General features: G+C 42.1%; 2 protein-coding genes across 3 annotated transcripts in view; one reads left to right on the top strand and one right to left on the bottom strand.

Moving 5' to 3' along the window:
* The window catches only part of LOC147638972 (Major facilitator superfamily protein), a 3,152-nt gene extending 1,861 nt beyond the window's left edge, over positions 1–1,291 (bottom strand). The window contains exon 1 of the mRNA XM_086786131.1: positions 191–1,291. Coding sequence (XP_086642257.1) covers positions 191–434 — 244 coding nt within the window. The 5' untranslated portion in view covers positions 435–1,291. The remainder of the gene's footprint in view (positions 1–190) is intronic.
* A 22,811-nt stretch (positions 1,292–24,102) lies between these two features.
* Positions 24,103–59,882, top strand: LOC147638973 (replication factor-A carboxy-terminal domain protein). 2 transcript variants are annotated; one of them, XM_086786144.1, is made up of 5 exons: positions 24,103–24,344; positions 24,422–24,539; positions 24,768–24,888; positions 25,179–25,337; positions 59,474–59,882. In XM_086786144.1, the coding sequence occupies exons 1-5, from the start codon at positions 24,280–24,282 to the stop codon at positions 59,482–59,484; spliced, it is 474 nt and encodes a 157-aa protein (XP_086642270.1). In that variant the 5' UTR covers positions 24,103–24,279; the 3' UTR covers positions 59,485–59,882. The 2 variants fall into 2 exon arrangements, with proteins under 2 accessions (XP_086642270.1, XP_086642278.1); XM_086786152.1 differs by having other exon boundaries at positions 24,192–24,344; positions 24,428–24,539.
* The last annotated feature ends 12,207 nt before the right edge of the window (positions 59,883–72,089 follow it).

Consider the following 72,089-nt stretch of genomic DNA (forward strand, 5'->3'; position numbering starts at 1 on the left):
CATAATCTGCAAAAATCCATAAAAAGTAATCACATAATTTACCCAAATCTGCAACCACCTATCCCCTAATCAAGCACAAATGCGCAACTATTAACAAAGCGTAGACAGCGCCCACATCTTATAATCAAATCCCAAATCAAACGTAACGAATTCAAAATCAGCCCCAAACCGATAAACATAGACGGCATACCATATCCTAGCAAGATTGAGTTCATGGAAGCCAAGAGAGCACATGCCACTGCATATCGATTGGAGGTGACCTTCTTCCGGGGCTGGTGTTGCTGCTGGGGGTCGTGGTGAAGGCCATTGGTGGATCCAAGCAGCTCATATTTGGTGGTCTGCTTTGCCGCTCCGAGAACGGAGGCGATGGCACTTCCCACATCTGGGGTAGTATCAAATGTGGCATGGATATCCTTTAATACCTGTTCTTCCATGGGAAGGTTTTGGCGAAATCTAGCTAGAATATGGCACGATCATCAAGAGAGAGAAGAGGGAGAGAGGGAGGGAGGGGACTCTTCAGCTACAGGCTGCGGATACAGGGAGTCCAGGGGATTTCAGATCTGTCTCTCTCCCTGTGTCTCTGGCGCGAGGTCAAGTCGGAGGTAAAGGTCAAGAGAGTTCGTGTACTAAAAGAGTGAAGTAGATCTCGACCAAGAGATGTGAAAGAGAAAAAATGCATGGACAATTTCTTCCACCCACTTGACCCACCAGTACAAAGGGATTTGTTCAACCTTCCTTCTCGGACGCAAACATCGAGAGGGCTTTGAATAACGCGACCATAGACTCCCAATTAAGGTTCGGAAGAGGAACCCTCTTTCGCTACTGTGCTGCCCAGCTCCGCCGCTCCACCTCCCATGTCCGCCCTCGCTCCCCCCCTCCACTGTATGCAGGCACAAGGACCTCAACCGTGCGCCCCTAGCAAGAGACAGAGCTCTCCCACTTGCCCTCGGACCTCCTACACCATCGAGAAGTGCGAACCAAAAGGAGAGACGAGGGATCGAGAGAGAGAGAGAGAGAGAAGGGACCTATGAAACTCCTCCTAGTGTGAAGTGCCAACCAGAAAGAGATACAGAGAATGCGAGAAGAGACCCCTCTTGTTGCCACACTGAGAGAAAGAACAGGGGCGTAGATGAATACTCCTGCCGCGCACAAAAAGAGAGAGATTGCCTCTGGACTCAGTCGTTGACAAGAGAGCGAGCGAGAGAGAGAGAGAGAGAGAGACAGAGAGAGATTGTCTCTGCATATGCAAGCTTCCATGAATCCTTCCAATGAACACTTTACCTTCAACACAAGAATAATACTCTAGCATGCTATTTAACCCTCTTTCATTTGAATTTTGGAGGTTTTGAATCTGACAACCTTCTTCATATTCTACACATTTTTACCACTTTTTAGCAAAAAGAAATTATATCCTTTTCACACTTACAGCATACCCATGTGCCCCCCCACACACACACACACACATATATATATATATATATATTGCAAGGGAAAAGTGAGATTTGTATTAATATATATGACTGAGTTGCAAAAGAAAAAAGGTCGCCACATAAGGATGTTGCTAAACTCCAACAACAGCACAATATACATTAATTATTTTATATATATATATATACACACACACCTCAAAAGATCACATGCCATAATATATTTCATATTAACATCACTATGATTGAGTTACAAAATAAGGCATGGTGCTAGATGCTGCTAAACTCTAGCAACATCACGATATACATCTATTACTTTATATTAGTGGACTGAGCCGTGCTTCGCACAGATATAATTCCCAGCTTGATATTTTCAAATTTTTAGAGTAATAGGAGTCTCCAAATTACTTCCCCAACCTCCAAATTCTTGCCATGTCGCAGCTTCGTGGAACTCTTCCTTTATATAATATAGAGATATAGGGATATATAATATGTTGTCAATTTCCTTTATACTACCCATCATCATTATCGTGCAATCTCGCGTTTTTTGCACAATTATATTTTACAACATGATATGCCATAGTTTATTTTACACTAAGAATATTTTAATGTATAAATATATCTATAATATGACCTCAATGTTATTATATGTATTTATATCTATAATATGACCTCAATGTTATTTATACTACCCATCATCATTATCGTGCAATCTCACATTTCTCCACTAGGTGCCCTTTTTCCCATGTTTCATCCACTTTTACCAATGTTTCATCCGTTTTCTATATTTAGTACTCCAAAAACCTATTCACACATCCCTATAGCTCATTGCCATTCAATTCATTTACACGCTGCAAAGTTCTCTACTCAATGCCTAATGAAAGTAAATGCAACTCTAAGTTCCTAAAACTTGATTCCCAAATTTTTACAAATGGTTTCCCAATTTGGCATGCACTTTTGGATGTTGTATTACATGTTTGTGTTTGTTCTGCATCTATCCGAACAGTTTTAATGAGCTTTGTCTATTTTAGCCCTTCAAATGGCAATTCATGCTTGGCTATACCTAACTATTTGAGCACCACAATATCTAACAGTGCTTGTGCTACATCCCAAGCAATGCAATGTGCCAAGGTCACTGGAAACTTATTTTTTGGTAGCAATCATGCCCATTTTAGGCATTTTAACCTTTGCTTATATAACCAACTATTTTGAATGGCCATCAAAATTTATTATTAAAGAAGAAAAATGAGCATTATCTAAGTCAAAATCGTCATTCTGAAGGGTAGTCATGCTTATCAAAATCATTACTGATTATAAGTCTTTATTGAAATTGAAAACATCATCATTAGTTGAGGATGGGTTTAGAATACACCTGGTTAGTTATCATCAAAATTTATTGAAGAAGAAAAACGAGCATTCTGTAAGCATTCTGAAGGGTAGTTGTGCTTATCAAAATCGTTACTGGACTATAAGTCTTTAATCCATATATTCCCAATAGGTTCCTAAGGAAAGCAAGTCTTTCGTGCTCGTTAATGTAAAACCACAACACTCAAGTTTCAAGCTCACAAGTTTAGAGTGAAATCCTTGTAGGGAAAGAAAGGCTTGTATGGTCGTTAAATTAAGACCCAAAAAAAGAAGGTCACGAGAAAGAAATACTCATGAAGAATGGATGATATGGAGAATTCAAATATGAAAAGAGCAAAGATTAAAAGAATGGACAAACTAAAGAAGGAGACAATCACAAGGCTACATGGAGTAAAGTAAACACACTACAATTCGTCCTCTAACAATTGTGTTTCATACTTTCATCATTTTGTTCAACCTATACAAAAAATAAGGTATTTAGAACTTTGCATTAAGCATACTAAAAAAAAACCTTGAAATTAATCTCTTGCAACCAACTGGATGCTCGTGAATTTAATATTTTTCATGCAAAGATGGCACAAAATGCTACTAAACTTACACATCATAGTTTACTTTCTTGCTTCATAGTTGTAACATAGATGTGTAAAAGTCTTGTAAAGGAAGATGGATTAGTTGAGAGAAACAATGATTGATCAACCAAACTAATAGGGATGAAAAGAACATTCAAAAGGGAAGGACAAGTGTGTCAATCTAGATAGAAAGTGTAAGGGATCGAATCATTGATGTAATTAAAGACAAACAAAGACCCAAAGTGTGGGTGTAAACAAATAATACAGCATTAATAAATTTTTCATGGACCTGGAAGTCATAAATCAGGAGTGTTAAGTGTGCTCAATATTTGTTGAAGTCTTACACGGGCCATACACAAATGGAAATGGAGTTTCAAATGGGAGAGCTCTCGACAAAATAAGGTGAGCATGTGAACCTTCTCTTGTACATGGAAGTTGATTGATTATGCTGTGCACAAAACTTGGAGTAGACTCCACATTTTTTTTGGTTCATGTAGTTAGCGACACATAATTGGATGGTAGCAAGACTGAATTTTGGACAAGTGTTGGATGGTAAAGAAGTGGTTGGAAAACTAGTGTAGTTGTGATTATTTAACAAGAGGAAACCATGATCATTTAGGGGGTTTCTTTTCGAGTTAAAGGGGGGAAACTCTGATGAAATTTCTTTGAGGGTTTTTCTTTGCAAAAAAAAGGTGTTAAGGGCCTAGCAATCAAACCAGGGAGATAAGGATCCCATCCAAGGCTCTTTATTTAGGAGTAAAGGGATATTGTACACAATCCACGAGGAGGCCATGCAAACCGAGGGATAGCAACACACCCAAGTGCAGCCCACAAAGAAGCGCACACCCTGAAAGCATCATGTAGTAGGCGGGTATGCTCTCTTGTTATATGTATTGCTTTTGGGTACTTGTGGGATTTATGGAGTAGAAACCCCAAGCTAAAATTGACATATGTCATGCTACAAACAAAGGTGGAATGGTGGGAGTTCTTGTAAGCAAGCAAGCTAGAATACACACATACTAGATATTGAATATCTTGAGTTAGGAAAATAACTTTTAGACACACTATCTCTATGGATTATTTTAGGAGTTCAAAGAGACATATGAGATGCCTACTTAGCCAAAAACTTATAGTAATTCAAAGGGCTGATCATGCTTATTTTACATAGAGATAATGTAAAGCTATATCTTGAGATGTACTCAATATTTTTTAACAGCAATTGTTGGGACTTGTTAAGCTAAGTTAGTGGACTAGTAAAGCAATATCTTGAAATGTACTTAATATTTTTGAACGTCAATTGTTGGCACTTGTAAATTGTTAAGCTAAGTTAGTGGATGATTTTTGTTAATCATAAGACTTGAAATTTGGAGAATAAACATAGGTTTAACTATAGATAGAAAATGATGAGAAAAGTGGATTTTGTGAACATGGTCAAGTGGGACATAGCATGTATTACCAAGTCCTTTATGTTATATGTTTGATTGGGCATGATAAGGTTTGGTTTGTAAATTTTATAAATGCATTATGGTTTAAATCAATAGGTTGTGACCAACTTAGAAGTGGGATTTTAAAGACTAATAGCAAGGCATAAATCTTAAGTCAAAGAGAGATACCTACATTAGACATAAGTTGTTGGTCATTAATGAGTTACCCTAATTTGGTGAGGTGTGGACCTAAGGTCTAACTACTCCAAGTTCATGATGACAAGGTAGATGAATAAAGGATACAGTGGAAACACACCAACAAGGAATCAAAAGCTAGAAGCAAAAGGATAAATAATGAAAGCACATCAACAAGAAGCCAAAAGCTAGAATGAACCCTCCAATATAAGAAAGTGGATTGGTCCAACTAATTCATTGAATTATTGGACTACTTTAAGAAGTAGAAATGCATATCTTTTGACTCATTGAATTGTTGCACTTGCTTAGTAATTTTTGGACTACTTTAATTAGAAGTAAAAATGCATATCTTTTGAGTACTTTGATGTTATGCATGGTTTGTTAGAAAAATGTAAGCTCATATGAAGTACTATAATTGGATTTCATGGTTGGATGCATACTAAGGAATAATAAGGGCTCTATGGGTTCATCTTGTATATTGTCATTCTTGTTAAAAATTACTAAGCTAAGGAGGTTCAAATGTAATTAAAGCCATAATGATAGAACTAATGAGTTAATTAAAACTTGATTAAGCAAACAATTAAGTACTAATCATGAGAGAAAGAGATAGACACACAAAACCACTTAACCTAGAGTTGATCCAAATACATCATTATATAACTCTCATGGAGCTCTATCCAAAAGATATGTGCACCCTTGTGCCACCCATGTGTCCATACTGCATGTGCCTTCATGCACTTTCCATGTACCTTTTTCCATTGACTTCACCTTTTATAAGTGACCATACAAATCGACCTTTAATATGTTTCTTCTTTTCTAATTTGCATGCTTTTGATCCCTCTACTCATGCCTTGTTGGCCTTACCCTTGCCCTTACCCTGTGCTCAATGGCACCACAATTCTCAACATCCCCCCTTGGTGCCATGATGTATAGACTACTGCAAGGTGGTTAGATGTGAGTTACAAAAGATCCATCACCCCCCCTTAGTGAAACATGCTACTTAAGGTGGTCAAGTGTGGTATTAAAATATGTCATCACCCCCTAGGTGCATAAGTTGCTACTCTGAGGTGGTTAGGTGTGATAAAAAAAATAAAAGACTAGGTGTGGTATTAAAATATGTCATCACCCCCTAGGTGCATAAGTTGCTACTCTGAGGTGGTTAGGTGTGATAAAAAAAATAAAAGACTAGGTGTACTCATTTACTGACCTTTTACAACCATGGGCTAAGGTGGTGAGGTGTGGTGAAAACAACATAATTTAGGTCTATCATTTGGTGACCTTTACAACATTTCAGATTAAAAAACACAAGCTTGGGTAGTGAGTTTTTGTTAATTAGTTCATAGAAGAGTTTGTCGTTGGAGATCTCCTCTTTGCTTGATGAAGCAAAGAGGAGATTAATTGCTTCATCAATTGCTTGATGAAGCAATTGATGTTTCTACATTAGATGAAGGTTGTATTACAAAAGAATTTATGTAGATATAGAATCTCATTGTGTAGATGGAGATTGTGCAATGCTGGCCATGTGAATTGCTTCTTAAGGAGGGCCCTTTTCACCAAGGCTTTAATAAACCTTATCTTTTCCTACGAGGCCAACTACTGGAGACGTATGTGGAGGTGATCATGCTCTCTACATGTAGGGGCAAAGATTTTGTGCATATGCAATCTACTGCTAGTTTTTAGTTGTCAAGCTTAGGAAGTGTCACCAGTAGAGCTGGTATTGCTCTTGGGGTGGTGTTGCAAACTCTTGGTTGCCAACTTGGTACTACTAGCTTCTCCTCTTCTTTGTTTTTGCTCATCTCGTGCATCATAACTAGTGCAAGCATTGCTGTAATTCATGTTCTACTCTTGGGCTCTCTATGGTTGTTGAGCTTTGACTCTATGCTCGAGTGTGCTGGTGGCTATAGAGCCTTCTACAAGTTGACCACCATCAGGTCTTTGCCATCATTAATTGTTGATACTATCTAGCAGACAAGTGCTGTCATTGTTGTAGTTTTCCTCAAGAGCTGCATGTTGAGCTATGAACTTTTACTCGAAGCTATGTTGTTGCTTGTGAGATGTGCCTTCCTAATGCGAATTGCTGTAAGTTGCACTACTCTTTGGTTTCTACATTGATGTTGCCTTCCAGAGAGCTAATATGGCCTTGTAGTAGTAGTAGATGAAGGGCGTTTCTTACCTTGTTGTTGATTTTGAGTTTATGTGGGCAAGAGCCATGACGTGTGTTAAGACTTGTTATGGTCTTGCCACTCCTTGAAACTTCCCTCTCTCTTAGTCGTCCCTTGCTAGTTTGTTGGAATGCTACCCTTGATGTTGATTGGATGTTTCAAGTCTTCCAAGGAGACCATAGAATCACAGAGAACCATAGATATGTTGCTAACACTTCTTTGTCTTGTTGAATGGTGCTAGAACACGCTTCTTTCTACCAAATCTTTTGAAGAGGTTGAAACATCCATAGTTCGTTTTGTTCTATACGGGCTCTTCTCTCTCTTATTCAGTAGAGAAACTTTTATGCTTGCTCTCTAGTCAAACTCCTTCCTCACACAAAGCAACTATCTGTCTACAGTAAGATGAAGGACACTCTAATGAGGTAAGGATTAAGTAATCCTAATCTAATATGCATAAAGATAATGCAACTCCTAGCCCTCTCCTAATCACTTGCTATGGCTAGCCCCTAAGTGGCTCTAGTAATTTCCTAAACACACAAGGTCCTAATAAGAGCCAGGTCTTCTCCAATACCATGTCAAAAATTACTAAGCTAAGGAGGTTCAAATGTAATTAAAGCCATAGTGATAGAGCTAATGAGTTAATTAAAAGTTGATTAAGTAAAAAATTAAGAGAGAGAGATAGACACACAAAAACCACTTAAATTAAGTACTAATCATGAGAGAGAGAGATAGACACACAAAAACCACTTAAATTAGAGTTGATCCAAATACATCATTGTATAGCTCTCATGGGGCTCCATCCTACAAGAGCTAAGGTTTTCTCCAATACCATGTTAAAAATTACTAAGCTAAGGAGGTTCAAATGTAATTAAAGCCATAGTGATAGAGCTAATGAGTTAATTAAAAGTTGATTAAGTAAAAAATTAAGTACTAATCATGAGAGAGAGAGAGATAGACACACAAAAACCACTTAAACTAGAGTTGATCCAAATACATCATTGTATAGCTCTCATGGGGCTCCATCCCACAAGATATCTGCACCCTTGTGCCACCCATGTGCCCATAAATGCTCACATTATGTGCCTCTATGCACTTTCCATATGCTACCTTTTTGACCATTGAATGACTTCACCTTTTACAGGTGACCATACAAATCAACCTTTGATTTAGAACCCTTAGTGTTTCTTCTTTTCTAATTTGCATGCTCCTGATCCTAGTCCTTTACTCATGCCTTGCCCTTACCCTGTGCTCACAATGGCACCACAATTCTTAACACTATGGTGGACTATGGGTTCCATGATGTGGTAGATCCCATGCTTCTACGGAATCCCACTCTACAAACTTCAAAGTGAGATAGATTACCATTGTGATGGGGGACTTGGGTAAGGACTACGGGACTCATTGTAATGCGGTGCACTTAGGGATTTATGCATCCTCTACCTGTGTAACAAGGAGTTTTAGTGATTGGAGACTAGGGTTGATTTGTTGGATTGAGCTCCTATGGGACAGAATGGACTTTTTTTAATGTTTAAAACAATGTAATAATGGATTTTGAGGGAGCATTGAGTCTTGTGTGTGATGTGAATCTTTGCCTCTATTATGTAGTAATGGATTTTGAGGATGAGCATTGAGTCTTAAGTGTGATGTGAATCATTGTCTCTATGATGTAATAATGGATTTTGAGGATGAGCATTAAGTTTTGTGTGTGATGTGAATCATTGCCTCTATTATAGTACAGAGTGGTTATTTTAAATCATGATGGTGTTATATGATAACACGTTAATTTATATTTATATGGACATTGCACATTTATCTATGAAGAGGCTTCAAGGATGTTGAAAATTTTTCTTATGTATATTCATTTTGTGAATTATTTTTCTTTCTTCCACTATGACTAAGTTTAAGTGTAATTTCCATAAATGGATAATTTGGAGCCTCACACAAGTGGTATTAGACCAGTACTAATTTTTGATAAAAAGGGAAAGGAGTAGACTAGGCAAGATGGAGGGGATTAATATCAAGACCTCATTGATGATATGGATGAGAAGAATTGATGGATCAAAATGAGAGACTTAGATAGAACCTAGGTCCACCAATCAAGAGACCTCCAGGACCACCAAAAAGGTACCTAAGCCTTGGAGAATATCTAGGAAGAAGGTTATTGAAAAGAATCTATAAACGAAAGTTTCAGGTGAAAGATCCTTATCTAGACATGAGGGGAGAAATACAAACTTTGAGAGTGGAAGTCCAAGGTGTTAATCTAAATGAACCCACATTGGTACATTAAGTTAGACAAGCTAGTACTAGATACTCTCCTATTGTGGTCGGTAGGAGGAATTGGGAAAGAGAAGTCTGTAGCACTTAAACAAGTGTTCAAAAGAGCTAAGATTTCAGTCTCTAAAGACGAGAGGAAACATAAGTCTAGATGGAGGATAAAAAGTAGTATTATTATGTGCATGCACAAGCTGCTATAATTATGCACATACACAATGCTTAAATACTTAAATAATAAAATGTAGTATTATGCACATACTTAAAGTAATTATTCAGAAGAGCCAAGATTTTAGGCTGGAAATAAGACAGGAGAGGAAACATAAGCCTGAATAGAGGATAAAAGGTATTATTATTATACATATACACAAGCTTCTATAATTAGAGCACATATGTAAGCTTTTGTAATTAGGATAAAAGGTAGTATTATTATACATATACACAAGCTTCTATAATTAGAGCACATATGTAAGCTTTTGTAATTAGGATAAAAGGTAGTATTATGCAGATACATAAGCTTTTGTAATTAGGATAAAAGGTAGTACTATGCACATACATAGTCTTCTACTATGTATGTGCTACTATAATTAGGATAAAAGGTAGTATTATGCACATACATGATCTTCTATAATTAGGATAAAAGGTAGTATTATGGGGCATAAAATGTGAGTTCTTAACTGACTCTAGTAGTAGCCATAACTTCATGCCTATGTCCTTAAAACATGTCCTAAGATGATTTGTTGGTAACTCAAGTTCCAGTAAACCAATTGAATAGGTTAGTAGTATGAAAACATCCACTTGTGTTGTGCTCAAATTTGTGGATTTCCAACTAGGAAATACCCAAATTTCTTTAGAATTCCAAGTCTTAAACTTAGGCAGGTATGCTTGCATGGATTGGTTGACCAAGACCAAGGCTATCACAGATTATGAATCTAGAAGAATAAACATTCATTAATTACGAGATAAAGTGGATTGATTGACCAAGACCAAGGCTATCACATAGATTTTGAATCTATAAAAATAATCCTTCATCAATCCACATATAAATTGGAGGAGCTCATGGGTGAGAAGGCTGGATAGATACCTCAACCATAAAGTAAATCAAAGGAATCTCTAAGACCTCTGAAGGAAAATGGCAATCAAGAGAGGAAAAGGAAGAAGACCCTTGTTATGTGAAACGATTCTTAGAGAGATAATTCCGATGTATTTCCAGAGATCATCTACTCAAGGTGCCTCAACCAAGATCCCTAAACCACACCATATAATTGGTGCCAAGAGCAACACCCATCCGACCACAAGGTGAACTTTGGTGAGTATAGATGTTATATTTGTTGAGAACTCAATTTAGGCCATGCAGGAACCATACTAGTTAGGCATCTAGAAGACCAAGTTAGGAATACTCTTAGAATTGACCCTTACTTTGACTCCATCTTGAGGCATCTAGTGACTTGAACTAATGAGATTTTAGCTATAAAGAATCTAATTCACAATGGAAATATGTACTTCAAATAAAAACTTTTTGCATACCCAATGTACGACATCAAAAAGAGAATCTAGAGAGACCCTTAGAGACTGCCAATGTACCAAAAATTGCATAAACCCACAATGAGCTACAATGTAGAAAAGGTTGGAAGGTGAGTAGAGGTGGAAGAATTACATGGGAACCTTTAGATGTTCCAAATCAAAAATGGGATTCCATTTCAATGGATCCCATGGCTCAAGGAGTTATAACACACTCTTTGTGGTAGTGGATAGATTTTCCAAAATGGCACACTTCTTTCGTATGAAGAAGATAGATGGGGTAGACATATGGCACTCTAGAAGTTGCCAAGCGCTTTGTCAAAGAGATTTTTCATCTTCATGGACAATGCTTTAGTTGGATTTCTTATAACATCTTATCGCATGCCTCTATAAAAATGTCCCCATTTGAGGCTATGCACAAACAAGATTATTATACCCCACCAAAATTATTTGATCCTACCAAAGGAGTAGAGGTCTCTAGACAATTGATGTTAGAGAAAATAGAGTAATGAACGAGACTGATCGAAAGCCATATGAAGAAAATCCAAGACAAGAAGAAGGCTTATAGGACATGAAGCATCTAAAGAAGTTGCTTAAGGAGACATGGTTTTCCTTAGAGTAAATCCCAAAGTTGCTTAAGGAGACATGGTTTTCCTTGGAGTAAATCCCAAAGTAAGTAACTTAAAACTTGGTCAAGATAAGAGATTGTCGTTTAGATATGGTCCATTCAAGGTATTGAGGAGATGTGATAGACTCACTTATTGACTGGAATCGCCAATAATATAAAAAGTACACCATGTTTTCCATGCAAGCTTGTTGAAAAAGTATGTTGCCAACCCAAATCATATGTTACAGGATTCATACTAGTAAGGCTTGAGGCCATCTTAGCTAACCACTTAAGATGTAACTTGGGATGTTAGCTTTAGAGTATCTAGATTTTAGCTCTAAGGATAGAGCCCTTGATTTGCTAATGTAAATAAAGAGAAACAATGACTCAAAGTGTGGGTGTAAATAAATAATAAAGGCATAGCAAATAATTATCCAATAAAAATTTCCTAATGTAACAAAGACCCAAAGTGTGGGTGTAAATAAATAATAAAGGCATAGCAAATAATTATTCAATAAAAATTTCATGTGCATGGAAGTCATAAATTAGGAGTGTTGTGTGCTCAAGATGCTTGATGGGCCATATGAAAATGGCAATGGAGTCCAAGAGCTATGGACAAAACAAGGTGAGCATGTAAACCTTCTCTTTGTATTTTGAATAATAAAATTTGATTAATTAAATCATTAGAGGTTGATTGATTGTGATGTGCATGGACCTTAGAGTTAATTCCACATTTTTATGGTTCATGTAAGTGAGGGTAGGTACAAAATCGGATAAGATTGAATTTTGGACAAGTGGTGCATGCTTAAGAAGCAATTGGAAGTTAACTAGTGCAGTTGTGATTATTTAACAAGAGGAAACCGTTGGTGGGGGGATGATTTTAAGTTGAAGGGGGAAACCTCTATTAAATTTTCTACTAATTTCTTTGGGGTTTTTTTGTGCAGAAAGGGCCTAGTAAACCGGGACTAAGGAGCCAAGGAGCCCAACCAAGGCTCCCTACTTGGGAGTAAAGGGATTGTATGTGGCCCACTTGAAGGCCACACAAACCAAGGGATGGTAGCACAAACCCAAGTGCAGAGCCTGCAAAAGAAATACAAGGTTCAAGAGCACGATGTAGTAGGTGTAAAGAGGAGGAGGGCTCCTCTCTCTCTCTCTCTCTCTCTCTCTCTCTCTCTCTCTCTCTCTCATTTGATTGTACTAGTACTCAACCTGCACGTTGTTGTGGTATGTAAAAGACATTAAGAAGCAAAACATTAGGAATTGTTTGGACCCAAAAAGGGCCTCCTAAGGATTCCTAATTTTAAGGGATTAGAGCTTAAAAAGTTGGGCTTAAGGGAGATAAAGGCTATGATGACCCCTATTTTTTGCCTTGCCACATCAGCCATACCCCCCTGGTTTCACTTTTGAAAGGGAATATTCTCATACTCTCTCTCTTACTTTTTGACTTTTCTCATGCTTTCTCTTACTTTTTGCATTTTTTATCTTCACTCGCTACAAATTGAATCTTTCTTGTCAGTTTGAAATCTCCTTTCTCATTAACTCCCACCATATCTCCCTTCCACATCAGCAAAACATTCTCGTATTTAGGTGGGCCCCAAAAAGTTAAAAAAATTTATTTTTTATTTTTTTACATTTTGAGGTGGAAAAAACACCACCCAACCAATATGTATGATGAAAATAATTTTTTCCCTCCAAAAAGCTTATAATTCAAGGGTCACGTCAGAAGCCTGTCAGGAGCCAGTACATCCATAACTAACTGTCAGGTCCCCACAATCCCATAAACATAACTAACTGTCAGGAACCATTACATCCCCATGAGATCCTGAAATTATGGGGACCCCAAATTTTTTTTAAAATTTTTCTCATAAATGTAATTTATTGATGAAAAACTCCATGTTAGTATATTTGTATATCAAAAATATCATTTTCTACTTAGAAAAATGGATTTGTGTTAAACCTGCAGCAACAACAAAGTTTTAACAGTCTCTCTCTCTCTCTCTCTTTCTCTCTCTCTCTCTCTCTCTCTCTCTCTCTCTCTCTATCCCTATGAGGATCTCTCTGCTTTAGCTTCTTCCTATGCTTAGCTATGGAGCCTTTGCAAGCTGTGTGTGTAGCCCCTTGTGAAGCTAGAAAACAGAAGATTGATTTACACATTTGTATTCCTGAAGAGTATGGCAGCTCTTGTCACGTCCGTCTTCTCTATAATACGTGATTTTCTGGTTCGAACCCGCAGTCTTCAGGTCATGAGCCTGACGAGTTGGCCACGTCATAAACAAGCTCTCTGGAATCACAACTTAATAAACAATAATAAATCTGAAAAACATTATCATCATATTGTATTAAACTTCAAGGTAATATCTTAGTGATGCACAATCTGTCCAAGCTCATAGGATAGCTAAGTAGAAAAATGTAGATCTTTGGGTTGATGGGCATCTCTATCCAGTTGACCCTCCATTAAAAGCAAACCCTCCTTTCCGCAATTTATCATCTTTTATGCAATTTGTTGGTGAAGGAGAGCTTGGTTTGTTAGGATACTGCACAAGATTGACTATGTGGAGTACCCAAGGGATGGAGAAATCACATTATAAAGCAAGAGGGGTTTATTTCAAAAATAGAAGACATGGAGATGGAGCTTCTGCAGGAGGAACACGTACAAACTATCTACAAGAGATGTTCAATTGGTTTTATCGCATAACCTTTGGAAGGGTATTGGAGGGAGCGGGCCCAACAATCTAAGCTTGCGCAAGAGGCACGCAAGGCTGCAAAAAGTCATGCTCGGCTTTAATGGTTGCAGAACAATGCTCCCCATAGGCATGGTGCTTGGCGTGCACGAATGAGGAGACAAGGGAGGCATTGGGTTGTGCTGCACGCACCAGCATAAATCTAGATGTAATAAGGCTAAGAAAATAAGTTTAGTTAGGTTTTTTTTTGCCCTTAAAAAAAACTATTAATAGTTCCTTCTCTCACTTCATTTTCATTTCACTTTTTTAGAGAGCTTGAGCTCAAGATCTACGTAGACACCCACGTAAGGACACCAGCACATCACCACGTTAGCATAGTCGTACATGGATATGGCACACACCAAGAACACCGCACGTGTTACCATGCCTTCACAAAACACAGTGCAAGGCACCCAACGACCACATACTGGCGACACCACACGGAAGAGAGTGACCCCTTGGATTCTAGGACACTCCCAATGGGATCACCAGAGTCCAACCCTCCTCCCATAGCAACACCAGGGCATACACATGCAGGCCCTTCTAGTGGGAGCAAGCATATGAAGAAGAAGACCCCACAATGCAGCCACCCTAGAGATCAAGACAGAGAGGCCGATGATGAGCAGTTCGACTGGGTTGGTGAAAACGTTCCTACATTGCGCAGCACCATAGGTGGCAAGACCCTACTACCAGGACACGGTCCCCTACCTACCCGGGAGGAACTTGATACACAGGTACCACAGCAACAGGAGGAGGAGGATTCAGACTATGAGAGAGACCAAGAGGAGGTTCCTGCAAGTGCACGCAAGCGTAGAAAGGTCAAGCTCTTCAAGCCAAGGAAGTCCCAACCTCGCCAACGCACTAATACAACACAGAGAGCTCCAAGGAGAAGGATGTACCAAGGACATAGGGCTCTACAAGAAATCAAGTTTTATTAGAGGAACACTAAGTTGCTGATAAGAAGAGCCCCTTTCGCTCGCACAATGAAGGAGATTCTCCAATGATATAGAACAGAGTTCCGTGTGCAGGGGATTACCCTTGAAGCATTGCAAGAAGCCTCTGAGGCTTACCTTGTTGGGCTTTTTGAAGACACCAACCTCCTTGCAATACATGCAAAGAATACATGCAAAGAGGATTACCATATCTGCCAAGGACATGCAACTAGCTCAGCGCATTTGAGGCGAGCGAGACACGATCTAGAGATCTTAGATGTTAACCTTTTTTTTGAAGCAACTCTTTTGTTTTAAACCCCCCTTTGTAAGCCTATCTAGCTTTCATTTGTAACCTTCTGATAATTAAAATTTTAAGTTTCTCTTACAATGTCTTGGTGTCATCATGTTTGTTTAATATGGAGTGTCTATCATGTGCCAGTTTGTCACCCAAGGCATCAGAAATGCTCCTGGAGGACTGAGGAAGCTGTGCCAGAACAGTGCGAATTTGGCCTCTACAACGGCGATGTAGGCTCAAAATTCACACTGTTCTAGCACTTCTCCCCTAGCCACTCAGGATCATTTCTGATGCATTTGAAGTTGAGCACACTAATTGTGAGAAACAGTAGTTTATAAGATAAAAACACCTTTAATCATGTGTAAAAATATAGTGTTTATCATCCAATGCATCAGAATTGCTCCTAGAGAACTGGGGAAGCTATGCCAGAATAGTGCAAATTTAGGCTCTGCAGGCGGCAATGCAAGCTCAAAATTCGCACTATTCTGGCACTGCTCCCCCAGCCACTCAGGATCATTTCTGATGCATTTATAATAATGAAGTTGAGCACACTAATTGTGAGAAATAGTAGTTTATAAGATAAAAACACCTTTAATCATGTGTAAAAATATAGTGTTTATCATCCAATGCATCAGAATTGCTCCTGGAGGACTGGGGAAGCTATGCCAGAACAGTGCAAATTTAGCCTTTGCAGCGGCGGTGCTGCAGGCTCAAAATTCGCACTGTTTTGGCACTTCTCCCCTAGCCACTCAGGATCATTTCTGATGCATTAATGAAGTTGAGCACACTAATTGTGAGAAATAGTAGTTTATAAGATAAAAACACCTTTAATCATGTGTAAAAATATAGTGTTTATCATCCAATGCATCAGATTTGCTCCCGGAGGACTGGGGACGCTATGCCAAAACAGTGCGAATTTAGGCTTTGCAGCGGCAGTGCAGGCTCAAAATTCGCACTGTTCTGGCAGTGCAAATTTAGGCTTTACAGCGGCAGTGCAGGCTCAAAATTCGCACTGTTTTGGTAGTGCTTCCCCAGCCACTCAGGATCATTTCTGATGCATTTATAATGAAGTTGAGTACACTTATTGTGAGAGAAACAATAGTTTATAAGATAAAAACAACTTTAATCATGTGTAAAATTACATTGTTTGTCATCCAATGCATCAGAATTGCTCCTGGAGGACTGGGGAAGCTATGCCAGAACAGTGCGAATTTAGGCTCTGCAGCGGCGGTGCAGGCTCAAAATTTGCACTGTTCTGGCACTGCTCCCCCAACCACTCAAGATCATTTCTGATGCATTTATAATAAAGTTGAGTACACTAATTGTGAGAAACAATAGTTTATAAGATAAAAACAGCTTTAATCATGTGTAAAATTACATTGTTTGTCATCCAATGCATCAGAATTGCTCTTGGAGGACTGGGGAAGCTATGTCAGAACAGTAAGAATTTAGGCTATGCAGCGGCGGTGCAGGCTCAAAATTCGCACTGTTCTGGCACTGCTCCCCCAGCCACTTAGGATCATTTGTGATCCATTTATAATGAAGTTGAGTACATTAATTATAAAAATAATAATTTATAAAATAAAAATACTTTTAATCATGTATAAAAATACATTATTTGTCATCTAATGCATTAGAATTACTCCTGGAGGACTGGGGAAGCTATGCCAGAACAGTGTGAATTTGGGCTCTACAACAGCAGTGCAGGCTCAAAATTCGCACTGTTCTGGCACTGCTCCCCCAGCTACTCAGAATCATTTTTGATGCATTTATAATCAAGTTGAGTACATTGATTATGAGAAATAGTAATTTACAAGATAAAAATACCTTTAATCATGTATAAAAATACATTATTTGTCATCCAATGCATCAGAATTGCTCTTGAAGGGCTGGGGAAGCTGTGCCAAAACAGTGCAAATTTGGGCTCTACAGCAACGGTGCAGGCTCAAAATTCGCATTGTTCTGGCACTACTCCCCCAGGCTCCCAGGGTCATTTCTGATGCATTCACAAAAACATTGATGGTACAAACTAGAAAAACAATGATATACTTGATGAAAATAAGTTTGCAAAAATTGTATTGTATTCATAATAAGAAGTGATACATCATCTTTATTACAAAAGCTTTCTTACAATATTGAGCTTCCTTCTCTTGTTATTGGGGAGAGTGTGCTCAAGGAGTGATTGGGATATTTCTTGAGGATCCTCTATGCCTATGCTTTTGGCTATACCTATATGAGCAAGAAGCTTACCCCTAAATCCAGAACCAAAAAACATCGAAGGCAAGGGATTTTTTAATCAGAACTATACATTTGGTGCTCTGTGCCATAGAGGCTACACAGAGCACCTTAGAGAGGGCTTTCAAAAAGAAGAGAGTGAAGGCAGATTGAGGGGTGTAGTCCCTATGGATAATGGCGATGCCATCCATAGGAAGTTGACCAAGATAGTGCGCCAACGCAGCATCATGTCCATGGACCTTGGCTTGGTCTCTGCCTGCTGCCGCCTCTCCCAGCAAATGCGTCAATTTCAACCACCCTCTGCAATCAAAGGAAAAATCAAAATATTTTCCTATACAAATGTTTCTAGGTTGTAAAAGGTAGATTATTACCTCTTGCTCAATGTCTTCTTTTGCCAAAGTGTGGTGGGGGCGGAGAGGTCAATCGAGGACTTAGCCTCATCCTTTTTTGGTGCTTTGGTCTCCTCCATTACTCCAGCAGCAAGGGTATCCTTTTCAGCCTCTAGCTTGTCTTGTAAGGTTGTGAATTCCTCCTCTGGAACTAGGGCTTGCTCCGCGGTCTCAACCACAGTTTCCTTGACCAAAGCAACTATCTTTGCGATAGATTCTCCAAGGGGTAATATAGCACTATCTAGGTGAGGACCGAGGTTGGACGTATCAAGGTCCCACCTCACATCGCGTGCATATAATGCCCAAGCATTCATCCATTCTCAAGCCAGATGTCTTTTCAAGGTCATGAAGAAATAAGTATTCTTCACCTTCCACCACAATGGTGCTCAAGAGATTGATCTCAAGCTCTGGTAGCACCTTGCTCTCCTCGTGTGGGGAAGATGGCCCCGCATCTTCTACTACAGTGGGTTGTTTAGCTGCAGGTTGTGCACCCTCTGGAAAGTGCTCTGATGCAAGCTGCTCTTCTACACCAGCACTCGTTTTTCCTACTACCTTCACTTCCTTGTCATCCCTCAAATACCCTGCCCAACTGCAATGCAGGCATCTCTACCTCCTCATCCGAATCCTCATCTCGCTAATGAGGAACGCAAAAGTGGCAAGCCACGAGAGGAAACTGGTTCCTAAATTGCCCTTCCCCAACCTCTTCACCTCCTGCTTATTGAAGGTACAGTAAGCTCCTGCGGGGATGCAGATGTCGATGAAGCGTTCAAGGCGCTGGATGTAGGGACGGGCATATTGTTGAATGTACTTAAGTAGCTCAACAGGCACCTATCGATCATTGGGGCACTGGGAAAAGGAGATGGAGTGGGGAGCCAAGTATTACTCCATGTATGCAATCTGCGTCTCATAATGTTGGGATGCAAGGGCGAGCGACTTTTCAAAGTCGACTCGCTCTTGCCCGCCCACGGGGTGGTGTGGAGAGGAACTCACAGAAGTTGTCAAAGTGGGTAGCCATGTGAATGCAAAGAGATAGTGTGAGCTCGTGCTTTGGTTTCTATCGCGTGAAAATGAGAAAGAAGGCACTTTTGGCTATTTATAGTTAAAATTTAAAGTTTGGCCTTTTCACGCTAGACCGCTAGACAAAAAAATTACAGTTTGCAAAAATATTAAGATTTCAATTAAATAAAGATTGGTTAAAAAAGAGCCTGCTACAAAATTACAAGCATGTCATCTAATCTAAAATTGTTATAATGTCTTCATTTTTTACCCCTCTTGTGACATTTACTTCATGTTGATCCATCTCCTTGTTGACTTGAAAGCTTGTCATTGCCTTCACCTCGATCCTGAAACTCTTGCCCCTCACGTGCATCAAAACAGAGGCTATTTTTCCATATACTCAGTTCATCTTCAAGCTCTTCCACATGTTGGTAGGGCTATGCACCTTGCTGTGCTGAAAATTCAAGGTCCCCCATTTGCCATGATTCTGAGACCATGGTTGTCCCCTCCTTATGCTTCCTAATCTGTAAAAATATAGAAAGTGGCACAATAACCAGAAAGTGTCTAGACATGTAGTGGAATCAGATATACCTTTCTTCTCATCAACTTGAAACTTGACTCTTCCACATTGTCAAAGCCCATGATGCTAAAGTGTTGACGCAGGTCTGCTAGGCTCCAATGCTTGCTTGCTGCCACTCGCTCATGGAATTGGCATGGAATTGAACATGTGCACAAAAACATGTAAAGGACAAAACCAATTTAGCCCTACTGACCTAGATGCCTTTGAAAACTTGAGTGATGTCTTGATATCACTTACCATCTTAAACTTTAAGCATAAGATGATCCAAGCATCAGGTTTGGGCCATTCGAGATTGTTAAGAGGGGGGTTGGGGATCTCTTCTAGCTTGCCAAATAAACCTGGTTTTTTATCTACAAAATATGAGAGAAAAGAAAAAGATATTGTTTTGTACAAGATCACTTGGGCTTTGAGATACAAACATTGCCTCTCCAATGGATGCATGCATAGCATAGAAAACTCCAGTGAGGCTTTGGAGTGGTTGTTCCTCAACATAATTAGAGGGGAAAATATCTACAGAGAGACATAAGAAAATGGAGAATCATAAGAAAATTTGAAACAAAAAATCCAATATTAGCAAGCTGTGTTTATGTTACACTGACAATTTGAAGGAAACCTTGGTCGTTGGCCTTGAATGTACAGGTCTCCAAGGGTATATACATGTTGCACTATGGCAACCAATCCTTCCTTCTTAGTATGCTTGAAGCCTTGTAGCCGCCCCTTCCAATGATGTAGCATATTCCCCAGTTTTGACGCACTCGATGTGGTCCCTTAGAGCTTGGCTGCATGTAGACCCAAGCCCCAACCCTGAATCTTGTTGGAGCCCAAACTCCATTCTCATCTCTTGTGTTATGCAGCACAAGCTCTTCCACCTTCTCCCTAGGTCTTCTCACATTACTAGAAGAGGCCATGGTGGTAAGAAAAGAGAAGAAGGGAAAAGAAAAGCTTGTTTTACAACAGAAGAGTGGAGAGGAGAGAAAGTTCAGGGTTTTCAGTGCAGCAATGGAAAGCTTAAAAGAGGGTTAGAGTTTAAGAATAAGCTTCCTGAACCTAGAGTAGACTAAAGAGGGATAGAGTTTCTGCAGCAATGGAGAGGGAGGGAGCTTGATATAGAGAGAGGGAGATTGAGAGGGAGGGAGCTTGATATAAAGAGAGGGAGATTGAGAGGGAGGGAGCTTGAGAAGGAGGGAGAGCTTGAGAGGGATGGAGTTTCTGCAGCAATGGAGAGCTTAGAAAAGGAAGAAAGGGGGAGAGGAAGCTTGAGACTGAGGGATCTTGACAAGGAGGGAGAGCTTGAGAGGTATGGAGTTTTTGCAGCAATGGAGAGCTTAGAAGAGGAAGAAAGAGGTTCAAAATGAGCTTTCCAAACCTAGAGTATGTTGGGGGGAAGTTTGAGAGGGAAAACACACTTTTGGGAAAAAAAAAATTTTTAATTTTTAGGGTTTTTCATCTGCGCGATTCTAGGTGGGGGGACCTCTAAGTTTGGGCCCAAGAGGTAGGGGGACAAGAGTAGTAATTAGGCCCCATTAGCAAACCAAAGTCTAGGCCCCCTAGGGTCAAAGAAGTCAAAAATGTGCACCCAACCCTTTTCCTATTGGTCCATTCCTATAATCAAAAGTTAATCCAAGAGGCCCTCTTTAGGTCCAAAAAATTCCTAATGACGTAGGAACATAAGCCAGAATACAAAGGGTCAAATTAGGAATGGAAGCTAGAATACAAAGGGTCAAATTGAAGGGATTTTTTCCTCTTATTCTTTTTTCTCTCCTCTCCATGTGCCTTGGTTGTCCATGGTTAATATTTAATAGATAAATAATTCTGTCTGTTGCTATATATACGTAATAAACTCTAGTTTCAATGATAATCTAGGAGAATGTTGCTAAAACACAAAGAAGATGTTGCCATCATGACATGTCCCTGAAATTTTTTCCCAAAACAGGAAGCGTATATGAACCCCTTAGCCCCGCCCACCATTAGAACTTTTAACTTTTTTTTTCGTGGCTTTACAGGATCCTAAAACAGCTAAAAGCTTGAACAACAAAGGTCTCAAGAGTTTGTCTGGCTGCTAGGATAGGGCCTTACTAGGATGGAAGAACCTTGGTCAAACTGTTGAGGAGCTTGATCTAAATTCCAAGGAGGGACATTTGGTCAGAGTAGTGCTGGATGAGGTCCAGAAAAGTTGGTATTCTACCACTTTTGATGAGTCATGTTGGCTAAAAGACTGGGTCTGGTATAATGGGGCTAAACTGGATAAAGGGACTACTAAAGACTTGTATAGGGCTTTAAGAAGGACTAAGGAGAATGTGATGTATTGTAACAGGATTTGGAGAACAAGTTGGGGGCCTAACACTTGGAGGAAAAGATGGAAAATGATCCGAAAATTGTAAATTTCTACTAAAGGTCAAATCTTTCTTTGGAGGGTTTGTATGGGTGCCCTTCCTCTGGGGAGCAAACTGGTGCAAAGGAACTTCACTAATGGGTGTTGCCCTAGATGCAAAACAGCTTTGGAAGATGGGAAACATGCCTTTTGGGATTGCCCTTCTATCAAAAGCACTTCGACTAGAGTTAGTCGATGGGTATGTAACTGTATTGGTGAGCCTGAAGATACAGGGTTGGATACTACTGGTTTGATGTATAAATGTGTACATATGTGTACATATGTGTACATATGTGTTGGTCTATACTTTTAGTCAATAACTGAATAAAGAAGGGATGTTACATATTATTCAGGTTTTTAAGGCTACCATCTCTTAACACTACTTGGAAGAGGATCCAGGTCATCTCTGTGCAGAAGCCAAGGTGCAGACCAGTCAAGTTTGGTCCAAGGACCAAAAGATGGTACAAGAAAGTGAAACAAATCAAATATACTTATGTGGCCTTCATTGAAAATCTAGTAGGTGCAAGACCTGTGGTCAAAGTATGGTCAAAGAAGGGGGATGTTTTTGAGAATTAGTCACCCAAAAACGGTTGTACTATCGAGGCTCTGATGGAAGCATGCATCTAGCTAGGGTTTTAGATTTCCTAGGAAAATTCTTCTTTTGTATTTGAAGATGAGAGATGGGATATGATTTGTAACATGTTGAATAGAGTTTGAGGGTTGTCAAGCTTTTATTTGAGGTGTAACTGCCTTTTGGTATATTAATACATATCTAATAAGCACCCAAAATGTTTTCTCTCTATGAATTGATTAATTAGTGCTACATGATATAAGCTATTTCAAAGGTTCTGTGATGCTTGCACCATTGGAGTGTGAAAATAGTAATTTTTCAAAATTAAAAACAAAATCAATTAGCTTGATTTTTGGCATCTTTTGTGTATATGTGTTTGGTCTCTGCAATACACGTGTCAAGCATGTTGTATACACTTGTCTCATAGGCCAATGCATGCGCGTGCAGTTTTTTGCTCCTTTCTCTCGTGGGTTCTGCAGGTCATGTGCAGGTTTTCGTAGTGCAGATGGTACTGACATCTCTCGCATCTGTCGGTCATCTTGTGGGTGCATCTATCCAATTTACATGTGGCCTTTCTCTCATGGGTTCTACAGATCGCGTCTGCAGCTTTTCGTAGCTACGCTTTCTGGTGCAGATGTTGCTGGCATCTCTCGCATCTGTCGGTCATCTTGCGGGTGCAGTTTTCGCTCCTTTCTAACGTGGGTTCTGCAGGTCGTCTTCTACATGGTGCGCTTCTGGTGCTGGAGTCTGTTGCGTCTGTCGGTCATCTTCTACAAACTTCCTTTCTTTTCCTACGTTTCTGTTTTCCTCACGTGCTTTTGAGGTGATTTCTGTATCGATGTTTAAATTTAATTGGTGCTTTTCAACTTGTGTCATGCCGTCCTAGTCATGTCCATCCTTTGTCTATTTTTGTGACAATCTCTTTTGAGGTGATTTCTGTATCGATGTTTAAATTTAATTGGTGCTTTTCAACTTGTGTCATGCCGTCCTAGTCATGTCCATCCTCTGTCTATTTTTGTGACAATCTCTTTCTAGAATGATTATTTCTCCTATTTAAACAACCCTTCTGTTTATGCTGATCGTGCCTTTGTTTGTTGTTTGTTTTATCGTAGGAAGAAGCCTCGGTACTTCTGTTTCTGCTGATTATGCCTCCTAGGAGGAAGAAGCCTTTGGACGACATCAGTAACATCATGATGTTTGATCGTCGTGGTTCCCAGAGCTGAAATGAATACACCTTGCCCTCGAATAGTTACACCACCCGACGGTCCTCAGACGATTCGCAATCTTCGCGCAGTGAAAGAGAAGGCACGGTCGTCAGAGGTAATTATTCTCAATGTTTATATTCAGTAAATAAATATTTATATCATTCTGTTTTTGTAAATTCTTTTAAAATTAATTAATTTTTTGGATTATTATGCATGTTTTTTTTCCTGCGGTTGGTGCAATAAGCTTATTTCTCCATATGTTTCTTTGATGGATTAGTGGATGGAAAATAATTTATCTGCTGCCGGGATAAATTCCTTTGAAAGTTATCCTTTATCAAACATATGCATAGTATGAAAAAAAGAAGAAGAAGAAGAAGAAGAACTTCTTGAACGTTTTTGAATTTGGAAGGCATAGGCCTTTGTAAGGTCTCCCACAAGCTAGCTATGGCGAAGGAGGACGTTCACATTCCCTTCTGCACCATAGTGGCTTCGGACACCTCCAGCTTATGGTAGATACCTGCCCTTCACACAAACACATTGCGTGATTCAATCCAATTTTCAGTTTCATTTTCAGTTTCAATTGCAGCTACAGGGTGTGCCGCAATTGTGAAGCTCTCGTGCCAGAGAGCGGCGGGGCTCTCACATGCGTTTCTTGCGGAGCTCGCATCCCCGGCAATGGCACCAAAATGCTATACCGCTTGCAAGTAATAATCCTCCTTAATCTCTACCGTAATTGTTTTTTTTAATCGCCCAAATATGTTTTTTTGCTAATTAAGCTGAGAATTTTAAGCCTCCTGGTCTAACCTAGACCTTGATTATCGCCCATGTCTTTTTTCTTTACCCATGTGGTTTTTTTTGTTGAAGAGTTTTGCGCTAATCTAGACCTTAATTGTTCGTTGTAATCACCCTTAACTCGTGATTTAATCAATCAGCTGTCAATCGCAACAGAGGATCAAGTTTTCCCAGTGGTGGCTTTTGATCGGGCTGCCCAGAAGCTCATGGGTTGCTCTGCAGACGAGTTTTTCCACTTCTCATCGTTCCATCCATTTGCTGGTATTTTTTATAGCACTAATTTTGTGCTGTAATTACCAACTTATTTATTCGCATGCACGCACCACCCACACCAACACCCCAACCCCGCACGCCCCTCCAACACACACACACACACGTGTGTGTGTGTATATATGCTGTGTGTGTATTTATACATACGAAAATACATATATGTATGCATATCACCTTGTTTGGCTCCCTTCAGCCTCATTCCTATGTAGTTTTCATGCATTTATTTAGCATTTCTATGAGTATGCAGTACTCTCTTTGTTGAAGTTTATGTGTTCCTTTAGCCGAGAATGTACACAAGATCCTTCAAGGGGAGATGGTCGAGTTGACCCTGAGGCCTCCAAGAAGCGGACGGGCCCAACACATGAGAGTGGTGTCGGTCGCTCCACTTGCACCAGATTTTGAGCAAATCATGAGTGTTATTCGCAAGGTGTATGCAAAAGGTATGTATGTTTTTCTTAATAAAGCTGTGTTATGGCCATAGCTTGGAATATGATTAGAATAGCTTAAAGTTCCATGAGTTCATCAACACAAGTAGGCACAGTCTTCTTGGACAGCAAAGTGAGCTCTTTGCTTTTACAGAACACCATAAATTAGGGTCTAGCAGGCTGTGATATAAGTGTCTTGGGCATTGAGATGCAAAGGGATGAGGAGATGGTGATAGACCTATGTCACATGCATTGTCCCTTGCATTGAAGCATGTGTCATTTGATTGGGGAAGTATGAGAGGTTAGCTCAATGTGGGCCATCGTGGGCCCTAATTTATAAAGGGACAGAGGTCGCAAACTGAGTTGTGATTCTGAGAATTAAGGATGCACAGAGGTAGATTAGGTGCAGGCCTTTGAAGTGTTCCCAACTGCTCTAGGGTATTACCATGAGAATGAGCAGTCCAGGAACATGTTGAGCAGGATTAGACAGCAGTGGAGAAGGAGATTTTGTTATGACCCTGTGTTTTTCCCTCTGGACAACAAGCAGGTGGGCACGGGCACGGGCACGGGATGGACAGTGTGGACAGGCATCAGTTTGAATGTGAAAAGGAAACTCATAAGTGTGGCCACCCCAAGTGTGAAAGGGGACAAAAAGAGATTTATAAGGTTATAAGGTTTTTAAACCTTTGATGGTGACTAAAAATAGTAATATATATTTATAAGCATGTGTTTTGCAATTGCTTTTTGGCGTTTTTGATGAAAAGCGCATCGCCTCCTTATAAAAGGTGAAGGGTGGCGAGCATGAAGGTGGCCGTGTGGGAGTCGCCGGATGATTTATACCAGGAGCTGCTGCGCGTACCACAGGCTGCTGTGCATGGGGCCGCCGCTGCTGATGGGCGCTGCTGTGCAGGAGGGCTGCCGCCGTTGTTGGTCGCTGCCGCCACCGCCGAGTACAGCTGCTGCCGCCAGGGCTGCTGCTGCTGCGGCCAGGTGTGCTGCTGCTACGTATGGACTACAGCCGGGCAGCAATGGGCAGTATAGGACAGCCAAACAGGCAACCAGACGGGTGACCAGCAATGGGCAGCCAGGCAGGAGTTTCTCTGCAGCCAGTCGGGTGTCAGATGGGAGGCCCTCTACGCCAGGTGGCTGCATGTGTGGAAGCAGTCAGCGCGGCTCTCTATCTCTCTTGGAAGAAGGCGAGCTGAAGGAGGCATTGAGGGGCTAAGAGCCAAGGGGTTTCTCTCTCTCTCTCTCTCTCTCTCCCTCTCTCTCTCTCTCTCTCTCTCTTCGCAAGCAGGTTTTATTTTACGAGATTGGGATGAAGAGGATCAAGTTAAGAAGCACAAGATGATGTTCTTGGAAGAGATGTGTTGCTCTTCATCATGGACTTATGTGTATTCAGGGACGGCTTGACACATCCTCTTTCTTTCTCTCTATGGGTTTTTGGCATTGTGATTGGATGGTGCTTATATGTGGTTTATCTGTCATGGAAACAGGACATTGGTTTTCGAGAAGAAACAAGACTTTGGTATCGAGAAAACAGGCCTATGGTTATGGGATACAAGTCTATGGTTTATCAGATACAGGTCTTTGGTTTCATGTGGAAAACATGTCTTTGGAATTCATGTGAACAGGTTCTAGTTTTCTCGAGGTTACATGCAAGTTGTGACTATAGGAAGGACATGTGGTTTGGTACAGCCCTACTGCTGTTTGGGAAAGGGTTTATGGGATCCATGGTAGAGATGGAGAAGACCTTTTCAAGCAGGGAGGTCTCGTATAGGTGTGCCTTCTCTATGGAACGCTTTGTTGTAATAACGAGAGTTCTTATTTGGAAGTCCTAGGTGAAACTATAAGGGATCTTATTGGTAGAGGATTCTACGAGTTGTACTTTGTACTCATATTTGATCAAGTAAAGAAATACCGCAAGGGGCGCCACTGCATTTTGGGGCCAATTGGTGTCCTTGTACTATTTGCAGGAGCACTCTAGCTCCCTTGTTTGTTTTACTTTTCCAGGTTCCCATGGGTGATGAAGTGTTTTGTGTGCGAGTGTTTGTTTCACCGCCCGTTAGATTTCTGAAGGCCGGTTTCATGGTTCCATCGTTGGGATATCGTCGACTTTCTCAAGGAGGCGAGCCCGTGGTTGTCACATCAAAAGCTTCAACATGTGGAAATTGGAAAGGAAGTACAAGATTGTGTGTTTTTGCCTATATGAGGTGAAGAGCAAAAGCTGAGAATGAAGCTCAGGAGAAAAGACACCAAGGACAGGAAATAGTCAGCCAGGAACAAGAAGCAGTTGAAGTGTTATGGTACAAGAGATGGGTTGAAGGCTATGTCTTTCGACACTTTGTCACCAATGGTATCTTCATGAAGGTTTCATGGGTTTGGAAGGCAGCTTCTTTCTATGTTTAGCAGTGGTGATCTACTATGCTTCATTAGAACTTGTGCTTACCATTTGGGTGGAGTGCAATCAGGTTTTGGGTGCTTGTGGATGTATCAGATGAGGCTCAGATGAAAGTGGAGGAACTTGATGAGGTTCTTATTCCCGAGCAGATACTGGCACATAAGGAAAGAAAGGTACAAGGTAAAGTTTCCCGTTGCTCTCTTGTGAAGTTTAAAGAACTATTCACCGATGAATGCGAAGTGGATGGAGGAGGGTGACTTAGCAGATTCACCTCAGGTATTGCAGCTTTATCTTGATGCCTTTGAGTTGGAGCCGACTCTTGCTACGGCTCATTCAGGTTTAGCAGAGCATGGGTCTGGAGCATTGCGTGATGCTCAAGAGGGGGGTAGCACCTCCGCTCCCTTGTTATAGACAGGCTTAGTTTTTCATCTAGAAGTCGCTTGGTGACATCTTTGTATTCACCCGAAGGTATTGGAGGCTGACAGTATATATGCTTATGGGACTTCTATGATATTGTGTACTAGTCACATGAGATGGTAAAGTTGGGTATGGTTCACAGTCGGCCGCACCATGAACTATAACTGCAACTATGGATAACTGTCTACATCTATGGTTAACAGAGATGGTTTTTTTTGCCTTTGGAACTAAGGTATGATTGAGGAAGATTGGGACATTGATCTTTGTCATATGGTTCTGGTTGTTCTTGACCACAGGATCGGTCAATTGGATATTGAGATGATGCTATTTGTGGAGTTGGTCTCCTTTGGAATGGCATGGTTTGGTTGAGCTCAAAGGGCAACCTGAGCTAACACTTCAAGACTCTAATGTATCACTGAGTGTGGCTCCTACAGGATGGCCATGTGTAGAGTGTGTAAAGCATCAAGAGGGACATATGTGGGAAGTACTTCGTGGATGTATAGTTTAGATGCATTGAGTGCTTTCATATGCTCATGTTGTACCATCAGTCGTGGGTCCTGCGGGATATACATGGGTGTAAGGCTTGCGAGCAACCCTGAGACTGTTATTTTGGAATGGGTAGAGCATCTTGAGGAGCATATTGTTTGCGAATGCATATATGTGTCATGCATATGTTTGTCATATGTAGAATGATGCATGGTTTTGTTTTTGGCTAACACAGGTTACGTGTTTCCACTTGATTTTAGACTTTTGCTGTAGGTTCTGAAGGAACAAGCAAGAGTTCTTTGACACTTCGATGTGACGGTTTGGCCTTATTGTTCGGGATGATTGTTTCATCACCCAGATGCACTGGAGGGGCATTGCTTTTGGTCATATGGGGACTCTTTCTTCATTGGATGCTTATTGTGTTATTGAGTGCAATCGAGGACGCTTGCTATTTTTCAAGAGGGGGGTATGTTATGACTCTGTGTTTTTCCCTCTGGACACTAAGCAGGTGGGTATGGGCACGGGCAGCACGGGCACGGGCACGGGATGGACAGTGTGGACAGGCATCAGTTTGAATGTGAAAAGGAAACTCATAAGTGTGGCCAGCCCAAGTGTGAAAGGAGACAAAAAGAGATTTATAAGGTTATAAGGTTTTTAAACCTTTGATGGCTAAAAATATTAATATATATTTATAAGCATGCGTTTGGTAGTTGCTTTTTGGCGTTTTTGATGAAAAAGGGCATCGCCTCCTTATAAAAGGTGAAGGGTGGCGAGCATGAAGGTGGTCGTGTGGAGATCGCCGTGTGGGAGTCGTCGAATGGTTTATACTAGGAGCTGCTGCGCATACCACAGGCTGCTGTGCATGGGGACTGCCGCCGTTGTTGGTCGCTGCCGCCGTTGTTGGTCGCTGCCGCTGCCGCCGCCGCCGCTGAGTACAGCTGCTGTTGTTGCTGCTGCTGCTGCGGCCAGGTATGGACTACAGCTGGGCAACAATGGGCAGTATAGGGCAGCCAAACAGGCAACCAGACGGGCGACTAGCAATGGGCTGCCAGGCAGGAGTTTCTCTACAGCCAGTCGGGCAGCCAGACGGGTGTCAAATGGGAGGCCCTCTACGCCAGGTGGCTGCATGTGTGGAAGCAGTCAGCACGGGTCTCTCTCTATCTCTCTTGGAAGAAGGCGAGTTGAAGGAGGCACCAAGGGGATGATAGCCAAGGGATTTCTCTCTCTCTCTCTCTCTCTCTCTCTCTCTCTCTCTCTCTCTCTCTTCGCAAGCAGGTTTTATTTTACGAGATTGGGATGAAGAGGATCAAGTTAAGAAGCACATGATGTTGTTCTTGGAAGAGATGTGTGTTGCTCTTCGTCATGGACTTATGTGTATTCAGGGACGGCTTGACACATCCTCTTTCTTTCTCTCTATGGGTTTTTGACACTGTGATTGGATGGTGCTTATATGTGGTTTATTTGCCATGGAAACATGACATTGGTTTTCGAGAAGAAACAAGACTTTGGTATCGAGGAAACAGGCCTATGGTTATGGGATACAGGTCTATGGTTTATCAGATACAGGTCTTTGGTTTCATGTGGAAAACATGTCTTTGGAATTCATGTGAACATGTTCTAGTTTTCTCGAGGTTACATGCAAGCTGTGACTATAGGAAGGACATGTGGTTTGGTACAGCCCTACTGCTGTTTGGGAAAGGGTTTGTGGAATCCATGGTAGAGATGGAGAAGACCTTTTCAAGCAAGGAGGTGTCGTACAGGTGCGCCTTCTCTATGGAACGCTTTGTTGTAATAACGAGAGTTCTTATTTGGAAGTCCTAGGTGAAACTATAAGGGATCCTGTTGGTAGAGGATTCTACGAGTTGTACTTTGTCCTCATATTTGATCAAGTAAAGAAATACCGCAAGGGGCGCCACTGCGTTTTGGGACCAATCGGCGTCCTTGTACTATTTGCAGGAGCACTCTAGCTCCCCTGTTTGTTTTACTTTTCCAGGTTCCCATGGGTGATGAAGTGTTTTGTGTGCGAGTGTTTGTTTCACCGCCCGTTAGATTTCTGAAGGCCAGTTTCAGATTTCAGCATAGACAAAGATGTTTAGGTTTAGGGGAGTTTTTGGGTACGTTTAAGTTTTCACTATTAGCTGTCCACAGATTAGCTGTGCCTATGGTTTTCTTCTTAGGATCCATATCAGCGATGCAATTATTCAAAGCTAGTTTTTTTGTGACCTTCGAATCTATGACACAATCAAATCCAAATAAACGAAGTGTAGGATTGAATAGTACGAGCCTTTCTGGGCACTATTACTGATTTTTGTGCGTTTGTGTGGGATACATCGATCTTTCATCGGGATTAATGAGTACATTGAGTGGACCTAATAAGAATTGAAGTGGCAGCAGGAGAATCAATGTCACTGCTTTGTGTCAATGTAAAGTGTCTCTGGCTAGAGAAAGGGTAAAGTAACTGTCAATTTAGTCCTTGGTGCAAGGCAACACAGGACAACCTGCGAAACTTTTCAAAGCTTGGGGGTGATTTTAGAAAATCAGTCCATTTTATTCATGTTCATTGAATGCTCATTGGATAACCTAAGGGACAGTTGTGGTTGATTTGAACACATCACGTTTGGGCACCCCATGGATGCAATGGAGCACTTCGGGTGAAGGAATAGAAGTGGTGCTAGTCAATTCAATAGATATAGGTTCACAGATAGGGATGTCTAGACAAGAAGATTTCTTGATTGCACCACTCATAAGATGGTATGTGATTTTGGAAATGCCTTAGTCACATCCACATCTCAAAGAAGGCAATTCTTTGTATTTGGCGCATGCTAACAGCATGGATTAACACTCATCAAGACGGCAAACACACAGAAGAGAAGACCATATACCTATACTACTGTATATTGCAATGAATATATACAATGATGTTCATAGATCTAACTAAGATCTGCTTGTGCATAATCGTGCATGGCTATTGATGTATATGCAAAAAGGTTACTGGCTGATTTCCATGTGAAAACACACATGAGAATTGCTATCTTCTTTGATCGGGTTATGAAGGATGTGCTTGAAAACAACGCTTTTGAATCAATGCCTTGTGAGATATGCCTTACAATGACCATTGAACTCCTTTTTAGAATGATCTGATGGGAAGTCGTTTTGAGGTTGGCCATCCATTTTCATCATCGAAAATACCATACAACATGTCCATATTGTGCCCAACTTGTGTCCCAACCATTGGGCCATCCTGGCACCTTTGGGCGCCTATTGGGCCAAACTGCCCAAATCCGACCATTTTTGGCCCCTCATGTTGCCTAACAGATGCTAATGTTGAGATCCGTGCCCATGTCGTTACGCACATGTTTGATGCCCCTCCTGCTAAATTTGGAGCACTAGGGCACATGATGCACCTTCACTCCTTGCTCCTTTGCTCCTTGGGTCTCATCCACTAGTAGGCTTTGGCTCTGCTCCCAACACAGGCTCGGTCATCACCAATAGAAATGCTATTGGAGTGACAAACTATTGAATCACTTGTAGTCTCATCCTCGTCACTGGACTTAGAGAGAATCTCCTTGGGAACTGACAAGCTGACCTCCTCCAAACGGGATTTGGAGGGATCCTCCTCGGGAACTGTAATATGCGGAAGCTTCGGAGAAGGATCGGTACTTCAAAACTCAGAAAACAGCACTCTTTTCGCGACAGAATTAACGCACAACTGAAAGACGATGTGCAGAAAAATAGAGAGAGAAAGGGGGAGATGGAGAAGGACACAGTATTGGGTCCCAATTACCCTCTGTAGGGCCCCCACCACGGATGGTGTATTTGCTTTATTAGAATGATGTAAATCTGAAACAAATACAAAGTACTTGACCTTTTCTTGGCTGGAAAACCTGCCCTTGACCTTCAGTCCTTCACCCCTTAGCTTTAGCAAACCCTTGGCTGTCCTGGCCCTTGAATGCTTGAGGCTCTTGGTGAATTGTGAGATGAATAATGGGATTATGGGCTGGGGTATTTATACCCCCTCTTGCATCCAGTCGGCTGGCTTCAGGAAGCTCCACGACTGAATATTTCAATAAAATACCTTCACACTTTAATAACCCATGTTTTCACACTAGGCAATAATCTGGCCATTCTGCGCATGCCTCTGGGACAGCCCCTGGCTGCTGGGCATGCTGCGCATGGGTGTGGGGACTGCCCCTACACCTGGCCGCCTGCTGTGTAAGGCTTTAACCTCTGTCGGCTGCCTGTCCAGAAGCTCTGGAGCTGGCCGACAGCCCCTCCAGCCCTTGCCTTGGCTGGTGGGCAAGGCTTGGGCCCTCCTGGCCCCTTGGGGGTGGTTCTATACCTCCCCCATGCCCATACTAAGTATGCAAATGCAAAACCTTCTTACCGGGGTAGCCCTATGGGCTGGCCCCTTCTCTACATGCAAACCTACATGCCTACAGAGGCCTGGCATCCAGTTGCAAACCAGATACACAGAACATCTGACATCATTCCAGAGGGAGACTCACAGCGCGGACTGGCACTGCTTCTTGTGCAGGACAATGCACACCTGACCTTGGACTCATGTGCAGGACGATGCACACCTGACCTCGGACGACTGAGATGGATCCCTGGCTGACTCGTCCCGGACTGGGCTCACATGGGACCAGTTCACCATCCCAGGTCCTGCACCTTCTGTACAGAAATGTCTACGTGGCATCCAAGTGCGGGATGCACGTGACATCCCCTTCTGCTTAACTTGACGGAAGCTGCATAGCCTCCAAATAATCCGTCAATAAAGCCGGATAGTCTTCGAAAAATTCCTTGTCGAGCCATACCGCTTCATGAGTTCCTCGGTCTTGAAACTTCGTGAGGAACTGTCGTAGTCTTCGGCCTGAGCCATGCTTGAAACGGTGCAGAAGGATCTGTTCTGGAACCATTACTTCTGCTTCATCAATGATGTCTGGTTCCGCTTCGTCTTTGACCTCTGAAGGGGGTGGACCTGCATATGGCTTTAACCAACTGACATGAAATACATCGTGCATAGTCCAACTCGGAGGTAGCTTTAACTGCATAGACACCTCATTAATCTTTTTCCGGATGGGGAATGGTCCGAAGCTCCTGAAAGACAACTTTGGGCATCGCTTGCCCACCTGCTTCAATCTTTGCTTCATAATCCGAAGATATACCCAATCTCCTTCCGAAAACTTCATGTCCCTTCGGTCTTTATTGGCCTGTTGAGTGTAGGCCTCTTGCGCTTTAGCCAATCTGTCTTTAACGGACTCTAGGATCTCCTGGTAAGACTCCGTCACTCTGTTCGCCTCCGGTACTGAAGACGACGTCCTGGTTAACAACGATTGGAAAGGCCTTCCAAACGCTACCTCATATGGAGTCCTGCCAATAGCTGAAGAAAAAGAGTCATTCAAAACAGCTTGAACTAAAGGCAAAAACGATTCCCACTTACCTTGCTGATCGTGGACATAACACTTCAGCACATCAAAGGCCAACTGGTTGTATATCTCTGTCTGGCCATCTGTCTGTGGGTGGAATGCACTGGAAAAATTCAACTTAGTACCAAAATTATCAAACAATGCCCTCCAAAAATGACTGGTAAACTTGGCATCTCGGTCTGACACTATGGTCCTAGGAATCCCACCAATCGGGTACCAATGCCGAATGAAAAGCTGGGCAACATCCTCGGCGGTCACATTGGCCCTGCAAGGAATAAGCATCACAAATTTGCTGAACCTGTCAACAATAGTCAAACACTGTGTATTACGCTTACTCGGACTGGGAGGCAGATTTGTGACAAAGTCCATCGAAATGTCTTGGAAAGGACCCTCAGGAATTGGCAAAGGCTGTAACAACCCTATCTTCTTTCCACGAGGAGCTTTCACCTTTTGACAAATGTCACAGCGTTGTACATAAGTAAACACATCACGCCTCATCTTTGGCCAATAGTATTGCCGTTCTAACTTCTCCAGAGTCGAATTCATGCCCCTATGACCACCTGTAATGGCGTCATGGGCATCATGGAGAAGAGCTGCCCGGAATGATTTCATGACACACAGTCGGCCTTTGTAGTAAAGCCAACCATCGCGTATCAGAAAATGGCATGGTCCTGTGGCATCCAATGCCTGTTCCCACTGTGTACCGAATTCCTCGGAATCCGCGTACGTGTGCTTCATGTCTTCTAGTCCTGTACCAACAAGGTCTAGTCTAGTGGTCTGAATCGTAGATACTTGTCCCTTCCTGCTTAAAGCATCGGCCACTGGATTGGCTTTTCCTGGAAGGTACTCAATCATGCCACCAAACTGCTGGAATATCTGACTCCAGCGGTGCTGTCGATCACTCCACTGTGCACTGGGCATCGTCTGAATCCAGCGCAATGCCTGATGGTCAGTGCGAACCTCGAATTCACGGCCATACAGAAAATGTTTCCAATGTTTCAAGGCCTGAATGACTGCTAGGAGTTCACGATCGTAGACTGAGTAATTCTTTTCGGCGGGCAGTAACTTACGGGACATGTAAGCTACTGGATGACCATTCTGTTGCAACACACCTCCAATTGCGATGTTACTCGCATCGGTGATCACCTGAAATGGTTCGTCCCACGAGGCAAGGGCTAGACAAGGCGCTTCTGACAAGGCCACCTTGAGGTTCTGGAATGCCTCCAACGCTCGTGGAGTCATTCGAATCTTTTGCCTCCTTGTTTTCACTCCCTTTAGCAGATCGGTGAGGTCTGCCGAGAGATCAGAAAACTTGTCAATGTGGGTGGAATATGCCTGGCATATACCCACAAATGATCTAATGTCATAAGCAGTCTGAGGTACTTCCCAGTTAACAATCTCGGCCACTTTAGCCGGATCAAGTCGAATGCCTTCGGCACTGATTATATATCCCAAGTAATGCACCTGGAACAGATAAAATTCTGACTTCTTTTCATTGACATAGAGCTCGTTGCTTTCCAGCAACCTAAGGACTTTCTCCACATCAATGTCATGCTGCTCAACTGTAGCTGAAAATATGAGTATGTCGTCCAAAAATATGAACACACACACTCCAATCAACTCCCGGAAAATACGCATCATCATGCGGTTAAATGTAGCTGGGGCGTTCGTCAAACCAAATGGCATGACCACAAATTCATAGTGGGCCCGTTCTGTACGGAAAGCTGTCTTGGGGATGTCCCCCTCAACAATCCGAACCTGGTGGTACCCACTCTTTAAATCCAATTTAGAGAACACCTTAGCTCCATTCAGCCTCTTGAGAATATAGTCAATTCGAGGCATCGGGAATCTGCTCTTGATAGTCAGCTTGTTGAGTGCACGATAATCGACACACAACCGAGAAGACCCATCTTTCTTCTTGACAAATAAGATCGGTGCTGCAAATGGCGACACGCTGGGGCGGATGAAGCCAGCTTGCAACAATTCTTGGAGTTGGCGGTCCAACTCCGATTCCATTGCCTTAGAAAGGCGATACGGAAACTTGCTCGGGGGTTCCGAGCCTGGGAGGAGGTCAATCTTGTGATCCTCCGGTCTGGACGGGGGAAGCTGGGGAGGGAGACTGTCCCGAAGAAAAATCTTCTGGAACTTTTCATGGAGAACCGAGTACTTCTCGGAAGCACTGGCCACCGTCTGGGCTGTCTGGACGTAAATCATCGCACACTGTGCGCCTTTCCTGACTGCTCGCTTAGCCTGCAAGTGGCTTATGAGCGGAAAGTTTGGAATACCTGGCTCGCACTTAATGGTCACAGGGGTGTTTGACACATTCCGATCAATCTGGAACGTGTGCTTGTCCCACTTGACATCAGGGAGAAACTTGTGAAACCACTGGATCCCCAAAATTATGTCTGCTCCTACTAGAGGGGCAACCATAAAATCACGCACAAACTCTATGCCCTGAATGACTAATTTAGCACCTAGAGCTTCATACTTGACGCTCGTAGTCATACCTGTGCTAAAACCCTCAACTTGTTTGTCCACCGGAGTGAGCTCGAAACGGGCACGCCTAGCGGCCTCTTCCGTGATCACATCCTCCGTGCTGCCGCTGTCAAACAAGACAACGACTCTCTGGCCACCTATGTAGCCAAAGGACTTGAGCAATTCGTTGCGCTCATACTCCTGGTCATGGGCGCCCTTCTGCTTATCTTCGAGCTCCCGGCTAATAATTGCTCCAACTGAAGCACCGGGGGTTGAAGAACTAGGGGTAGCCGCTGGGGTCTGTGTGGGAGCTGTGCTCACCACGGAAGCTGTGGAGGCGGCGGCGGGCTTTGGAGGCTTCTTCGGACAATCCCGAGAAGTATGTCCTTTTGTATGACAAAAGTAACATCTACTCTCCTTCCTGTACTGAGCAAGCTCCTCAGCACTCAACTTGCCACCTGTCTTGCCTGCCTCCGCTTTCTGGTCTGGAGTAAGCTTAGACGCATTGTTCGAATTCTTGGAGCCAGAGGCTCCCGGGCTCTGTCCTGGGGAAGACCCCGTCTGGTTCTGGCTTTTGCCCCCCGAGGCGTTAGCCTTGGGAGAAGCCGGCTGGGAAGTCTTGGGCTTGCCACCATTGTGTTTCATTTCTGCACTCTGCGCAAGCGAGAGTGCGTCCTCAAAGGTGGCTGGTCTAAACATACGCACCTCCCATTGGATGTGTGTGTCCAGGCCATACAAAAACTGCCCTTTCTTGTCCACATCAGATAAGCCTAATTGTAGACACAAGGTCGAAATTCTATTGGCAAACTGAAGGACTGGTTGCGCATTCTGACGCGCACCCCTGAACTCGTCTTCGAGTCGCTCAAGGTAGTGGGGCGGTAAAAACCGCTGCTTAAGGTCACGAACGAACTCGTCCCACCCATAAGCTGCCATACCTGATCTGGTGTGGGCATGAGCCCACTGAGTCCACCAAGGAATGGCCTCACCTTCCAAATACCAACTGGCTAAGATCACTTTGTCAATATCTGATTTCCTAACTGCGGCAAAGTAAGCTTCAAATTGATGTAACCATGAATACAGAGTAGTGGGATCGAGTTTACCATTATACTTACTGAAGTTCATTTTCTCGGGAAAATGATTCGAGGGCGCCGCCGGTGTCAATCTGGCGTCCAAAGCTCGGAGGTAACGCTCGTGTTCCACTCGTCGCATGGCTTCGTCTTCTCGTTGTCGAATCTCCAATGCCCGTATCTGCATCTCAAGCAAGGAGCTTGACTGCGGCTGTGACCCCTCGAGAGGGTCCCTGTGACGAGGATCTGGTATCTGGGGTACGGAAGGAGAGGGAGGAGGAGATGGAAAACGCGACGCTGGAGAGCGAGAACGCTCCTCCAGAGCCAAAATCCGCGCCTTCTGCTCGTCCAACTTGGTTGTCTGGTCTGCGATTGCTCGCATCATCTGCTGGAACATGTCTTGTACACTCAAGCCGGGTGCCCTAGCTGGGCTGCCAGGTGCACTCTGGTCCCATGGTTCTGGTTCTCTCTCGTCGCCAAAGCTCGCCATAGCGGGAATATGCAGTTCCTTTCCGGAACGCAATCTGACCATCCACTATCTGTGTGGGAGACTTGCGGAGGCTTCCGGAGGCTAAAAACCAACCGTCCTTCGAGGGACAGGAGTCACTCCGAAAGGGGTAGTCCACCGGCGTCTAAAAACCAACCACACGAGCGAAAAAATTTTCTAGTTTTCTTTGCTGAATCTTTGTCCTTGAAGTAGGCTCTGATACCACTGTAATATGCGGAAGCTTCGGAGAAGGATCGGTACTTCAAAACTCAGAAAACAGCACTCTTTTCGCGACGGAATTAACGCACAACTGAAAGACGATGTGCAGAAAAATAGAGAGAGAAAGGGGGAGATGGAGAAGGACACAGTATTGGGTCCCAATTACCCTCTGTAGGGCCCCCACCACGGATGGTGTATTTGCTTTATTAGAATGATGTAAATCTGAAACAAATACAAAGTACTTGACCTTTTCTTGGCTGGAAAACCTGCCCTTGACCTTCAGTCCTTCACCCCTTAGCTTTAGCAAACCCTTGGCTGTCCTGGCCCTTGAATGCTTGAGGCTCTTGGTGAATTGTGAGATGAATAATGGGATTATGGGCTGGGGTATTTATACCCCCTCTTGCATCCAGTCGGCTGGCTTCAGGAAGCTCCACGACTGAATATTTCAATAAAATACCTTCACACTTTAATAACCCATGTTTTCACACTAGGCAATAATCTGGCCATTCTGCGCATGCCTCTGGGACAGCCCCTGGCTGCTGGGCATGCTGCGCATGGGTGTGGGGACTGCCCCTACACCTGGCCGCCTGCTGTGTAAGGCTTTAACCTCTGTCGGCTGCCTGTCCAGAAGCTCTGGAGCTGGCCGACAGCCCCTCCAGCCCTTGCCTTGGCTGGTGGGCAAGGCTTGGGCCCTCCTGGCCCCTTGGGGGTGGTTCTATACCTCCCCCATGCCCATACTAAGTATGCAAATGCAAAACCTTCTTACTGGGGTAGCCCTATGGGCTGGCCCCTTCTCTACATGCAAACCTACATGCCTACAGAGGCCTGGCATCCAGTTGCAAACCAGATACACAGAACATCTGACATCATTCCAGAGGGAGACTCACAGCGCGGACTGGCACTGCTTCTTGTGCAGGACAATGCACACCTGACCTTGGACTCATGTGCAGGACGATGCACACCTGACCTCGGACGACTGAGATGGATCCCTGGCTGACTCGTCCCGGACTGGGCTCACATGGGACCAGTTCACCATCCCAGGTCCTGCACCTTCTGTACAGAAATGTCTACGTGGCATCCAAGTGCGGGATGCACGTGACAGGAACTGTGAAGTTGATCTCATCCTCCTCCAATGGGATTTGGAGAGATCCACCAAAAGATCTTCGGAAGTTGACACAAGAAATGCTACCAAGTTGATCTCATCCTCCTGCATATAGGGTTCGCAGAAATACTCGAGCTCTGACAATTGCATCTCAAGCAATGGTTGGTCCTTAGACATTGATTTCTGTGCTGACTTTGACTCTACCACTGCTGACATTGGTACTTCCTCGAGATCTTCCACCGATCTACACTCCATGGTTGGGGAAACGGTCTCGTCTGCCACTTCTTGTCCAGGAAGCTCTCAGGCCATCCTTTGTCGGGCTGAGGCTTCGTACTATGAGGCATTGAAGACTACTACCAGCTTCTCTCCATGTGAAAACGCACATGAGAACTGCTATCTTCTTTGATCCAGATGTCGGGTTATTGCTTGAAGGATGCACCTCAAAAACAATGCCTCTAAATCAATGTTGAATGCTTATAAGATAAGCCCTACAATGATCTTTGACCTTAGTGATCTGATGGCAAATCCTTTTTTAGGTCGGTCATCCATTTTTAAGGTTGTAAAACATCATCAAAAATACCATAAAACATGTCATATTGTGTGCCCCTCATCTTGCCTAAGAGGTGGCTAATGTAAAGATCCATATCCATGTGGCAAGTCATAGATGTTATGCACATGAACCTTTGTGAGAGACAAAGAGATCTTAGGGATCAACCTTTGGGAGGACACCCTCTTTTGGAAAATGGGGAGTTGCGGCTGCAACTCTCAGACAGCTAGCAAATAACACACATGATAACTCAGCGAATAGAGTGGCTTGCTTAAATGTACAACAATTTTGGAACACTCATGCCTATGTGCTAGGGTTTTCAGAATAGAGAGAAGAGACTAGCGGATCTCAAACACGCAGGCACACACAAGTAGTCTTAAAATCTACTCGTATTATTGTATTATGTGGAATAAGATTGTTACAACTGAATTTCAAGTACAAAATGTGACTGAACATAATGATCCCTGATCTCAACCCAATCATCACCTTTAGACAAGCTTTGGAAATGGGAGGTTATCCAAATATAGGTTCTGAGCACTCTGGACATATTTGTGGGTGCCGAAGAATAGGACTTTGGGTTTGGATTACGGAGAGTGTGTGTCCAAGAGATCTTTGGAGTGACCAGATGCACACTTGTGGAAATTTTGATTGGCCTTTAGTGGACTTGCATTGGTGATGAGTCCTCCCACTTCCTTGCCCTTCCTCTACTTTGTCGTTTTTTTGGGGTGGTTGTTGGGACTCTTGGGCCTTGCCCTTCTTCGCATCCTCTTTTCGTTGTGGGGGACTTTGTGCCTTGCCCTTCTTTGCACCTGCTTCTTCCTCTTTTTGTCGTTGTTGGGGCTCTTGGGTCTTGCTCTTCGTGGCACCCTCTTGAACTTTGGCCTTCTTTGCATCCTTTGGTTCACCTTCTTGAGCATTCTTCCTCTTCTTGGGTGGTTGGCTTTAACAAGCTAAAAACATTGGTCTATAATGCGAGGTGGGGGCTCACACCACCCATGTCAGTGAGAAAAGGGCTGTGATGCCAAGTCCGCAGGAAGCCTCACCCGCTTAGGCATGCGAACAGAGCCACCTTGAAGCTTCCCCTAGTGTCCATGGAGGGTGTGAATGATATCAAGTCATATGCTCCGGATGGACTCCGCTGGTGGGGTGGGGGTGCCCTCAATGGCCTCGCTACAATGAGCTCACCAAATATGCCACCTGTTGTGTAGTTTTTGGATATAGCCTTGGCCGTTTCCTCGAGGTTGTTTCTGCGCCTCTCGGGTGGACTGTCGTGGCTCTAAGGCTTGAGCCCAGGATTCGCAACGCGCTAGGTGGCATTTTCTACGATCATCAAGATTTAGGGCGTTTGGAGATCTTATTGGTTACTTTTCTCTTGGCCGCCACCCAAACCTCAGGATCTCATGAGAGGTTTGCATATTGAAGACATGCTTGTATATTTCATGGAATTCATGGGTTCTGAGGTATCCTATAATATGTGGATATCTTTTGGGATATTGTTCTTGGCATTTTGGATAACCTGGCCGGTTCCATGCATGGGAACAAGAGGCCCCAAAAGCTTGTAACCGACAAATGCTCCTTGGTAATATGACATAAATTCCAAGGGGGTCCGCGATCTTAGTGTGGTGTCCAATATTTACGTTTGCATGTGGTTTTAAGTGGTTAAACCGTGTGCCTTTAGTTCAAGTGTTTAATTGCATTAATAGTCATGTGTGAACCCCCGGATATTGGTTTATGAGATGGGAATGTTGAAAAGCCATGCATGCTTATATAGGAGGTAAAATGCCAAGTTAACTTGCTTCATTGTTGTCAGCCTAGCAAGCATTGTCATAATAGTACCACCAAAGAGGGAAATTGCTTTTATTTGAAGATCTTGAAGCAAAGACAAGCAATTTGGGGAGGCTGACAACAATGAAGCAAGTTAACTTGGCATTTTACCTCCTATATATAAGCATGTGTGGGTTTTCAACATTCCCATCTCATATTCCATCGTAATAGTACCATCAAAGAGGGCAATTGATTTTATTTTAAGATCTTGAAGCAAAGACTTGAGCAGCCTCTTAGACTTGCTTTGTCTATGCTTTTCGTATTTCTTCCTGGACTTGCCGCAACATTTGATTGAGGTCTTGAACCACTTGATCTACACCATAATTGTCTGTTGAAGTCTCAAGAGCTCATGTCATCGGATTGACAAGCGGACATATACAACCTCATGGGAGTCTGCACCATGTTTTGCTCCTTCCAAAGGGTTTGCTGCTCCTAAGAGTTACATAGTAGATGCCTGCACCATGTCTTGCTCCTTCCAAAGGGTTTGCTGCTCCTAAGAGTTACATAGTAGCATAGTGATCATCGATGCCTACACCATGTTTTGCTCCTTCCAAAGGGTTTGCTGCTCCTAAGAGTTACATAGTAGCATAGTGATCATGGTTTTGTTCATACTCTTGTTTTGGTCATTTGTTTGGGGATGGAATGCAGTACTATAGAACAAGGCTCTCCAAAAATTCTTGTTCAACACGATCCTCTTCGGATAAGTTTGGAAGTCCATGTAAGCGCGGAACACCTTCTGGATGAAAAGTGTGGTCACCTATTGGGCATCTGCATCTGACTTGCAAGGAATAAGGTGGGTCTACATACTCAACCGATCAATGATTGTAAGGATACAATCATTCTAGAATCTATGGCTCTTCAGCAATCCAATCGCAAAGTCCATAGGCATATCCTCCCAGGGCAACTCTAAATGTCACGTGTAGGCCCATGCCATGGCTAATCCTGTGCAGGAACTATCTTAATCCTTGACTAATCATTAGTTCAGTTAGTCATCAATATCAGAAGCATTAGATCATCTTCCTCAGCATTAGAATCATCATCATCAGGATCATCATCATCAGCAACACCATCATCATCATAGTCATCATGAAGAGGGTTGGAAACCTTGCCACCAGTCAACAAGGACATTCAGACTGCTGTTGTCGGCAGCCCATGGGAGACCTAGACAGCTTTGTTACATGTGCATGTGGATTTCTTCTCTTTTCATCATAATCACATGGATTTCTCTTATGTGTTTGATGCTTATCAAATGGATACTAGATTTGGACTTTGTGTTGATTTCTTTGATATTTGGTCTAGATCCATTTCAATTGATATCAGAGCTTTGATTTTGATCCACTTTCTTGAAATTTTTCTGGAAATTTCTGAGTTTTCTTGATCAAGAAGGTGGGAAAATGGGAAAACTGGATGGTTGAATCTTTTAATCTTGATTGTTTCTGACCTTTTTTTGGAGCCATTGGGATCAATTTTTGGGATAGTCGCTCCAAAATTTGAAAAAGCCTAGACCAAAATTAGGGAAGTTTCACTAATCTTGATTAGTGGAGACTAATCAAAACGTTTCTCTGTAATCCTCCTTCATGTGTGCAAGTTTTTCCATGGCCATAGCCCTCATTTCCAGCTTCTTTTGGCTGCCATATCTTGGGGATAACATTGAGCAAGGCTTGCACATCACATAGAGTAGCCTTTTGGTGGAGAGAAGTCGCGATTATGCGCCGTTAGGTTGCCACTGTTTTCTGAAGATTATGGAGTCCTAATGCTTAGCCAAAGCTTCAATTAATGGACAATCAAGATGCTACATCACTTGGTAAGCTTCAATGGCTTCATTTCTTGACATTTTTGTGGTTACAAGGGAAGGTGTGGGGCTGCAGTTGCTTTCCTCCTACCTCATGGTGTTTTTTTCCCATTCATGAGCTAAAGATTGAGAGAATAGCAACAAACAAAAGCTTCATTTCAAGTTGGTGTTGGTGACTCTTCTTGATGAGTTGAATTCGAGATCAAAGCTTTTAATTAACTTCAAGCTTTCAACTCATAAGAGGTAAGATCTCTCTATGGTTATGCTAATTTTACTTGAGAATGCCTTGCACACTTACAATTGGAGTTCCTTTTGGCTGCAAGCAAAATGATCCATTAAATTAGGATCTCATAAACCTAATTAGTGGTAAATTGGATCCATTTACATCATTGGCTTGCTTATTAGCCAAAGTCATATGCTATTTTGGTTGAATAGTGACCATACCACTCTTATGTTTCCAAAGATTGCCTACATTAGCTATCATATGCTATGCATTGAGACATTGAGTTTCACAAATTTCTATTGAGTGCTCAATTTGTTCTATGGAAGCTTACTCTAGCAAGGATTGGATAGCTTCATTGGATTGACAAGATTTGAATGCATATTGGAAAAGGAAATTACATTGAGTAATGGATGCATTGTGATGGATTTGATTTATGCTTATGCTCAATGTGGATACCTTTCTTTGTACTCTTGAGCCCATGGTGAGGGGCTTTGGACCGAAATCATTTGGGACAAGCAAAAAGGCTATTGAATATATAAGTTGTAATGATTGGCATGTTCTATAAATGCTATTGGAATGTCTTTTATGCTCTCATCCATTTCTATGCTTTCCATTGATTCTTGCACTATTCAAAAGCTAGTTATGTGGTGAGAGTATCTTGGCAATTGGTGGAGAGGCCAAGGGGATAATGTCTTGAATCCGGTGTGGAATCCGGTGTGCCATGAGTGCCTTAGAAAAGTGATACATCGGAGGATTAGGTACATGGAATGAAGACATGGCCTCAACTCTTGCCATTGGATTTTAAACTTTGGTAAGAGGGTGAGAAGGCTTGGCCGGGAGATTGGCAAGCAAAAGCTCTACATTACATCAAAAGTTCTACACCGATTTCCCTCAATCCAATCAAGTGGCAATGGTTTCAAGGACACATGGCAATGCACTTAGCAATCAATGGTTCACAATATGGTCATGCAAGGATGCATAGTTGATTTCTTTGATTGCATTGGATTAGGTTTGTATTGATTGAGATCCGCTTCCAAATGCAATAAAGTTATTGCAATTTTTTTCCAAAACTGAGTCAAGATGCATTGCAAGGATGCTAATTGGATGCCACATGATGCTATGGGTATGTCGGAATGCATTGGTGCAAGGATATGCAAAGGGAATGCTTACGGTTGACATTTGGACATAATCTGTAAATTTTACAAAAGTGCAATTCAGTCCGAGGGGTTTTGGGTAGACCCAAATTAGACACCTACACTTCATTCCCCATCCGAACACTTTCCAAACAAGCCTAATGATATACCATTTGGAGCTATTGGTAAGCAGTTATACCCAATTTCATGGAATTGCTCTATTTTCGCAGTTTGTAAACTAAAAGTGATCTTGTGGATTGAACTTGATGGGTGTGTAGTACTCCATTCTAATAAGCTAAAGATTGCCCAAATCGGACTCTTGAGTAGAGAGTTACGGCCCATTTTTTTGGTAAAAGTCTATTTCATAAAAACCCAAACAGAGAGTATTAGGACTCGGACTAAACTTAAACTAATCACATAGGCTTATTCTTCATCTCATTACCTTTACATAGAGCCTTAGTTTGCTCAAATCAGATAATCCTAGCTCCACTTTTTGGCAATTTTCTCAAAATAATTCATTATGGCCGTCAAGCCAAAAGGTTGTCCCCGGAAGCTATCATTGGTCACAGAAGACATGGAAGGGGAGGAGTTAGTGGAGCATGGCAACATTGATGCAATGGAGGAGTTGGAAGAGCAATTGATTGTGTCTAGCACTCATAAAAGCACTTCTCCATTAATGGGGCAAGCTTCAAAGCAAATTGAAGAGGAGGCAAATATGGGAGGCACTCATAAGCACATGTCTCAAGGTGCACAAGTCATTTCAAATGATGCTCTCTTGTAACTACTTGTGGAAAGAACTCGATTTCAATCCACTTATGGAAAGGTTGGATGTCATCAACCATACCTTGAATACGAGATTTGAATTCATGACTACTAAGATTGGGGCTATTGAAGACCAATTGGAGCAACACCATGAAGATGCTATTGGTGGTATGCATGGGAGCAAGCAGCCTATGCACGAGGCTTCTCATGGTGGTCATAAGGAAGGCAAGCAAGCTATGCAAGAGGCTTGTCATGGTGGTCACAAGGAAGGCAAGCAAACTATGCAAGAGGCTTTTACAAGGGCTATCTATGAGAATCCTACAAAGAATGCCTCAAGTGGATTCATGGTAGAGACTAGAAGACCTCTCATGAGGGAAATGAAGTCTATATCCTTCCAAGCCTGTCCCTCTCAATTACATGGAAAGCAACATACATCTTGGTCTACACATTTGAAACCAACCCTTGGAGAACCTAAAAGAGTATCTTTACTTTCCAAGGGAAATCAATCTTCTATGCTTGAAGAGGAGTTGAATGTTGATGGTGATATGGTTGACCATGATTGGGTGTCACAAAATTCCTTATAGCTTCTATTTTTCTAGTGTTCATGTGTGGCATGTGGAGCCTGACATGACATACATGTATGGCTGGTGTAGCGACATGGCGTGTCTGTGTGGCATATGGAGCCTGACATGACACTACATGTATGGCTGGTGTAGCCTGACATGATAGTACATGTGTGGCTTGTGGGACTTGACATGGTGTACATATATGGCTCATGGAGTCTGACATGATGTAATTCTCTGAGACTAGCTATCTTGGAGATCTTTTGTATTTATGTTCCGGAAGGTTCCGGAAGGATCATGAGCCTTGGACATTTTATCGGATACAACTGAGCAAATGGGTGTTTCTTCCAGTCTAGCTGCACTCATGTGTGTGCATGACTTTGATTTTATCTTTGGATGACTTGTCTTGTTTGCCTGGACAATGCGTGAGATTTCTGCTTGCGTTGTCCGTGGGGTCGGGGACACGTAGGCACCCTATGGAGGTGTATGTGCACACTTGTTTGGGACTGACAGGTGGTCTACATGTGTTTTGCAGGTGGTAAGTATCCCCAAAAACTCAATTTATAGCTTTATGAGTTCACATGCTAATAATTATTGTCGCAGGTCACACTCACTTATAAGTGACCGGACAACTTATAAGTGAGTACACATTGAGCAGGACTTATTTAATACACGTGGCAGCCAAAAGCTGGGCACTGGACAATATTTGGGCCTCCTTCAAGTAGGCGCCCCCTTCTGGACCAGAAAAGCACACATGTGGGCTATTTTCAGCAGGGAAGCCCTATTATGGGAGAAAACTCCAGTTCTGGGATAGGCGCAGGTTTTTCTGGGGTGCATGGAGCGAGTCGACTGGTTTTCTCTTTGTTTACACCTACTGCAGCCATCCATCGCGACAGAAACCTACCAGGTGTCAATAGAAGGCTAGCCGACTGTGTTTGCAGGTTTTCCTACTGCTGGCCGACTGTTTACACGTCTGAAAAGCTGTTGGCCAAGGCATATAAACAGGAGGAGCTGGGAACAGATCCTCTACTGTTTGTAGACCTTCTGGCTTGTGTGCAGCTGCTGGTCGATTTCTTGTGTGGCTACTGAGGGCTGGTTGGCTGCTGTAAACAGCCTTTGAGGACTGGTCGACTTGCTCTATGAGCCAAACAGGAAGAAGACAATGATGTTGAGTTGTCCTAGGCTGATGTGGGAGTGCTATGGGCTGTCCATAGTTGTCTTGCATGTGCTTGATGCCAGGAACGCTCGCTTATGCTGAGAATTGTCAGCAAATTCAGTTTATGTTATGTTTTCTTGTTTTCATATTGTATTGGAAGAAACAGGTGCAACCAGTGGTGAACCTTGGACACCCGTAAAGTTGTATTGGAAGCAGACTCCTTTTTGGTAATCTAACCATAAAGAGGGGGGTAGGGGGGGGGGGGGGGTCAGCCCATCTTCTGGCCCCTAGTGTGGTGTACTGTGCAGATTTGTCATCTTGTTTTATCTGGTATGCTTATGTGTATTTTCAGATTTCATGATTGATAAGATTTTCTGTGTACAGTTGTCCTTCCATTTACATTGGTATCAGAGCTTGGCTTTCTATACAGTTGTACCTAATATGATGCTGGATACGGTTGTAAGGAGTCTTTATCTGTGAGAGAAGGTTGGGGTTTTGAGGTCCCTTTCGTCTTATTGTCGCGCCTTGAAAAAGGTTACTTTTGGTTTAAGCGACAGTGAGCGTGTGGAAAGACTTCGTGGCCCTCCTGTCTTTGTGTAGGGGCACTATTGCTGCCTTGTAGTCTATTCGGTATCATACTTGGGGAACTGGTAGAGAGTGATTCCGGGGCACGAAAAAATCTTTTCTTTCTGAAAAGCTGGAAGATAAATTATGGCCAGCCAGTCAGATCATTCTGTGGAGAACTCTATCACCCGTACTCGCCGCATGCGAGAAGAAGATAGAGACTGGGATCATGTTGGGGCTTTGGCGGATAACGATCCACCGTTGTCTGTTAGGGTTGAGGATCGGCAGGATATTCATGCCTTGATGAATAAGCTTGAAGAGCTCCGTGCTTCGCAAAGAGATCCCGATGTACAGAGGGTCATTGAATCAAAGTCTCATGTCAAGTTTGATGTGGTCACTTTTGATGCAATTGCCCAACAGATGGGAATTGACAAACCACGAGAGTTGGCTGTTGCTTATTTAAAAAACTGTGGTGATGTTGTTTCCGATGATGAGGGCAAGTGGGTCTTCACACGGCAGCCTCGTAGGCTATCCCGTAAAGGGAACTCAGATGATGTGAGAGGGCATGCAGCCTGCACCAGTGATGTGAGAGGGCATGCAACCCGCACGAGTGATGTAAAAGGGTATGCAACCCGAGCAAGTGATGTAAGCGAGCATGCACCCCGAGCAAGTGTTTTGAGGAGGCTTGCAGCCCATGCAACAGATATGAGGGGGCATGTAGCCCGAGGAGATGATGTACATCGACATGCAGCTCGAGGGGATGATGAGGGGTTTTCAACCCATTTGAGAGATGCAGAGGATCTTCATGTCTCCATCTTCTAGGTATGTTCCTGCTCCTAAAGTTCAATCCAGAGTGGAAGGTGTTACACGGGAAATCAGCCCTAGATTTGGGCACCGTCACCATCGTAGACATGACGAGGAGGATGATGTATTAGAGCGTCGAGATGCTCGTCATAGCAAGAAGGCCAAAGAGTTCAAGTAAGGGGACAAGGACATCAAATTCGAGAGCTATAATGGAAAGTTGGATACTACCAAGGTACTTGCTTTCATAAGGCAATTTGAAATAGCATTTTGCACTGAGGAATTTACTGAGAAATCTATACTCAGGCATGTGGGTATGCATCTTAAAGATATTGCAAGTTATTGGTGGATGGCAAAGCTTTTGGATAGGACAGCTGCTCGTACATGGAGTGCTTTCAAAGAGCAATTTTATGATCAGTTCCTTCCTCCTCACTTCGAGAAGGATGTACAAAAGGAATGAGATTGGCTAACACAGGATGAAGGCGAATCCGTTTCCTCTTATGTTTCAAAGTTTTGGAGGATTCTTCTCAAAGTCACACCTTTCATGACAATTAGTGAGGACGAGAAGAAAAGAAAGTTTAAGTCAGGGCTGCAACGAATCATTCAAAAGAGCCTTGCAGTGTATCCCTACAACACCTTACAGGAGCTCATATACTCGGCCACTATTTCTGAGTTGCATGGTAAGGGAATGTCAAAAAGACAAGAATTCAGCTCATACAAGGGAAAATTCAGAGCTGGAAATGGGCAGAAAAGGTGGACAGCCACCTAAGTTTATGCCTAATGAGTCCAAGGATGCAAAAGGGGGCTCAGAAAAGAAGCCGGGGGGTAAAAAGGATGATTCTAAGCTGTCCAGATAGCATATTTTTGATTGCATGAGAGAGGGGAAGTGCTTCACATTTGGGAGCAAAGATCACATGAAAGCTCAATGCTCCCAGAATCTCAAAAAGAATAATGTGCAGGATGCCAAACCAAGTGTGAATGTTATACCCGATGTTTAGAGTCACACTGCACATGAACTAAAGAGCAGAATCTTATGCAAAGCTTGGGGCAAGTTAAAGGACCAAACAGCTTTATTCCTTTTTGATAATGCCTCAACAGATAACTTCATATCTATACAGATGGCTGCTGCTCTTGGGTTAAAGCCTGAGGAATTGGGCATGGACTTCCATGATGCAGATGCTGCCTTTGAGGGCAAGGAAGTTAAGGTCTCTCCTATCATTGGGAAGCTTCGCATACAAATACAGGGATATTTGGATAATGAAGACTTCCTCGTGGCACCACTTACGGGATGTGATGTGATACCTAGGATGTCTTGGCATTATCGTTTGGATCCCAAGATTTTGCACAAAGAAAAGAAAGTTATGTTTACTCATAGGGGCAGGGAAGTTTGTATTGATGCAGGTACTACTGGAAGTACCATACCCGTTGTAAGCCATATATCTATTTCAAAGGCAATAAAGAAGTCAACTTGTTGTTACTTGGTCTTTGTATGTGATAATGTTCAGCATGATGCGGTAACTCTCGTAGATCAAGATAAGATTGATTTCTTAAGTGACTATGCTGAGATACTACTGGAAGTACCATATCGTAATCAGCTTGTTCTTACTTGGTCTTTGTACGTGATAATGAACGGTCTTTGTACGTGATAATGTTCAGCATGATGCGGTAACTCTCGTAGATCAAGATAAGATTGATTTCTTAAGTGAATATGCTGATTGTTTTGTTGATTCACTACCAGGACAGCTACCCCTAGAGAGGATAGAGGATCATTGTATTGACATAATCCTTGGGAGCTCTCCTCTTAACTGCCCTCCTTATAGGGTGAGTGTTGCCCAATAGGAGAAAATCATAACTCAAGTAAATGATTTGCTTGAGAAGGGGTTGATAAAGCCAAGTTCTTCGCCTTATTGTTCTCGAGTTTTACTTGTGCAGAAAAAGGATAGAACATACAGAATGTGTGTTGAGTATAGGGCCCTTAACAAGATTACTATCAAGAACAAGTTTCCGATTCCTCGAATCGATGATATTCTTGATAAACTTGAGGAAGCTGCTTGTTTCAGTCGCATTGATCTTAAGAGTGGCTACCATCAGATTCGAGTGGCACCTCAAGATGTGCACAAAACGGCTTTTCGAACATCATTTGGATTATGTGAGTATTTGGTTGTGCCATTTGGACTTACAAATGCTCCCGCCACTTTCAATAGAATGATGGACATAATTTTTAGACCTCACCACAAGTTCACAGTGTTGGGTGTTGGACTCACACACTCACACACACAAACCTGCACATTAGGGTTAGGTGCAGGGTAGAGAAGCTCACACACAGAAATGAGAGAGAGAGCCAAAAGTGTGGTATCCACAAAATGCAAGTCAACTCTTGCATGTGTGCCACATCCATATAATATAGAAGTACAAAATATTATATGTTAGAGTATCCTTTCACACTTGATGTCCAAGGGGAAAAACCACATGGGAAAAAGTGCCCTTGGTTAAGCCCTGTTCACACATAGCACTATTATAAGTGAGCATATGCCTACAAATTCCCCCTGTAGTGGAAGTGTGAACCTGTACAAGGTAGCAGATCACTCTCTGCATGAGAGTAAGCCCAAAGCTTTGCAGAAAGCTTCAAACTTTTCTCGAGGTAAAGCCTTTGTGAATAGATCTGCAACATTATCCTATGTAGGGTAGTAAGATAAACCGATCTCCCCTGCATGTAGCCTTTCTCTGACATAGTGATAATGAATCTCTATGTGCTTGGTACGTGCATGAAATACTGGATTTCGTGCCACGGCCATAGCACTCTGGCTATCAGTGAGAATGGTGGTGGGTGTCTGCTGACACTCACAAAGATCAACCAATAGTCTCCTCAACCATACACGATCTACTGTAGCTGTAAAGACTGCCCTGTACTCAGCCTCACAAGTAGATGTAGCAACAGTGGGTTGCTTTTTACTCAACCGAGATATGCATGAACTGCCAAGAAAAAAACAATTCCCACTGGTGGATTGCCTGGTATCATTATCACGAGTCCAATCTGAATCACTGTATGCATAAAGCTGCAAGCTGCCCCCCCTGGTATAGAACAAACCAAGATCCACCAGGGTACCCTTAAGATAATGAAAAATGCGTTTGACTACTTGCCAATGCTTTGTGCCTGGGCTGTGCATGAATTTGCTCATTAAAGACACTCCAAAAGATATGTCTGGCCTCGTGTTACACAAGTAAATGAGACATCCCACTGCCTGGCTGTAAATGCCGGCCTCAAAAGGCTCTCCAATATCATGCATAGTAAGCCTTGGTTCTACCGGAGTAGAAATGGGCTTACATTCATCCATGTGAAACCTTTTTAGCAAACTTTTTATGTACTTAGTTTGCTGCATAACAATGCCATCATCTGTATGCATAAACTGTATGCCGAGATAGTAGTGTAAAGGCCCCAAATCTGACATATCAAATTCAGCTTTCAAATCAGCTTTGAAATCTGAAATTTTTGCTTTGCTTGTACCTGTAATGAGCATGTCATCTACATACAAGATGACTATGAGAATATCGGCATCGGTTTTCTTCACATACAATGTGCTTTCAGCTGGACTATTCTCATAACCTTGGCTGGTTAGATGAGCATGTATCTTATCATACCAAGCTCTTGGAGCTTGCTTTATCCCATACAATGCTTTGTGCAACCTGCATACTTTATGTTCCTCACCAGGAACTACAAAACCAATGGGCTGATTTACATATACTTCCTCCTGTAAATCCCCATTTAAGAATGCAGTTTTGATGTCCAATTGATGTACTTTCCATCCTTTATGGGCAGCCAATGCAATCACTGATCTTATTGTGGTCATTCTCGAAGTAGGAGCAAAAGTCTCTTCATAATCTATTCCCTTTTTCTGGGAGTAGCCTTTAGCCACAAGTCTTGCTTTGTACCTATCAATAGTACCATTAGACTTTCTTTTGACTTTGTACACCCCCTCATTACAAGCTTCGTAATGGTCTCTTATGGCACAAGGATAAGGTGTACTTGGTTCCTACTTCATCCTACATTCCCAAGGTGATTTATGAGATGCATTCTTTACCACTTTCGGGTCATCTTAGTGTGCTTAAAATTTTTTACAAAGTGAGCAAGAGCTTCTATTGGAAAGGCATGTGGAGAGATGTCAAGAAGTATGTGTTGGAATCATAGTAGCAACGGAACGAGAATGGAACGAAAGCACCACGAGGGGAACGGGAACGAGGGGGAACGACCTAGATAATTCTTAGAAATGACAATAAATCTTAACATACAATGCTCATTTATATAACCAAATCAGAGACACTAAAGTCTAGTGCACCACACAATTTGCATGGCTAGATACTAACAGTGAACAGATCTCACAAGTCAAAATAAATTAGTCCACATTATACATGACATAAGTAACAAAAGGCACAAAATGTGGCCCATGGCCTAGATAGAAGAAATCACCCAAGTCCAGAGTCCAAGCCTCAAGGTGACATACAAATAGTAAGGAGATATCATGCATGGCTACTGCCAGTAATGCCATCAAGAAGACTATCATCTATGTCATCCAAGAAAGCCATATCATCAAGACCAACATCTGTAGCATCCAAATCTTCAACCCCATCCTGACCTGGACCTGCAAGTCCATGTGTCTCCTTATCAGCCGAGGACTCCTCATCAAGCAAAAGAAAAGATGTGAGCAACGTGGAATATGAAATAGATGGATGAAAGGATATGGGAAGGGTGTGAAAAAAAAAAATTTAAGAAAGAAACTTTAGTAGGTTCAAAACTTTAGAGAGTGTGAAAAACCTAGATAAGGTGTGGTTGGTGGATCAAAGACAAAGAAACAAGTGTGAAAAGACCAAGGGAAAAAAAAGGGTGGGTCAAAGAGAAAGAAACAACTGTGAAAAGACCAAGGGAGAAAAAAACCTAAAGGTTAAAGCTCAAAAGTTCCCTCACGTTGGTGGCCATTCTTCTCCTTTCTTCATAAGCTAGCAGCCAATACATGAGAGCTTGATGGTGGATCCTTCTCTTTTATAATTCAATTTTTTGACTTTGTGTGATGTGCCTAAGAGGCGATGAAGTTTCTCTTTTTCTCTTTTTTTCTTTTTTTTTTTGTAATTTTAAAAAAAATGATGCGTTATGTTACAACTATCGCCTGTGTCTGCTGACGAATGCTTGCACAGGTTGTAGAAGAGACTGTCGTCTATGTGTGTGTGCTGACGAATGCTTGCAAAAGGTCATACAAGAAACTACTACTTCACCCACCACTCTTGCTCGATTATCCTCTTGTTCTAGGGTTACAAACCCTTCCTCAGCTCTGGGCTCCTCATTTATGGGTTATAAGTTTGAAATTTCTCCTCACTTCTTCCCATAACTAATTCTAGATCCTTACTCCATGATTGGAGTAAGTTTAAACCTCCCATCTCCTTTTGTTCAGCTCTCACCCTTTGAATATCGAGCTGTTGTTTCCTTAAGCTCAACTCTCGTAGTTGTCATTCCACCTCGATTCTTTTTAGATCTAACTCTACTTCCTCGGAGGTTAGGAAGAATACTTGATCCATCCTGGCCGCACTTGTCCACATCCTTGGAACTCGGGATCCAAGACATACGCAGCAGCATGCATAAGAGAATGATAACCATTCCATCGTGCTTCACATAATTCTCAAACCTCTACATATTTCTTATCAGACAAGCCCATTTCCCCTATTTTCTCGATCATTCGATCAGCCCCCTCATAAACCCTGCCAATGCATGGCTCTCGTCTATCTGCAATCCGCATCAAACGCATGATCAGCTTCATCACAGCATTGATAGTGTTGACTTCATCCCAAAATGTGAAGTCTTGTATGGTTCTTGCAACCTCTATGCCGGCTCTTGACTGAGAAAAAGCCCATTCCATCGACTCATTGCATACAACCAACTACTTCAAAGGCAAGTGCACTTTGGATAACCTCTTCATCATGAGAAAGTTATAACCAAAGCGTGTCTCTGAGTACTTCAAGAGATCCTTTTTGGGCGATCTCTTGCGGAATTAATTCAAAATAATGTGATGGTTTTGAATGAAGCTTATTATCTCCTTGCCTTTTTGAATGTGTGGATCAACCCATGGCAAGCTGCCAACATCCTTCAGTAAGTTGCTCAAACAATGAGCAAAGCATGGACTAAATGTGATATGCAAATACCTGTCTTCAAGCTTTAGACCAGCTGCTCTATTTGTTGCCTCACCATCAGCTAAGAACTGAATAACATTCTGTGGTCCAACTTTCTCAATACCTTCGGCCCACTCTTCCACAAGCTTTGTAGTTTTTCCAGTCCTAGAAGCATCATGTGAGGAAATGAAAAGCTCCCAAGCCCTCCATACTGTTGTCCATCTCCCAAGTGTACATCTTCCCCATGTCTACTGAAGTAAGATGCATCAATTGCCGGTTTCTTTCGTGCACATGCTTTCTCCTGTTCACTTGGGTACTTTGCCAAAAGCTCTCTACGCATTTTAGGTGTTGTCCATGGACATTTGTTCACTTGTGCTTTTTCATTGTTTACATGGCATAGATGTGTTCTTACACAGTTTGCTCCTCCTGACTTCTCTTTGTTACATTGCTTGCCTTTCCATCGTGATTCACCTCCCTTCAATGAATACCGTTCTAGCCTTTCAACCTCGTCCCACCAAGTAGCATTCGAAGCCGATCGCTTTGAGTCCGAGGAAGCCATGATTTCTGCAAATTCGGACAACAAGTTGAATAGACTTTCAAAGTTATCCATGACAGAGAAATGAGTCCTTTTCTGTCTACTGTATAATGGGGAGAGACTCGAGAGTCGAGAGAGAATAAGGAGTATTAAATTTTGCTATTTGCTGCAGACTGTGCAGAGTCCAGACTGTGACATATGTAATTTTTAAAAGACCAAAAGTTCAAACAGAGAAAGAGAGAGAGAGAGAAAAGCTTGCTGCCTTGCCTTGTAAGTTGTCACTGTTAGATTGTTGAACTTGAAAGTTTGAAACTTGACACTCTGTCCAATGTGAACAGCACAGGCAGGTTGCAGGCTGGTACAGTGTACACGTGTCACGGGTAGGGGTTGGGGGCCTGGGGCGACTAGCTATAGCAGCTGGGCTAGACCAACTAGCTGGTACATAGGCGACAACAGTACAGGCAGGCGGGCGACGGGCGATAGCAGTACGGGCGTGCGAAATGGAAACGCAGCAGCGCGACGGGCAATGGACAGGTACAGTACCTTTTGCTTAATTTTTTTTTTAAAATACACGTCATCGTTCCCCACGTGGGGGAACAGCAGCCCACCGTTCCCGACTGGGCATTCCCCCGTCGATTTCCGCGTTTCCCCTGCGTTCCACAACCGTTCCGCCTGCAGTCATTCCTTAGCTGCGTTTCACTCGTTCCCTTCATGCTGGCCATAGGGGAACGTGTTCCACTGTTCCCCATGGGGGGAAACGGGATTCCCCTGCTACTATGGTTGGAATGTGTGTCTTGCCAAAAGAATAAGGATAGCCATCAACTTCTAAGTGGATTGCTTCATCCTTTGCCAATTCCGGATGGGAAATGGACTCACATTTCTATGGACTTCATTACGGGTCTACCAAGGACAAAGCATGGATGGGGTCAAATATTTGTGGTGGTGGATAGACTCACAAAATCAGCCCAGTTCATTACTTCAAAGATTACTTATGGGGCATCTCACATTTCCAAGCAATTCATAGAACATGTATTCAAGATACATGGTTTGCCACTCAACATAGTTTGTGATAGGGATACCAAGTTCATGGGTACTTTTTGGAGGACATTATATGAGAGCTTGGGAATCCAAATCACTCCATCTACAGCCTATCACTCTCAAACGGATGGGCGAACGGAGTGCACAAACAAATGGCTTGAAGTGCATTTGAGACATTATTATCACGATATGCAAACATCGTGGGACGAGTGGCTCTACCTTGCTGAATTTTGTCACAATTCAAGCAAGTACTTGAGTATTGGAATGTCACCTTTCGAGGCTCTCTATGGTTATCAAGTACACGTGCCATCTATTGCCTTTCATGAGGACAAAATGATTAATCCTTTGGCCAAGGAAGAGTTGGAAAGGATGAGACAGCTTCTTCAACTTTGCAAGGACAATATGAAGAAGGCTCAAGATGTCATGAAGGCAAATGCGGATGAGCATAGGCGTAAGATGGAGTTTGAAGAAGGTGACTATGTGCTATTGAAGCTTTCTAAGAGCCGTCATAACATTCTCAAGGGATCTTCCAATCCAAAATTGGCTCATATATATTATGGTCCATACATAGTAGTCAAGAAGGTGGGTGGCTTGGCTTACAAGTTTGATTTGCCTTCTTCTACAAGAATTCATGATGTGTTTCATGTGTCCAGTCTTAAGAGGTTTATGGGCACTCTTCCACAAGAGATTGAAGCTCTACCACCCATCGACAAAGAAGGGGAGATCATATATGAGCTGGAAAGGATTGTAGACAAGAGGATAAGGGAGTTGAGGAATAGGAACATTGAAGAATTCCTTGTCAAGTGGAAGCAATTGCCCATGGATGAAGCTACTTGGCAATCTTTGGAGTATGTGCAACAACATGGTTTACTTCAGGAAGATGTTGCTTGACCAAGTGACATGATTTGTATGGAGAAAATGGACAATACTTGAGATTATATGCATGCTGTAATTTCTGGACAGTTTTGGTAAGGTCCATTGTTGGGGTCGATGCTCTACTCTAACAAGCTTCATTGGTCATTATAATGGAAGAATATAATGCAGGACATGATTGGCTAAGTGTATATATCATTTGTAACCTATTCCATGGAGTTTTCATGAAGAATCTTTCTAGGGACTTCACCTACAACAAGGGTTGCCATAACAGTCCCACACATATGCATTTGGAGATGGAAGACTTATGGACTTCCTTACATTTGGAGAGCATATTTGGAGCCTTCATCACTTTCCATTGATTTCATTTGAGGCTATGATGAATTGTAGATATCTTGTATGATTTTGAGGACAAAATCTTTGGGAAGGCATGGTTTGTAATGTAGCAAAACTAAGGTCCAAAATATGTAAATAATGAGCCATGGGCAAGATAAATAGGGCCTTGGGTTCATTGTAGAGATCTTTTGATCATTCTTATCTTGGACACTTACATGTACTCATGACTCCTTTCATGGAGATAGCCTTTCATGGTCTAGGACTCATGGCAAGCTTGATAGCCATCCTCATGGTGAGAGGTTAAATCACTTGGGCCTTACGCACATACCTTCTTTGCTACATGTGCATGTGGATTTCTTCTCTTTTCATCATAATCACATGGATTTCTCATATGTGGTTGGTGTTTATCAAATGGATGCTAGATTTGGACTTTGTGTTGATTTATTTGATATTTGGTCTAGATCCATTTCAGCCAGGGTCACCCCTATGGGGTTGACCAAAGGCCTAACTCATGTACAAGCATTCATGCAACCTTTTTGTACCATATTAAAGGCAAGGCAACTCTAGAACTGGCAATGGGTGAAGTTTGCACAAGACCAAGAATGAGGTCAATGCGGTGGTCCGTGTGTTGGGATGGAGGTAACTCCTCAGGTAGATCTGTACTGAAGGGGTGTCCAAAAAGCACTGCTTGTCCACCGCCAAACCTGCCAAATTGTCCGACTTCATAGTCCGTACAAATAATATACATACGTGACTAAACTTGCATATCACCCCCTTCATCTGAAGGGCGGATACTACTGCAATTGGAGACGACAAGGATTCCCCAAGAACCTCAATTGGAAGTATCTTGGAATGTCAGCCTGTGCTCCACATGATCATACAAGCATAGGTGGCCTAGAATAATATCCACCTGATCCAAAAGCCACACCTTGAGCGAATGACGACCATAAAAATACCGGATGTTCATAAATCATCCATCATCGTATCATGCTGGCCTAGGACTAGTGAGATCCTATGAGACCGAGTCAAGCGAAGAGCAGGAGGGGTGGCAGATCATGCCTGTCGTCATTATTGCAGCAGACAAACATGCCCTCTTCTCCTTGCCCATACCATTGTGCTTCTTTGTGTTCTTTGGACAATCCTTCCCAGTATGCTCGGTGGGGTCACAATAAAAGCACTGCCCTCCAACAGCCAGCAGCAAATACACCTCGTTTAATGCTCATCAGTATGCAGGTGGAAGAATGCGATGTGTTGGCGTTGGCATTGGCATACTTCGCATGAGTGGCAACCGTGCCCACACATTCTTTCATCATTCACGTTTTTACATTTTCATATATAGTAGGTTTGAGGTGCTTTTGCCAGCAAAGTGAGAGTGTACCCAAGGTTGTTGAGGAGTAGGTCTTGGGTTCGAACCCTCCCACATCCTTCAGTACTAAACTCTCACAATTAAAATAGAAAAAGTACCTCTTTTAGACAGATTTGGACACATCCTTTTTTATAAATTAATAATTTAATATGAATTTTGTATGTTATCGACCTTGAATACTGAGTCTGACCATGATTGTTGCTTTTGGTGAAAACAATTAATAATATGGAGTGCCAGTAGAAGATAAAAAACTGCATCTAGGCAATGAAGTTGAACTCTTTGCATCTTTAGCTTTACTGCGACTTATGAAAAGGGTAGTGGAAATGGAAATGCGACTTATAACATTGTCCGAGTGCATGAGGAAAGCTAAAAGCAAAGAAATAAGCTTGTTATTTGAATGAACAGGAACCAAATGAAATGGAAACGGCGAGATTGCTCTGAACTTGAGATCCAAGCTGTAACATGAAATCTTCAAAGGGGTTACAACCAAGGGTACCTCTCATCCACCTTTCATAGCACCATGTCGTTACAAATGGATAGCAAAAGTATACTTGTCTTAATAGTCTATGAGGTCAATAGAGTAGATTGTGCAAGAAGACCCTTACGGTACCTTGATGAACACACAACATTGGCTTGTTGTTGTGCCTTTTGTTATCAAACTTTGTTCCTCTACTTCTGTTTGTACATTGTGTTTTGGCTTTACTTTTCTTTGATAATGTACTTGTTCAAGGTGACTGAAAAAAGCAAAGCATTTGTTGTTACTCTTTATTTTTCTTGCCTGGTTGAATATGTAGCCAGATATAAAATTTGTGCACATGATGTGTTTCTTGTGCATGTAAGGACCCGTCAAAGCATGATTCTATTGCTGATACCATAATCTGGTCTCTTCAGTTATAGCTTCAAGCATTCACTTAATTACTGATGCCTTTTTGAGAATTTGCAGTATACAAATGTTTTTCCCCTCTTGCTTTTAACTTTAACCCTACGACCTCTAGAACTGTATAACTGGTACGTGAGGTGGAGAGGGCAAGGCTTGCTCTGGAAATATTTCTAACTAGTCCTCTTCTAGATTCTGTTGATTGCAGGGTACTTTATTTGCATCAAATTCCATGACTGTTTTTTCTTTTTGAGGCTCTTCTTTGTTTTTTCATTCTCTCTTTATAAAAATGAAATCATTATCCCATGCAGTTACAATTGGTGGCATAGTGTTTGAATTCTCTACAACGTTTGGTCATGTTGGGCCAATGGTTGCGTGGGCAGAAGGATGAGGGGAACTTGTGGACGAAACTAGTCACCTCAAACATCATTTTTTGGTGGCGCATGCCTTCCCAAATACTGTATTAAAGTGGCAGAGTAGGTTGTGATGATGGTTTGTGGATTTAGGTTTAAGGACATTGAACTAGGTTAAGTTCAAATTTTGCATAAGTAGGACTTAATCCCTCTAGCCCTATAACCACTTAAGATGGCAAGGTTGCATGTTGGTGTAGTATGAAATGACACTTGCCATGGTCCATGGTCCATGGTCCATGGTCCATAGGTACCTTTGAGCAATTGGACACATTGAAACAATTGCTCAAGCGAACAAGGGAGATGGTGCATATGGTGGTCGTTTTATACAAATTTGCAGGTGCTTCAAAGTGCAAATGGATGCCCCAAAGGAATTTCTCATGCATTTTTTCAATGTGACTTAGGGAATGTGATTGTTACCAATACCTCACCAATTCTTTGGAGGAGCTGGCATTCATTTGTTGCTAGGTGCAACAAAGTGTGGGTAGTTTATTCGTTGTGGATGTTATGATGGGCGGGTTGTTGTAGGACACAGTCGCAAACCAAGCATGGATTGGTTATAGGGGAAAACATCACAAATAGGCCACAGCTGGGTTGGTATTGCACATCACAGGTTGATGTTGGGCTGATTTTGCTGGTAAGAATTGGTGCTGTGCATCAGAGAACTTCATCTATTAATTTCAAACCCATGTAGAGTTGTTTATAGGTCCATTTCAATTATGGTACAAAAAGTATGACCCCACACTGATGAAGGGGCTGTGATCTTCAATGTACACTCCAAAGTGGTACTTTTGGTCTCATGTTCAGGCCGGATAAGGGCTTTTATGTAGCACACATATGAATATCAGAAGCTCTTGGAATCGCATGTATGACATCTCACAAACCCTGGCTTGACTTAATAGATGAAAATTGGAGATGTAGTGCTTTGGTCTATTTTGAACCACCACAGTAAGTTGGAATTGGATGACTCCTGCATGTGAGGTGTACCCAAGGTAAGCTTAAAAATATAACGCCTCGATCTTCTCAAGTATGTAGGTTGATTGGCCCCTCCTTTCTATGCAGTGTGTGCGCGCGCACACATACAGTACACATATATATAGATATATATGTTTATTTGTTCAAATCTTAATGCATCAATTGCTTCACTATGTTTTGGGATTCTTTCTACTATGTCATCATTTCCTTGAAGCATCTAGAGAGGAGCCATGTTATGGAGTATTGAAGGAGAGTCAAGATAACCTAAAGCAAATACTAGAGAGGAGCCATGTTATGGAGTATTGAAGGAGAGTCAAGATAACCCAAAGCAAATACAAGCATGTTGAGACACGTTAGACAAAATGTAGTTTGTTTCATTACTATACTAGCTCACAATTGCATTCATTTGGAGGGGGAGGTGTGATATCCCCGTGATCTTGTGATCGCCTTTTCAAAGCACATATGCATGCACATAGAGCACACAAGGAAAGCGGTAGACCAACTTACCTCTCATTTGTAGGCTCAATTCTCTAGAGCTACCTGTCGAGCTTGGGAGAGATGCATGCACCACCATAGCATGAGGCATTCATATCTCAAGACCACCTCACAACGAGTCTATCACCACGCATGTCCCTTACCGTTTTGGTGCTAGCTTAGAAGCTCGGCAATTCATTAACCCACCTTAGGGCCAGTCTAGATCTAGACTCACACAATGCATGCTCAATATTGAGTTATGAGCCCTCCTCGTGCATATATAGGCCTTTGGTGCTTCTAGTTCTCTCAATAGCCAATTGGCTTGTGTGTGACACTCCCTTTGCCCATGGACATTGATCCATGCATATGCCAAGGATGTTACATGCTTCCCACCTTAAGGGCTCACCTCAAAACAATGAAGTGAATTAGAAACATCCTATCCATGGCTCATTCAAGATGAGAAGTCTGTAGCTATCCTATTCAAGTGATGCATTACACATCCGGGGAGTCTATATGTTTGAGATTTCAATCTCAACAACACTCTAGTGTTGGCTATGCAACCATCCTTTGCACTTCTTTGGTTTTAACGCAAATCACTTGAAGGTTAAGGTGAAATCTTGAGCCATGTTTAACTCCCCCTTAGTCTTTACAAGTTCTCTATCATTATGATGGCTTTTTTTTGCTAGTAGTTTAGCAAGATACCTTTGAATCTCGACACCCAAGGTGACCTAGACATACACAAGGTTTCTTATTGAGAAATCCTTAGGTCCAATTACCTAATGCAATGTCTAGACTTTGGAGTCCAATTAACCAAGGCAAGAAACCTTCGAGTCTCTACACCCAAGGTGACCTAGGCATACATGAGGTTTCTTATTGAGAAATCCTTAAGTCAAGTTACGCAAGGCAAAATCTAGACCTTAGAGTCTCACACTCAAGTTTGTATTTGTATGCCCTCAAGGCAATATGATTAAGCATAGTTCTCTAGTTAGTTGTCACATATTTCCACATGAATGACCTGACCAACGTCTCTTGAAAACTAGGCTTTTCCCATTCACAATTACCACCCACCTTTTTCGTGAAGAGGCAAAGATACATAATTGAAAGATCTCAAATCTTGCCATTGATCCAAACCCTATTTAGTTTTTGCTAAAGCCACTTGGATAGCTTCTTTGTAAGAATGACAAGCGCCAATATCCAAGTCACTTGAGAGAACACTACCCATAGTAGGTCTACCCTTTAGTGAATCTTGCTCTTTATAACTCTATGGCTCTAACCTCTTGGTATATAGTCATTCACTAATGCCACAAGTTAATGAACTTTTTTTGGGGTGGGCACCTTTCAAAACTTTCAGACAAATACAATATTAATAAACTTCTTTTGGGGTGGGTGCCAGTCCCAAATTCATTCCACAATAAAGATTTTCCTAATGAACTCCTTTTGGGGTAGGTGCCATTCCCAAATTCATTCCATAATAAATATTTTCAAGTGTGTCATTCAACTTTCCGCCAAATACAATCTCGTGGATTGACATAATTTCAATCCATCACAAGGCTTAGTGAATTCCACATCACTTATCCACTTATAATCAATATTTTGAACAACCTCTTGAGCTTGGCAATTAACATTACCTTGATCATTTTAATGGCCAGCTAGTGAGGACAATAAGATCACTCACATATCCCAGTTAAAGAGATGACCTTTTGAAGTTTCCTAGGTTTTCACTTCTTCCCTTAGGTTCCCTCCCTCACAGCGAAGGGATCTAAGGGAGCTTCTATGTTTAGAGATGCTATATCTAGTCTCAAGCTTTAGCTCTCTTGAACTAGAATGCTTCTGAATGAGTGCTACACAACCTTTTCTATGTTTCCTCAAAATCTAAGTTTCCACTTCTTCCCTTAGATTCCCTCCCTCCTAGGGAGATTCTATGTTTAGAATGCTAAATCTAGTCTCAAGATTTTCCTCAAAATCTAAATTTCCACTTCTTTCCTTAGATTCCCTCTCTTATAGGGAGCTTCCACATTTAGAGATGGTATATCTAGTTAGCTTTCTCGAACTTGAATGCTTCTAAATGAGTGCTACAACAGTTTTCGTATCACACATGAGGGCATTTTCCTGGCTATAATGCTGGTCGACCTGCTATGGGGCTGGTTGAGAGCTGTTTGAGAGGCCAAAACATCATTTATGCCTGGGAAAGACCCTTCTAGTGTGGTTGTACAACATTACTACGCATGTTCTGCATCAAAAGGGGACTCCTGTTGCTTAGGTTCATGTGTGGGAGTGTTCTCCAGTGCCATTTTTCTTGCATCAAGCCTTTCTTCGATCGTGAGTATCCAGTCAAGGCACTAGTGAGAGGTGGGAAAATTGCTGCTTGTAGACATGGATGCCTCTACTAGATCTGCAAAACCCTACAAAAATCGGGTCCGCCGGCGATAAACTGCATGGACAATCTCACGAGAACACGAGCATGAAGGGGAGAAAGACCTCGTAGGGCGCCATCACTCGCTTTCTCTCTGGAGATTGCAGCACAATGGGGGAATACCTACTCTCTCACTTCTCCAAGTAACCCTTCTCTCTATGCTCACTCTTAGTCCTATTTTTCTCAATCTCAGCAGTACTAACAGAATTAAGCAGTACTACTGAACAACAGTTTAAACAAATCAAAAGAAGAACAAGGTAAGAGAGCTTTTGTTGATGCATTTCATGAGAGAGAGAGAGAGAGAGAGAGAGAGTTTGATCACAGATCTCTACTTTTATTGGTATATGAAGACACTGCAAACCCTAGCAAGCATGCTTTCCTTTTGCCTAGGCCACTTTCAACGGCAGCAATGAAACGATACTATATCGCTCTCAAAGACTGCCAAATGTGAATGACAGCATGGATCTAGAGGCTGTTTTCACAATGGCAAATAACATACCCATACCTTCTATAGATCCCCTCGGTTTTCATGTCACAAATGGACAATTTCTAGGTGTTAACTTCCTGTTTTTGCATGTGAGCCATAAAAAGAGAGCCTTTGCCATTTTTGCTTGGGTAGCATACTTCGTGTAGTGTATAGCATATTTAAAATTCTTGAATGGACATGAATTTAAAAGTAATGCTAGACTGACATCCACACTCGATGAGCTTGAAGCTTGTTCTTATGTTCAATGGGGATTCAAAAGTACCTCGCAAATTAGAAAATTACAAATTCATTACCACATTTGAAAATGAGTCTTGTACCATAAATCAATACATATGACTAATGGCCACCTTCAACACTGAAGGTGTTTTGGTCCACTTTCGATATCAAAAGTGCTATTTGGGAAACGGGGGAATGGCATGTTCTCCTATGTTTATTTAATTTTGGAGAGGATTGATAATTTTGGTAATGAATTTGGAATTATCTACCTTGTGATGTACTCTGAGATCTCTGTCGATGTCCATCGATTCCTCATGTCGAATATAATCATAGGCTTGATGTTCATTCTCATTCAAGCTCTATAAGTTGTTCATATAAACTTGAGAAAGACACACATATGAAGAAGACGTACTGCAGAAATGGTATGGGTTACAATGTCCATCTTGAACTGAAGGACACACGTTCTTTCAAAGTACATTGACAATGCACAGGTGCAAAAATCTACTTATGCTTATGATGCTTATGGTTATGAAGCTTGTATTTGATGCTTATGCTTATGAAGCCCTTCATAAAGCTTAGATTTGATAGTTATGCTTATGGACCTCTAAGCTATGTCTTATGCTTTTGGGGCTCTAAGCTATGGCTTATGATTATGAATCCTTTAATGATGAGTGTGCTTATGAAGCTCTAAGCTATGGGTTAAAATGAGGAAAAAAGTCTCCCAACTATCCTCTCTAATACTGTGATATTGTGGCTTGTGGCCTACTAGAGAGGGCCACAAGCCCCTCATAGAGTTTTTCAAGTTTGAGCTTTTTTAGTGCAACCTTATCATATATATACTATCTTGAGGGTTCTCATTATAATTGTAATAATGTAATTTAATAAGGGTTCTTAATTATGTTATTAACTATACCTTCAATGCATTAAGGAAACCATGGTGTAAGAGAAACAAAAGTTAAAATGAAACTCTTGGTCTTGCTAGCTAAAATTATAGCTATAAGCTAGTGTTGATTGATTGGGCTTGATCATTCTATAATCACCTAATTAGTTACATTTGAATATGGTGTGTATTATATATATTCTTATTATATAGATATGCTAATTATATACATGCTATATACTTATACATATATATCCTACATATTCTATATACTATATGCATACTATGTACTTTGAATTCACATGGTGTAGTCGAAAGGATGTTGAAGAACTTGAGCTTGATTATTTAGTTAATACATCATCAAAAAGAAGAGAAAAGAGAGTTTCAAAAATTGGCCACAAACTATTCATGAAGTTTTTTAACTCTTTTAAAACATAATCTTAGTATTCTTAAACATAATCACTAGTGTCTTAATTTTATCTTTGTCTAGCACTATTAGTTCTCTTTCACATGTTCTAAATTATTAAACAAATGCTTAGTTCTCTTCAAAATGTCATTTGTTCAATGAAGTTCTTCTTAGTGTTCTTATTGCTCTTAAACGTGTACACAATTTCTTATTAATCTTAAAAATGTACACAAGTTCTTTAAAGGTGATTAGTGTTTCTATGTATATTATCCTTGAGATTTAAGTAATTGTTAACTATCTTATAGCTTCTAATCTACTTTTTGATTTTTATAGATGGAAAGAGGGAAAAATACATATCCCAAGGGGAGAGAAAGAGGAAAGATCACATCTCCCACTAAGGGCAGGGGATGTACGAAAAGGACTCCTCGTAGCCATGGCATTGATGAGGAGTCTAAGAGTGCAAATATGAGAGAAAGAGCATGCCCATGATTATGAGCAAGAAGAACATGACCATGATGGTGAGAAGGTATGATTTGCATGATGGTGAGAGAGGTATGATGTGCATGATGGTGGGAGAGGTGTTGATGAGAGTGAAATAGAGGTAATTGATCTTGATCTTAAACTAGCAAGTGAGGGGGACATAATTACAAGATGTAGGCTCCTTGTTTCACATGAGTGCCCAACTTATCACTCATGTTAGGGTGAGGGCTTTGAGGAAAGGATGTGACTTCCCTTAAGAGTACATTCCATTATGAGGGATACTTGCTTGAGAAGGGGGAATTCAATGTTTCTATAAGAATTGCAAGTGAAGAGGAGATAGAAGTCACTTCATATTTGAGGTCCCCTATATAGAGGGGACCATGACTCTCTATGGAGGGAAGTCGGTGATTTGTTTGAAATGGTTTTTCTTGAAAGGGACATGAAATCTAGTTCTAAGTTAGATTATCTATTTGGGAATATATTTTATTTGTGGGAGGGAAACTGCAGAACCATGGTGGGGATAGCATTGCTTATTGAGTCCTACAAGAAGATCATATGTAGACATATGAAGGTTATGTGCACTATCATAGACCCAAGAAGAAAGACCGATGAGCTCCTTACAGACCTACAATGGATGAGCTTGTAAGAATCTCTTCTTTTGTGTGCTAGTTGTCCTGTATTTTTTTATTAATTTTGAGTACTCAATTTGGATTAACTCATAAGAATCTCTTCTTTTGTGTTCTAGTTGTCATGCATTTTCTATGAATTTGAGTACTCAATTTGGATATTTATTTGGTCTCTATGCTTAAAAAATATTGGTTATAAGTTAAAAGAGCATGCTAAATGAGTATGTCTCTCAAGCCTGTTGGAATTAGGGTTGCAGGAAAGCACACAAAGCTTAGAGAAGAAGAAGCGAGAATGCACACAACACACAGTATATTAGATTGTGTCAATGTACAAAGATAAGTTAGCCCTAGAATAATGGGCGTATATACAAGCCGGGGGAAAAAACCTCTTAAAGAGGGAAAAAGTGCCCCGACGGTCCTAGCCTATATATATGGCAACAAATGCCCCCTGGGAGTGATGGTGTGAACGAGAGCTCACTCATGTATATAGGGAAGTGCCATGCCCGAAGTAGATCAGTCCACAAAGGGGAGCAAGCCCAAAGCTTTGCGAAAGCTTCAAACTTCTCACGAGGAAGCGCCTTTGTGAAAAGATCGGCAAGGTTGTCCTGTGTTGGCACATATGCCAAGCTGATCTCTCCTGCTCTGAGAGTCTCTCCCTGACATAGTGATAATGCACCTCAATGTGCTTTGTGCGAGCATGAAAAACTGGGTTTCTCGTAACTGCCAATGCGCTCTGACTGTCAGTGTAGATAGAGGTGGCAGACTCCTATCCAACACCCAAGTCAGCCATAAGCCGTCTAAGCCACACACACTCAATCGTAGCTCTGTGAAAGCTTCCCTGTACTCAGCTTCACAACTAGAAGTGGCCACAGTAGGTTGCTTCTTGCTCAACCAAGATATGCATGAGCTACCGAGCATGAAACAAAAACCACTTGTGGACACTCTTGTGTCATAGCAACTAGCCCAATCTGAGTCCGAAAAAGCATGTAAATCTGGCGGCAACGATCCCCCCTTGGGATAAAACAGCCTAAGATGTATGGTGCCATTCAAGTAGCGAAAGATGCGTTTAACTGTCTTCCAATGCTGAGACCCTGGGCTATCCATAAACCTACTCACCTGTGAGACTTCAAACTAAATGTCCGGCCTCGTAATGCATACATAAATGAGGCAACCAACAGCTGTCTGATAGAGTGTGACATCAAAGTGATCTCCAGCATCATGAAGACTCAACTTCAAACCTGTCTGCATTGGAGTAGCAATAGGCTTGCAGTCTTCAAGGCCAAATCTCCGCAACAATGTCCCAATATACTTTGTCTGACACAAAGCAATACCTCCATCACACTACATAAATTGTATCCCCAAATAATGATACAAATGCCCCAAATCTGACATCTCAAAAGAGGCATTCAAACCAGCCTTAAAATCAGCAATATGACTCTCATTTGGTCCTGTGAGCAGCATGTCATCGACATAGAGAGCAATGATTAGATGTACATCATCCACACGTTTAACATACAAAGTGCTTTCTGTTAGACTATTCTGAAAACCATGTGCAGTCAAATATGCATGTATCTTTTCATACCAAGCTCGTGGAGCTGGCTTTAAACCATACAAAGCCTTTTTCAGCCTACACACTTTGTTTTCCTGCCCTCTTTGAACAAAACCACGAGGCTGTGATACATACACCTCCTCATGCAAGTCTCCATTCAAGAACGCAGTCTTTATGTCCAACTGATGTACATTCCAACCATTATGAGCTGCCAATGCACAAATGCTACGAATGGTAGTCATACGACAAGTGGGAGAAAAGGTCTCATCAAAATCAATGCCCTTTCCTTGAGCATAGCCCTTTGCAACAAGTCTAGCCTTATAGCGATCAACACTGCCATCTGGCTTTCATTTCAACTTAAAAACCCACTTACATCCAATGAACTTTTTACCAATAGGCAAATCACACAAAGACCATGTACCATTCTTCATTATAGCATTATATTCACTTTGCATTGCAGCCAACCAATTTTTTGATTTTTGTGCCTCATCAAATGAAAGAGGATCTTCCTCTTCACACATACTAGACACAACCAAAGCATAACAATCTGATGCATAAGAGGCATGCTGAAAACCTGAAGGAGTACGACTAGACATAGGTGCATCAATTTTACTATCACGCAAGGTTTGCACTAGCCATTTAGGCATACCTCTAGCCTCTGCTCATTTTCAGCCCTATCCTCATAAATTACATCCTGCAAATCTGCATCAGAAATAGGCTGATCTATGATGTCGTTTGAAATCTGCATAGGCTGAATATTTACCTCATTAGGACTTACATTTGAATTCCCACCTGTAAACAGAGGCAACAACGTATTAAATACATCCCGTGAGCTCACACCTGTCTCTTTGGTACATGATAACAAAGGCAGCACAGCATCTTCCACAACATCTCGACTAATCAAGATACTACGCTTTGACTGCGGATGATATAATATGTAACCCTTGCTCTCAGCACTGTAACCAACAAAAATGCATTTGACAGCCTTATCATCCAATTTTCTACGTTGTTGCACAGGCACTAAAGCATAGGCCAAGCAACCAAAGACACGCAAGTGACCAATAGAAGGCTTCCTGCCATGCCAAGCTTCGTATGGAGTAACAGACTGCAAGGCCTTAGTGGGACACCTGTTGAGTATATATGCAGCACACATGACAGCCTCAAGCCAAAACGCATGTGGCAAAGCTTGGCTCTTGACCATACATCGTGCCATCTCCATAAGTGACCTGTTTTTCCTCTCAGCAACACCATTTTGCTAAGGGGTATACGGCACTATACATTGGTGTTTTATCCCACGACTAGCCAGAAATGCATCAAACTCTTTAGACATGTACTCCCCCCCTCGATCAGAATGGAGGGTGCCCACAGTACAATTGGATACATTTTCAACCATAAGCAAAAACTGTTTGAAGCACAAAAACACTTCGGACTTTGCCTTCAGTGGATATACCCATGCATGCCTTGAGTAATCATCAATGAAAGTCACGAAGTACAAGTGTTTACCAAATGATGGAGTTTGCATAGGCCAAAATACATCACTATGTACAAGTTGCAATTTGCGAGTGGCCCGCATAGAACCATCCTTTGGAAACGTAGAACGCTGCATTTTGCCCAAAATACAGCCTTCACAAACATGTTTTAATGGTGCCTCAAGAGGGGGCAACGAAGCAACCATATTAAATTTCTGCAAAACGCAGCAAACTAGCAAAGTTCAGATGACCAAAATGAGCATGCCATAGTTTTGCATCTGAAACTGCCTTTTCAGAAACTGCATTTGCTGAATCTTCCACACACTTGTCATAAGAATTGAGCCTATACAGCCCACGAAACAAGGTGCCAGATGCAATAATCGTATCACCAGAAGTCAAATCATGAACAGTACATCTGTCATCCATAAATTTGACTACAAGTCCAAGTCTAGCAAGCGCAAGACAGACAATAGATTCTTCTTTATCCCTGGCACATACAAAGCATCTGAAAGTGTGAAAGCGCTGCCATTTGCAGCAGTAAGCATAATTTTACCAACGCCCTTCACTGGGTAAGAAGCATTATTGGCACATGTGACAGTATTCCCATTTGAGACAGCCTCAAGACAAGTGAACATATCACGATGCGAGGTAATGTGCTTTGTAGCACCACTGTCAAAATACCATACATCAGAGTCAATAGAAACTGCCAAACATGCATCATGTACAGATGGGTCATACTGGCACAATACACGCTAAACGCCCATTCTGTATCCTGCACAACATTTACAGAATTTGCATTTGTAGAAGCATGCGCTATTGTGGCTGCATTTGACTCTTTCTTCTTTGCCTCTTTAGCCTTTAACTTAGGGCAATTCTTAATGACATGATCAGTTGCCTTACAATAGTTGCACTTGATCTTTTTCTTGCCTTTATCAAGAGCCTTCTCAGACCTATTGTTGCTACATGTGGAAGGAGAAGAAGTTGCAGACCTACTAATAGGAGAAGAAACAGTGGAAGGGGCTGCCTTACCACTTCTTCTCTGTTGGGCAGCAACAAATGCCTGATCAACTGCACGCTGCCTAGCCCTATTTTGCCTGGACTGCGCTTCTTGGAAGAGTTTGTTGACTAAAGTATCATACGTGACAACATCATGTCTGTCCTCAGTAACAAGTCTCCACGTGGAAGCAAAAGTCTGATATGACTTCGGTAAAGCATCAAGAACAGTCTGCACAAGAGAATGATCAGGAATAATCTCACCTACAGAAATCAAATGTTCCTTGAGATCTTTAATCTCAGCAAGAAAAACATTCATGTCATCATCTTCCTGCATAATCTTCGATTCTAGCTCTTTACGCAAGTAAGAGATTTTTGCCTTGTTACGACCTGCATACAAACCAGCTAGAATATCCCAAGCCTGTTTTGCTATTTTAGCTAAACGAATATGTGGAGTGATGTTACGTTTGACAGAAAGTGCAATCAAGGCATGAGCCTGCGCATCTTTACCATCCCAACAAGCTTGTTCAATAGTGGGTAAAACAGCAGCAACAGTAGAGTTGCTAGAACCTTCAACATCCTCAACAACAAATCCTACATCCGCAGAACTTGGACGTACATCCATACCCTGCACAATGTTCCACACTCCTTTTGCAACCAAAACATGCTGCATCATGTTGCCCAAAGTGGGTAGTTGTTGTCTCCATCGAATTTGTCATCAGCAGACAACATGCGAAATACATCATTGCTGTTATCAGCCATGGCC

The sequence above is a fragment of the Cibotium barometz genome, chromosome 4, assembly GCF_041138505.1.
Source record: "Cibotium barometz isolate CiBa-2024 chromosome 4, ASM4113850v1, whole genome shotgun sequence".
In the NCBI taxonomy this organism is placed as follows: Eukaryota; Viridiplantae; Streptophyta; class Polypodiopsida; order Cyatheales; family Cibotiaceae; genus Cibotium; species Cibotium barometz.

Coding starts and splice junctions, on each gene's coding strand:
- LOC147638973 (XM_086786144.1), top strand. CDS start 24,280: ATGGCGAAGGAGGACGTTCACATTCCCTTCTGCACCATAGTGGCTTCG. Junction 24,540..24,767: donor AAATGCTATACCGCTTGCAA/GTAATAATCCTC, acceptor TTAATCAATCAG/CTGTCAATCGCAACAGAGGA. Junction 24,889..25,178: donor ATCGTTCCATCCATTTGCTG/GTATTTTTTATA, acceptor GTGTTCCTTTAG/CCGAGAATGTACACAAGATC.